The sequence below is a fragment of the Arachis hypogaea genome, chromosome 1 (genome assembly GCF_003086295.3).
Source record: "Arachis hypogaea cultivar Tifrunner chromosome 1, arahy.Tifrunner.gnm2.J5K5, whole genome shotgun sequence".
NCBI lineage: Eukaryota > Viridiplantae > Streptophyta > Magnoliopsida > Fabales > Fabaceae > Arachis > Arachis hypogaea.
The window spans coordinates 32,415,185-32,466,515 of NC_092036.1; the positions used below are offsets into that span (position 1 = coordinate 32,415,185).

The window sequence follows — 51,331 nt, forward strand, 5'->3', positions numbered from 1 at the left end:
ATTATAGATGTTAATTTGACTTTTGCAAAATAGAGTAACTATAATTTTTAATTTAGAGTAAAGTTTACAGTTAAATAAAAAGATATTAGATTGTATAATTTATAATCTTAAACATCATTGTAAAAAATTAAACATAGTTATTAGAATTTGAAATTCTGCAAGTTGGATTTAAAAAAAACATGGTATCAATAAAAAAATTAGAGTAGATCGACTTGAAACTTAACAATTTTCTGCCGTTGGATTGAAATAAAATAAATAAAATTTTGCATATTGTTAGAAATGAATTTCTTTGCAGTTAATTTTAATCTATCTTTCTAATAAATTAATAAAATAATAATAAATAAGGATAATAAATATAATATAAGGTAAAACTAATATTTTAAATTTTAAAAGTTAAAATTATATTCGTTACTGTTGTGGTAAATCAAGGTTGGTACGTTCATTTAAAAAATACATAAATTAAGTATATATCACTAATTAAAATCCTGCAAATCACCAATGCCAATTTCGTCCTCAGAAACATTATGATTGTTTTCAGCAACATGCACTTCATTTGATTCTGGATCGTTAATGTCGTCCTGTACTAATGGAAATTCTTCGAGATTCTCTATTTGCTGCTCACAAAATGGTATGTCCTCGACCAAAGACTCATCTGGATCCTTCTCATTCAAATATTCCATATCATATAAATCTTTAGGTTTCATGTGACATACAGAACACCAACCTTCATCAACTGGATCGTCAACATAGTAAACCATTCTCGTATCTGTTGCAAGAATAAATGGCTCATCTAGTTCAAGAGCACCCGTGTGTATCAACTCTGAAAACCGACACTCGTGATCCCAAATTCATCTACCTTAATGCCCTTATTAAGCGTGGTGTCAACCCAGATACATTTGAAGAGGAGAGAATATCATTGCCTCTTCTACGAGATGAATAACCAGGTGAACCATCACGGTGAAAAACGAAGGAGATAATATCATTTTCATGTGGCAGAGCGTCAACGCAATTCGATGTTGAAGTTTTTCTAAGTTATCAACGGCGAGAGATTTGCCAGACACTTCTCTAAAATAGTTACACAACTCTATTAGCACAGACGTCACCTCTTTAGGAAGGGATCTTCTAAAAGCGATCGGTAAGATGTGCTCCATGAGAATATGTGAATCATGGCTCTTTAGGCCAAAGACCTTCCTTTTCTTCATATCAATACATCTAGAAATATTAGAAGAATAACCATCTGAAAAAGAAACACTTTTAAGAACACTAAGAAAAATATCCTTGTCAGCATTTGTCATTCTGAAATAGGAGGGCGGGTACTTGGAAGAATTAGTGAAAGGATGAAGCTGTTCTCAGATTTCCATCAATTGCAAGTCCTTACGGGCTACCAAGTTGTCCTTAGTCTTTTGTTTGTCATCAAGTACAGTAAACAAAACATTGTCACAATATGTTAATAATTTAGTAGAATTTCGGATTGAAAATTTGTCCTTTCGGTATCATATGAAATAATTATATTAGAATAATTAAATAAATATAAAAAATAATAAATGTGATTAAGGTATTACTTTGGAAAAAAAGTTTAATTTACAGAAGAATAAAAAAAACTTTAAAATACAAATTCATAAAAATTCTAAAAAGTTAAATTTATTTTTGCTCGTATAAAAATTAGAATGCAGGTTATTCACATATATAAAAAAATTTGGTGCATAGTTGTTAAAACCGAACCGGTGATCGAACCAGTCAATCTACTGGGTTATTGGGTCATTGGTTCAACCGGTGAATCATTGGTTAAACCGGTTAACACGATCCTGTGTAAATAAAAAATAAAAAATAGAAAAAAAAATTAAAGTTAAAATTTAAAATACATATTTTTACTAATATTTTAAGAATATTCAGCTATTCTAAAATAATTTGGAACATAAATAATAAGTATTTTATTAATTTTATTCTATCATAAATATTTTATTTTGTTTTTATATTAAAGTAATAATTATTTTCAAATTTTAATAATTTATTAATAAATTTACATCTATTATACTATTATATACTACAAGTATTTATTAAAAAAATAATATTAATAAATATTATGTAATCATGAAAAGAAAAAATAAGTGAACTTATAATTATTGTTAAATAAAAATATAATTAATTTAAAATAAATGAGTTTATAACTAAAATTAAAATAAATTAAATAAAAGTAAATATATTCAATAAAAGATATCTATATATATAATAATTTGTAAACATAATAACTAGAATTGTTATAGCCTGGTGGTTGTAACATGTCTCTTTTATACTGAGGACAGGACAGGGGTTCGAACCTCACCTCACCAATTTTGCAAAATTTTAATAAAATTTCAAGCAGTTTGGTTGGATCGGTTTAACCGGTTCACACCGATTCACTTTTTTGTTTGGTCTAATTGACGGACCGAACCGATTCAGGATCTGGTTCACTAATTTTCTGGTCGAACCGACAAGTCCGGTCCGATTCTTACAACACTGATTTGGTGGCATTTATAAGTATTAATTAGTATGTTTTAATGATAAAAAACATTAAGAAGATAAAGATATAGTAGAATAACGATATAGTATGTTTTAGTGACTAAAAAAATAGGAGATGAAGACATTTATAATTATTAATTAATATGTTTTAATAATTTTAAAAATAAGAAGATAACGAAATAGTTATCATCAATTAAAGACTTACTTGTCCTTTGATCTCCTTAATCTTATCTCTTCTATTCTTTTTTCTCGGTTGCAACAAAACAGATGATAAACTCTATGGAATGAAATAGAAGAAATAATACTAATGACCTATGAATAAACCAACGGTGAAAAAGTATTGTATAATAAATTTTATGAATGATTGAAAATATCAGCCCTTATATATATAACACTATAAACTGCACAAGTGTAGGAATTAGTTACTCAATTCTGTTAAATAGATGACTAAGTCTATTCACATATCTTATTTTGGCCGTTTTAATCTTAATCTCTTATATAAAATCTATCTTATTTATTATCTGTTTTATTTTTTCTTTTATGTTATTGTTATTTGTTTTGTACCGGAATATTTATATTTTAAAAACGTAAATTCTAAAGGCCTCAAAGCAGCCACCAAATTGTTTTAGCCTTTTATGATTCATCTCTTTTATTTCTGGGCTCCCACATCTTAATTTTTTCCACCCTTGTTTCTTATCAAAACAGGACTCTAGGAATGAGAAGAGGAAACCCAACTAACAAGCCATGACCACTTTTTAATTTCTGCAATCGAATAAGATATGCATCTAGAGCGGCCTTTGGTCTTCGAATTCAAGTTGTTCTTCCTCTTGTTCTTCTTATACTTCGTCCTAATTTTTCTTAAATTCAAATTAGAATTTGGGGCTGGAATTAAGAAAAGAGATATTACACATGCAATTGTACAGGCTTCTCTAATGGCTCTGGTGGTGCCTAATCCCTCTGCCGCTGGATTCATGGCATCTCGGGAGGCAATAATAACTAGGGGCGCCGCACTTGGACGAGGAGCTGCCACCACAGGGTTTATCCACTTCTTGGCTCTAACTGAAGCCTCCAAATACAGGAAGAATGGACTTTTCCGGTAGCTTTTTCATCCTTAATGAAGAGTGGGTTTGAACGAAAATGTTTGTCACAAGCTTCTGGTGGGTTTTCCGTTGTTCCATTAGTCTTTGCAATCAGGGCAGGTGCAATTAAGGTTCAAAATCATGGCATGTGCAGTTTAGCTTCATAAATTTAAGCTTTCTTTGGTCTTGAGAAGAATTTCTAATTGTTGAAATATCTTTAATTAAAAAGGAAATACATTACTGGTGTTTTCATAAACTCTATTGCTCTAAGGATTCACGTAACTGTTTGATAAGCTTCTGTAAAATGACACTGCCCCTTTTTTACTCTCAAAAGCAAGGGAAAGACCAGAAGAGGAAAAAAAATTGGCACGTCTTAAGTTTTTCAGGGTCACAACAATAAAGCGTATCTTCTGAAGTGTACACAACTGTCTTAGATCCCTTACAGAAATCTATCATGTATTATATACATACTTAGTTGAGACTTTTTATCGAGAAAATTGTCCATGTTATAATTTAGTGTTGGTAATTATTTTTCTCGTGTCACTTATTTTGCACATGCGATTCTTGTAAAAAATAATTGTAGTTGCTTTCTTGTTGCATACCATTGGTTATGAGCATGAAAGCATTAGGAATGGTTTTGAAGCTTACATTTGAAGGCACAAATCAATTCTAGGAATTTTCGAGCTGATTTTTTACAATGATCTTGTTAGGATGTTATCTTTTACAGATTAACTACGTGAACAAGGTATCATATTTAGCAGTGATGATGTAATGTATTCTGTTTGCTGCATATTTGAGAATTAGAAATAGAGTCATCTCTGCTGTTTGTAGAATTTTTAGAATATTCATCTCCGGTTTAGATGGATATGTCTATGGCTTTTTCTGAATTAAAAATAGTATGCATTCTCCCTCTTTCACAACGTTAATGTTATATACCATTTTCATTTATGGAATTAACAACATTACTATTAATATCAAGTATAAATAAAAATGTTCACATGGAAAATAAAAGAAAGCAGAAAACAAAGCATAAAAAAGCATAGTAAATTGAATTGGAAATTTCAGTACTTCATACATTGATGATCAGCTGAAGACCAAATGTAACATTAAACAGAAAGAATAAGCCTATATAAAATTAGAACAGGAAACTAACAGAGCTAATAATATATTGGAGTTATGTTCAACGAAACTAAATTAGAAGCACACTAGACATAATATTCTCCTGGATATCAAATTTCACAAAATTGTCTAGCTTTTTCACGAGCAACAGGATCCAAATCCTCCTTCCATAACGGCTTTTGTTGAGATCAAAATCTTTTACCGCAGCCTGGGTCTCTGGTGATTCAGTTGTAGAGCGAATATATCCTTTCTTTTAAAAAAACCTTGCAATGTATTGTTTAATGATGATAAATTATTTTCGATGTGCCCACTCAAACTCGCATGATGGCTTGGTTTTAATGCTTGTCTACATAGATAAAAAATATATATAGGAGCTAGCAAACAGTTTTGGAAATAGTAAAAAGGAAATAACAATATATTTTTGTTACCTTTAGATCCATTAGTATAACATCTGCATCCCATTTAGAAGAAATAGTAAAATATGGAAACCCATACCTTTGCAGATACTGCACGCTAAGTGCATATATCTCCTACAAATTTTCAACCAGACCGAATAACTATAGAGAATTATTAAATGATAACATTATGTTAAATTGGATAATAAAGCACATATAGAATATTAAAAGCAGAAACCTCTGTAATAGAATCCATTGGGGCATTAGTGTAGAATGCATGTGAGAAGGGCGACTTTTCACATATATTCGTGTGAGCATTGAGTGCTATCAGCCAAGAATGCACATTAATCTTGTTACACCAAATATTGGAGGCTACATCAAGTGCGTGTTGCAACGAGGAGAATAGAGAAGCAGAAGCCATCTCCAATGCAAACTTGATGCTTCCACAGCATTCAAGCAAATCACGCTCTTCCATAGTAATCCAAGTTGAATTTTTGTTGCAAGGTCGTGCAATTGTCATTTTGTGTGACCTACGTAGCAACAAACACATCAAGATTTGAAAGCATAATTAGTAATATTTTTTATAATTAGGACAATTAATCAGATTCATATAAACAAATCAAAAATTAAAAAATTACTGGAATATACTAACAAAAAATTAGTTTTCATTCACTTCACACCCCAATTCAAATTATACTCTTTATCAAGAGTTAAAGATGGAATTCAAGACAGAATGTAAACCTGACGATGAAAATTTTTTTGCATGTTTTTTATTATTTGTATTTTTTACCTTTTTATTTTTTATTATTTATTTATGGTGGAGTTAAATTTTGATTTACATACTTAAAGAACACAGACACGAGTCATAACAATCATCACCTTCAACGCTACAATAATAATCCATCATGTATATGAAAAAAATAAGTAATTTATAAAATTTGTTTCTTTTAATACTCTTTTGTACTCTTCTTATAATTTTAAGATATATAACATTCAGCATTATTATTGTAGCATTAATTTATCTTCTAATAATTTGATCAACATTGTAGTGACTATTATATCAAATATGCATCTCAAATAGAATTAGATTTAAACTCCACCGTAAATAAATAATAAAGAGTAAAAGGATAATGAATACAAACATAACCATGATAAATAAATAGGAAAGAATAAATTATATTTGATCAGAAAGAAAAAATGTGCATAATAACAATGAAAGAAAGATTGAAATTGCAAATCATGATCCATCTAATTTTTATACTGCTAATGAACAACATAGCCACTATTTAATCAAGAAGCCAAAATTAACTACGTTTGCAGAATTGTAAATCATGAATCACATCTAAAATTAAATAATTAACATACCTTAGTAATTCTTAGTGGCAGCACTGGGAAGGAGGGAGAAGAAAGCAACTATTTGGATTCCTGAGAAAAACTGCACCTAATATTTATCTGAGGTTAATTACGGTTTAAATTTAAGAGAAAGATAAACTGCATAACAAAATTTTGAAAGGGTTGGAGGGAATGACCAAATTAAGCGCGGAATTGAAAGTGAATATCGTTTAATTTTTGTCACCGCAATTGGGTCTGTGGCAAATGAAAAAATCCATCTCAAATTGGCCACGGACAAATGAGAATGTGGAAAAACTCCGTAAAATTTGGCCACAGAGATATAATACGTTGCCATTACATACCACGGTCCATAAACTTTGCCACTGGTTATCGTTCGTGAGTACCTTCCCATTAGTAACTCCCGTGTTTTTGGTAGTGACTGACACCCCGGAAACCCCTACAAATTAGAATCTTTACATGGACGGCTCCTCAAATAAAACCAGGAGTGGAGCAGGTGTGATAATAGAAAGTAATCAAGGAACCCAAATCGAGCTCTCACTAAAGTTCGAATTCCCTGCTTCCAATAACTAGGCTGAGTATGAGGCGCTATTGGCTGGTTTGAAGCTGGCTAAAGAAGTCGAAACCCAAAAACTTGTCATCTTTAGCGATTCACAAGTTGTCACCTCACAAATAGCAGGGACCTACCAAGCCAAAGATCCTGCTATGAAAAAGTACCTAAACAAAACCAGGGAACAACTCGGGCAATTCCAGGAATATAAGATCCAACATATACCTCGGGAACAGAATGCCCGAGCTGACGCACTCTAAAAATTAGCCAGCACCAAACCAGGGGGTAATAATAGGAGCCTCATCCAGGAAGTACTGCAGAACCCGTCAATCTCGAAAGAAGAAAAAATCCTAGCCATACTAGGCCAGGATCAAGGATGGATGACTCCCACAATCAACTACCTCAAATCAGAGATACTCCCTACAGATAAGAAGGAGGCAAAGAGGTTAAAGAGGGAGTACGTTAAGACGTGTCCACCATGTCAGAAACATGCCAACTACCATATCACCCCACCAGAGGAGCTCATCAGCGTAACATCACCTTGGCCATTTGCAAAGTGGGGATTTAACCTTCTCGGGTCCTTCCCCCAATGGTCGGGACAGGTTAAGTTCTTCATTGTATGGGTAGATTATTTCACAAAATGGATAGAGGCAGAGCCCCTAGCCAAAGCCACTGCCCAAAGAAGTAGAAAATTCCTATATAGGAATATTATCACAAGGTTTGGGATGTCTTACTCCATCACCACAAACAATGGCACCCAGTTCACAGATGCAGGCTTTAGAAAGTTGGTAGCCGACCTAAAGATAAAGCACCAATTCATATCTGTAGAACACCCACAAGCTAACGGGCAAGCAGAAGCTGCCAATAAAGTCATACTAGCCGGGTTAAAATGGAGGCTGCAGGACACAAAGGGAGCCTATGCTGAAGAGCTCCCACAAGTCTTATAGGCATATCGGACAACCCCACACTCCACCACGAAGGAATCACCCTTCCGATTGACTTATGGAATGGAGGCAATGATACCGGTAGAAGTTGAAGAAGGATCTCCTAGAACGATCCTCTACAGCGAAGAAGCTAACTCCCAACTTCAAAGGGAAAAGCTCAACCTACTCTCAGAAGTCTGAGAAAGAGCTCGGATCAGAGAAGAAGCACTAAAATACTGCATGGCTTTAAGATACAATCAAAAGGTAGTACAGCGAAGCTTCGCCAACAATGACCTCATCTTAATCCGAAATGATATCGGAACAAGTCGGCCCGGAGAGGGAAAGCTAGCAGCTAATTGGAAAGGACCCTACCGAATCACAGAGGTACTGGGAAAGGGTTACTACAAAGTGTCCGAACTCGAGGGCGGAGAGCTACCGAGATCATAGCACGCCTGCAACCTAAGAAGGTATTATAGTTAAAAGGTAATAAAAGATCTTAGGACAAAGGTGCACTCTTTTTCCTAAAAAAGGTTTTTTAATGAGGCATCAAGCCAAGATCTACAAAATTACCTGTCTTAAGAAAGGGTGAAACACCCACGTGTATATATTTGCCTATTTTCTACTTTGAATAAAGTTTTTTCATATTTTCTACAAAATTCTCTTTATCAAGACGCATTAATCTGAAAACGCAAAGTTCATCGCCCGATTATAAAGCTACAGATCAGCAAAAGTGAAAACCAAATTCACTGCCCGACATGATCGACAAAGAATGAAAACTGAATTCATCAAAGATCGACTAAGCAAGGATCAAACTCTACAAAATCGGCAAAGATGAAAAGCGATAAAAACAGAATAATGCAAGAAGTTATAAAAAGTGATCCATGAATAGAGGCCTGACGTGGTCTGAAACAAAAATGGATCGCTAAGAAATAACTTGGAATGGACCGACGTAAAAGAAGTCGGACCAGATCAAAGCGACAAAAAGTTATAAAAAGTAATCCCTAAAAAGAGGCCTGGCCAGCCCTAAAAAGCGGATTACTAGAAATAACTTCCAAAGGGACCGACATGAAGAGGTCGGACCAAAGCTACAAAAAGTTATAAAAAGTAAATCCGTAAAAAAGAGACCTGACAAGGTCCAAATAAAACGAATGACTAGAAATAACTTTGAAGGGACCGGTGTGATGAAGTCAGCACGACAAAGCTACAAAGAGTTATAAAAGTAATCCATAAAAAGAGATCGAACAAGATCCAAATAAAATGGATTACTAGAAATAACCTAGAATGAAGTCGACATGAAGAAGTCGGCCCAAGCCAGTTAAAAGGCAAAAGAGTTATAAAAAGTAAATCCATAAAAGAAGACCCAGCAAGGTCTAAATGGATTACTCAAAATAACTCGAAAAATTCAACGAAAGAAGTCCACAGAACAGAAGGCGTGCGCTAGAAAGGACACAACTCGACCCAAAGCAAGCCACATCCTCACTCAAAATCAATCTACAAGTATTCAAACACAAAGGAAAGCAAAAAAGAGGTCGGACAGCAAAGAGCTCCAACACTCTTAAGATTCCTAGTGGCTCCAAAAGGTTGCAAACAAACACATCAAAAGGATAAGCAAAAGCTACTATGATAAAAGGCTCAAGAGACCTCTCAAAAGTCGACCTCAGAGAGCTCGAGAAGTTACTTTGTTTTTCTAAATAAGGTTGCTAGGAAAGGCAACCAAAATATCCAAATCCAGACCACAAGTCACAAAATAGAAAGTCCAAAAGACCCACAAGTCGGGCCATCACAAGATATGAAAGTAAAACAGAAACTATAGAGGATGCAAAGACTACTCAGTGACAGCATCTCGAGGCGAAGGAGGACGGGTCGCAAGCGGGACAGCAGCAACAGTTCCATCTGGCTGGTTCAGGATCTGAACATCAGGATCTGACTCAGGATAGCCAACTGGTACACGAAATTGTAATCTCAATGGCGCCAACAACTTGGTACGCACAATTGTAATCTCAACTCTTTTTCACAACTTCGCACAACTAACCAGCAAGTGCACTGGGTCGTCCAAGTAATAAACCTTACGTGAGTAAGGGTCGATCCCACGGAGATTGTCGGCTTGAATCAAGCTATGGTCATCTTGTAAATCTCAGTCAGGCGAATTCAAATGGTTATGGAGTTTTAATAATTTAAAAGATAAATAAACAAAATAAAGATAGAGATACTTATGTAATTCATTGGTGGGAATTTCAAATAAGCGTATGGAGATGCATTGTTCCTTCTAAATCTCTGCTTTCCTACTGCCTCCATCCAATCCTTCACACTCCTTTCTATGGCAAGCTGTATGTTCGGTGTCACCGTTGTCAATGGCTACTTCCCGTCCTATCAGTAAAAATGGTCCTCTACGGTTTCTATACGGCTAATCAACTGTCAGATTTCTCGTCTCAGATGAAAAATACCATGCACAGATATCGTATGGCTAATCAGCTGTTGGTTCTCGATCGTGTAGGAATAGGATTTACTATCCTTTTGCGTCTGTCACTAAGCCCTACAGTCGCGAGTTTGAAGCTCGTCACAGTCATCCCATCCCAGATCCTACTCAGAATACCACAGACAAGGTTTAGACTTTCCGAATCTCAAGAATGCTGCCAGTTGATTCTAGCCTATACCACGAAGACTCTAATCTTGAATTCAGATGCCCCATTGTCAGAGGGGAGTTGATGTGAATCGTTGATTAGAAACCCAAGAGATATACATTCAAGCTTATTTCCATATAGAACGGAAGTGGTTATCAATCACGCGTTCATAAGTGAGAATGGTGATGAGTGTCACATAATCATCACATTCATCATGTTCTTGTGTGCGAATGAATATCTTAGAATAAGAATAAGCATGAATTGAATAGAAGAACAATAGTACTTTGCATTAATACTTGAGGAACAGCAGAGCTCCACACATTAATCTATGATGTGTAGAAACTCCACCATTGAAAATACTAAGTGAAAATAGGGTAGGCATGACCGAATGGCCAGCCTCCCAAAACGTGAACAATGGTCCAGAGATATTCCAAAAGCTAATCCAAAGATGTAAGATCCAAGATGTTTAATACAATAGTAAAAAGTTCTATTTATACTAAACTAGTTACTAGGGTTACAGAAATAGGTAAATGATGCAGAAATTCACTTTCGGGCCCACTTGGTGTGTGCTTGGGCTGAGCATTGAAGCTTTCATGTGTAGAAACCTTCCTTGGAGTTAAACGTCAGTTTGTAACTTGTTTCTGGCGCTTGACTCTGGCATGCAACTTGTTTCTGGTGTTTAACGCCAGAATAGGGCAAAAAGCTGGCATTGAACGCCAGTTTGCATCATCTAAACTCGGGCAAAGTATGGACTATTATATATTTCTGGAAAGCCTTGGATGCCTAATTTCCAACGCAATTGAGAGCACCCCATTTGGATTTCTGTAGCTCCAAAAATTCCATTTTGAGTGCAGAAAGGTCAAAATCCAACAGCATCAGCAGTCCTTTTTCAGCCTCTGAATCAGATTTTTGCTCAGGTCCCTCAATTTCAGCCAGAAAATACCTGAAATCACAGAAAAACACACAAACTCATAGTAAAATCTAGAAATGTGAATTTTGCTTAAAAACTAATAAAAATAAACTAAAAAGTGAATAAAACATACTAAAAACTATATAAAAACAATGCCAAAAGGCGTATAAATTATCCGCTCATCACCAACCTTAGTGGTAGGAGCCGAAGAACCCGGGGCAGCAGGAGCTTTGGCAGAAGGCACAGGAAGCAGATTTACATCGTCGTCATCATCATCCGGGGCAGGGACAATCTTACCGTCCTCTATAATATTGTCTAAATTGAAGAGAGACAGGTCGAGCTCGAGAGCAAGAACTCGAACCTGAGACTTCAGATTCTCATAAGCAACAGTTACACTGCTCACAAGATGACCTTGGAGCTCGGCATAATCAGATAGAGCTGACTCCAAACTCTCCCGAAACTCTACCATCTCCCTATAGGTCCGGACGTAGCTATCCTTGTGCTTCTGGGCCATCTCCTCAGACAGATCCACCAGAGCCTTAGCCGCCGTAGCCTGAGTCTTCTCACCCTCCAACTCTTTCTCCAACTTCGCCACCTTCACCTCAAGTTCCTCTTTCAAACCTTTGATCCTATCATATTCTGACTTAACCTCCTCCATGAAAGCCTTTGTTGTATGCACTGGAACATCCTGAGCAGTCCGGAACAAGGCCACTCCCATGTGCGCCATTTTAACACTGTTTCGAGTGATGAATTCCAGATGATGAAGAATGGATATATCATCCGTAGGCACAATACCATAAGGAGCAATTTAGTGATCGACAAACCCCACAGCATCAAAATCAGGGGCATCAAGGTTAAAAGGTTCAACGGTCTTTTATTTTTTCGACGGCGGGCCAGTAGTGTGACAAGAGGTAGCAGTAGCACTTTGAAGAGGAATAGCTGAATGAACTGGAGGAGTAGGAACAACCCTTCTCGGCCCAGACGTGTCCGAGATGGGCTTCTTAGGAGGAACCTGAGAATATCCACTCTCCCCGGCCTTGGCCGAGATGTTCAAAGCAGCTGTAGCTTTTTTCGCCTTCTTAAAGGCCTTCATGGAGTCATTATTTTTAATCATCTCTGAAAATACACAGCAAGAAACTAAGTTATAAAGGGGAAAAGAAATCAACAAGAAACAAACAAAGCAACACAGGAAAGAAATCGGTCACTACCAAGCTCAGCTCAGAGAAGCGAGGGATCCCCTAAAAACTTTTTAGTATCAAGATAAGGAGGTTGTCCCCAGTTCTCCTCCAACACATTAACAAAGGCCTGTTCGCCCTCGTTCAACATCTCCCACGAATACCTCAACACCACAACATTCTTTTGCCACTCTAAAGGAAAGGTTGGCTCATCATTCTCATCCAGAAAAAGGGGCCGAGCTCCTTCAACAGCTCGGACCTTAAAGAAATAATTTTTGAAGTCTCGGAAAGACTCATCATACATTGAAAATACCTTTTTTCCTTGGGCAGACCGAAAAGAAACCCAGGAAGCTTTCTTTTTGGCAGAAATTCCAGGTTTGGTCAAAACAAAAAGGTAAAGAAAGAGAGTTTGAGAAGGCTGGACACCTAATTCACGGTATAACAATTGAAAAATCTTTATAAAACCCCAAGAATTTAAGTGGAGTTAGGACGGGGCTACGTTACAAGACCACAAAAGGTTGGTCTCGAAAGGAGTGAAAGGAAGGGTGATATTCATTTGACTAAAAAAGAAGTCGTACGCATAGAAAAAGGGACAGTCTCCAACAACTCGAGTAGAAAAATAAACTCTCTCTTCAAAAGTAGGGGATACAAGCTCATAATTCTTTTCATCACTGCCATTACTACAAATCCTATAAAACTTCCTAAGCTGCTCACAAAATTCAGAATCAACCAGTGAAACACACATAAGAACCATAGAATCCACCCAGTCGGCCATGCCATCAGGGACCTGGGAGGATGTTTCGACAGTATTTTTGCGAGAAGACATGAGATCAACTAGTCCTACAACAAGAAAAAGAAAAAACTGGATTACTACCAAAACAACTCATGAAAATAAGGTAACAAATCGGACAACAAAATTAAACAGCAAGTAGCAGACTCAGCGGTAAAAGGGAAAGCCCAGGACTCACACCAAAGTCCAGGGGCACCCTTTGGAGGCAGCAATGAAGTAAGGACTAAAACTTACGTCTCGACACCCCTCAAACTGGAAAAAAACTCTCCTTTGACAGCGACACTCCACAAAAAAAAGTTACAAAGTCACAGCAAAACCATCAAAAGCTACGAGCTTTTTCCCAAATTTATCAGCAAAGAGTTCTTTCAGACTCAAAGAAACCATCAACATTGACAACAGATAAGAGGCACAAGACAAAGCAAACTATCAGCATCAAACAGACCATGCAAGAAATCATAAAAAGGTGCAACCTTTCTCAGAGTCAAACAGGGAAATCATCAAAAGGCACAAATCAGAGATAAGATCAACGTGCAAAACCCTAACTAGCAGGGAACACGAAAAGCCATAGAAACCCCCCAAAACGCACAACTGATCAAAATACGCAACAAATACAGAAAAGATTCAAGCTTTCCATACACAACACCAAGATCAAAACTTTTCAAACATGGAACGAGCGCGGAAAAAAGAGAAAGAAAGACCAACCTGTAAAGTGAGAAAGCAAGGAAGACGAAAGCAAACAACGAACCCACACCCAACGATCGTGAAGACGTAGAACCTGGGAAGTCACAGACAAGCCAAAGAATGCAAGTACAAAAAGGTAAAAGTGGAGTCACGGTGAGCAAGAAAAAGAAGAAACTGAAGGGAGAAAGTCTTTTGGAAAAATTCAAAATGAAAGCAAAGAGGGAAGCAAAGGAAACGGCGAGGAGAGAGGTTAATAAGCATTTAAAACCCCCGCACATTCCCAAGGCAGTGCAAAAACGCGCGCTACAAGGAGAAAACGTTCCGCATTTAAAGCTACCAGATCGAAGTTCTACAAAAACAAATCCAACAAAAATGCTCGAGCTCGACTTCTCCGAAAAAGATCGAGGTCTAAAGGACTCATCCTTTAAAAAAGATTGAACTCAAGCAGGGGCACTGTTCATGCCCTGGGTCGAGCTATACGACCCGGGCTGATCAACGACAAATCGACCGACTTGTTCATACTAGGACTACCCGACCTCTTTACGAAAGAGGTCGGCCAAACCGCTATAGAGGCCCAAGAAGGCCCAAAAAAGAGGAACACGACCCAAATCTAAAGGCAGCCCGAAGCCTAAAAAGATAAAGGCGGTTCCCTTGAAGATAAGATAACTTCACTCAAAGATAAGATATGATAACTATCTTATCCCAAAGAAAGATCATTCTACACTATTATAAATACACTGGAGCACCCAGGTATAACTCATACTCTGATTCTACTAAAAACCTGCTTAATACCCTTGCTAACGTAAGTATCGGAGTCCCTTGCAGGTACCACCACCCTCCGGTGACGAAGGATCAGCACCGCCACCAAAGTCCAACATGTCAGACACGGCGGCTCCAGCCACCATTATCAAGTCAAACATAACAGCTCCGACCAGTACAAAAGATCTCGTCCGAGATTGACCAATAGTTTCAGATAACCCTTGGAACACCATGCATATGCAAAAAAGTAAGGTCATGCGTATGCATGACCCACACGTACGCACGAATTGCATTTTCTGAAATGAAACTTTTTCGTGCGCGTTTTGCACGTACACAGAAAAAGGGATTCATGTTTATGCACGAGGCATGCGTACTCATGATTACCATGTTTTTCAAGAAATACTATTTCAACTCTTTTTGCCTATCCAACTTGCTTTTTCACCTCTGTAATCCCTGTTTTAGAACAAGCGAGAGTGTACTGAATGTGGTATTCACAGTACTCGGTATGACTTCCAGTCTTCTTGTGTTTGGTCGGACGGGGTGGTGGAATTTTCTTTGTGTAGCATATTTCTTTATAGACGTCCACTAGGGAGACCCTAAGAGGGGGTGTAGTTGGGTACTTTTGAGATTTCACCGTGCTCAGATCCTTTTTTCTCTTGGATTCTCGTTCTCTATCCTGAGGTGAATAGGGCGGGTTGGACTTCAAAGGAGGCTCTCTTAGTTGGTAGTTTTCTTCCATGTTAATGTATTTTTCTGTCCTTTCCTGTACTTCATTTAAAGAGGACGGATGTCGCTTGGATATGGACTGGCTAAATGGCTCTTCTTTCAAGCTGTTGACCAAACCCATAATCGCCGCTTCAGTTGGTACGTTCTGGATTTCCAGGCAAGCTTTGTTGATCCTTTTCATATAGTCCCGAAAAATTTCCTTGTCTCCTTGTTTTATTCCTAACAAGCTCAGGACATGCTTTGTTTTCTCCTTTTGAATGGAAAATCTAGTCAGGAATTTCTTAGCCAAATCATCGAAACTAGTGACTGACCTGGAGGTAGGCCGTCAAACCACTTCATCGCAGCCTTTGTTAAGGTGGTAGGGAAGCCTTTGCAACGAGTTGCATCAGAAGCATCGGCCAAATACATTCTGCTTCTAAAGTTACCCAGGTGATGGCCCGAGTTGGACGTCCCGTCGTAGAGGTCCATATCCAATGACTTGAAGCTTCTGGGAACCTTAGCCTTCATGACTTCTTCTGTGAACGGATCTTGCCCCCCTAAGGGACTTTCGTCCCACCCTGACCTTATGGTCCGGGTTCTGAGGTTGGTTCCCATCTTTTGGAGTTTTTCTTCTATCTCCCTACGTCGCCTTACTTCTTTTCTCAATTTCTGTTCGACCTCTTGCTGTTGCTCAGCCTCGCAGATGCGTGAGCATCTTTCCTATCTTTTTCTAGTGAATTTGCATCTAATTTGTTGAGTTTAATAAAGAATTAATTATCTTTTAGCCAATATGGATGCTACTTTGAGTCTTTTGCAATTTTATTTATTTTAGGTAGCATTCGGCTGGATTTGGTGGAGTTTTTGCAGCACAAGAATCAAAGGAGATGGCAGCGAAGAGCGACGTGTACGCGTGACTAACACGTACGCGTGATTTGGAGCTTTCCACGACGACGCGTGCGTGTGACTGACACGTACACGTGATTTGAAGAATTGCACAGCGACGTGTGCGCATGACCAACGCGTCCGTGTGACTTGCGAAAAAGACCATCGACGCATACGTGTGACTGACGCGTACGCGTGACATGCGCCACGTGCAGAAAACATAGAAATCGCTGGGGTGATTTCTGGGCCCCATTTTAGCACTCAATTTAGGCGCGGATCCAGTGGAGCCAAGTGGTCCCCACGTTACAAGACGCAGAATAATTAGTTAATTCTGATTTAAATTCAAATTTGATTTTAAAATAGAAAAATATATTATCTTAATTTTAGATATTAATTTTAAATTAATTAGGATTAGTTATAAAAAAGGGGAGACTTCTCTTCATTGGAGGAGGTTCCATTAGGGGATTCCATTAGGGAATTCTATACAAATTTACAATCCGCATTCCATGAGCAACTAAACCTCCATTGTTAAGGTTAGGAGCTCTGTCTATTTGTATGGATTGATTCATTTGCTCTTTCTAATTTAATTCATGTTTTGATTTATATTTTAATAATTATTTTCGTTCTTTATTTTATGAATTTGGGTGGAACGGAAGTATGACCCATGTTCTAATTGAGTTCTTGTATAACTTGGAAAAGCTCTTTACTTGAACAACAGCTTGAAAACATATTATCCTGAATTTCTAATTGTTTGTATTTAACGGGATACGTGACATATAATCCCCTTATTTTTGGATAATTAGGATTCTTGTGGCATATAAACTGGAATTTGATCATCACCTTCTAATTGGAATTAATTGACCAAGGAATTGGTAGTTAATAAATTTTAGAGGAGACTAGGAATGTCTAAGGAATTAGGGTCTAGTCACATATAGTTTGCCATGAATTAAATCTTACATGATTAAAATAGTTAGTAAGAAAAGTTAATCCGGAAAAATAGATAACTCTGAAACTTTAACTGTTTTCTCCATATTTTATTCCCAACTTATTTATTTGTCTATCCTTTTGATATTCTGAGTTCGAATTTAAACCTTTTGAATATCTCAAAACCCTTTGCTGCTTGCCTAACTAAGCCAATCAATCAATCATTTTTGCTTGATCCATCAATCCTCGTGGGATCGACCCTTACTCACGTAAGGTATTACTTGGTACGACCCGGTGCACTTGCCGGTTAGTCTGTGATTAGAAACACCGCACCAAATTTTTGGCGCCGTTGCTGGGGATTGACTGTGATTAACAACTATTAGTTGTTTGATTGCTTAGATTAGGCGTTTTATTTTTAATTTTATTTATATTTTGCTTTAAAATTTTTCAAAAAAATTATTTTTATTTATTTTATTTAAATTTTTTTCTCTTAATTTTTGAAATTAAGTTTAGTGTTCCCGTAGTTATTTTTTCAAAAAAAATAGTAATAATATTTTTTTAAAATCCTAGTATCTTTCTGTGTTTAATTTTTTAATTTATAGTTCACTTCTTTTCATTTATTTTCAAATTTTTTTCTTCTTATTTTATTCCTTTTCAAAAAAAAATAAATAAATAAAATAAATTTCTGTTCTGTCTTCTTTGCTTTTCTGTTTACCACATGGTGCGTTTAATCCTTTTTGGTATTTTGTGCTAAGAAAAAATAATGGAGAGAGATCACATGGGTTACTACTCACACCCAAGTAGTGATTTATATTATGGTGGATGGAGGAACTATCCAAATTTTGGTTGGCAAAGTCAAAACCAAAGAAACTTCAATGCTCTATGTTCCAACTATCAAGAGCCACCACCTCCATATTCATATCAAGAACCATCACCTTTCTATCCATATCAAGAACCGTCATCTTTCTACCCATATCAAGAGCCACCATCTCCCTATTCATACCAAGAACCATCCTCTTTTTACACTTATCAAGAACCATCATCTCCTTCTTATGCATATCAAGAGCCACCATCTCCTTATTCATCTCAAATACCATCAGATCTTGAGCTTCTCATGAAAGAATTCCTACATGATATAAAGACAAGTGTAAAAAATGTAGAAAAATATGTGCAGACAATGATCAAGAACCAGGAAGAGGAACAAGCAAATTCCTTCCCAAGAGATACATTGCAAGATCCTATGGAAGAAATTGAGGAAACCAATCAAAGGAGTTTATACTCCAGTGAATTAGAGAACTTTCCACCCTCACATATGGAAGAAGAGGAAGATGCATAACCTCTCATGCCCTTGGTAAGCAACGAAGAAGAGATTGAATTAGAAGAAAGCTACCAAGAGGAAGAGGTTGAAATTGAGGAAGCTTGCAAAGAGGTAAAAGAATTCAAAGAAGAACACAAGGGAGTGGAGCTTACAAGACCTCTTCCAAAGCCATCACCATCCAATACAACATTCAAGTGGGTAAAATTCCTATCCTTAACCTTTACTTTCCCACTTGAATATGGGCTACTGGAGACGGATGGTCAACTTAGAGCTCTTTGTGACATTAAGAGTAAGAGAAAGATGGTTAGTGGCAAGAGTTGTCAAGCAAGGTTCAATATGGTTGCATGCTCCAAATTGAAATGCAAGGATTGGTGTAGAGCTAAATTGAATGGGTCTAGAAGGTTGTTTGCATGTCTCTGTGAGAATTCAGAACACTTGCCACCTGGTGGGAACAATGGTGATCCACAAGAAGACGGGTGTAAAAGCAAAGTTTGGGACCCTGGAATTCATTTCCACAATCAACACTCTTGGGGCCTTGTCACTTGCTACAACTTGTTCGAAGGCGTTATGCGCCTAATTAGGATTCTTGTGGCATATAAACTGAAATTTGATCATCACCTTCTAATTAGAATTAATTGACCAAGGAATTGGCAGTTAATGAATTTTAGAGGAGATTAGAAAGGTCTAAGGAATTAGGGTCTAGTCACATATAGTTTGCCATGAATTAAATCTTGCATGATTAAAATAGTTAGTAAGAAAAGTTAATCCAGAAAAATAGATAACTCTGAAACCTTAACTGTTTTCTCCATATTTTATTCCCAACTTATTTATTTGTCTATCCTTTTGATATTCTGAGTTCGAACTTAAACCTTTTGAATATCTCAAAACCCTTTTCTACTTGCCTAACTAAGCCAATCAATCAATCATTGTTGCTTGATCCATCAATCCTCGTGGGATCAACCCTTACTCACGTAAGGTATTACTTGGTATGACCCGGTGCACTTGCCAATTAGTCTATGGTTAGAAACACCGCACCACTCGCGTTCGAGTTGTCTCAAGCGGTCTTGTTGTCCGTGGACCATGCTCAGTATTTCCATTGCTGGGGTGTTTTTCCCCTTCGGGATGGCGTGCGTCGGAGTGAGATTTCTTCGGATGAGGATTTTCGGAGGGTGTCTCCCCGTGGGGTTCCTGCGTGCGTGGTGGTGGAGGGGGAAGCACGACGATATGATCATCCGTCTGTGCTCCTTCCTCAGGTACGGATGCAATGTGTCCATTGTTTAGTTGGTTGTCCGCCATGGTTTTGGGATGACTTCCAAGTCCTCGACAACGGTGCCAATATTTCGAGAGTTACGTGAAACGTCGGGTCGAGTCTGAACGTGAGGCTCAGGCTCTTTTGTAAGGCAGTGTCCGACTTGTTTGGTGTCGAGGTGCCGCCTGTCCAAGTTACTCATGAGGAGGTGGGGGTGGTACCTGCAAGAGACTTAGATACTTAAGTTAGTAAGGGTTTTAGGCAGGTTTTTAGTAGATTAGAACGTGAGTTATACCTGGGGTTGCTAGTGTATTTATAGTAGAATTTGATGACCTTTCTGGGGGCGATAATCTTATCTTATCTCGTATCTTGGGAGTTTGTTGAGATCTTATCTTTTTATTCACTACTTTCTAGAAGCAGTGACCTTGCTGCGTTAGGTGCCCGGAGCCTTGGGCTCCTTAGTTGGTAACCGACCTCTTCTAAGAGGTCAGCTAGGTTTGGAGGGTCGTCCTCTAGAGTCGACCCTTTCATCTTTGTAGGACCCAACATCGTTTCCGAATTAAGATATAAACAAATAGTTTACTCTTTTTAAAATTTAAATTTCACATCTTTTAGTTAAATTATAAATTATTTATCATTTCAACTAATTTAATTTTTATATTTTATATATAATTAATAAATATAAGAGGGAAACAATAGCCATTTTAATGTTTATTGATACGTTAGTTTAGTAAAAATAAAAAAAAAAAAGTCAGACATTTCTTTTGTACATCGCCGATGTCCACACACTAGTGATAATTAAAGGTAAAAATTTCCACCTACGTCCAAGATTTAATTTCCACCTTGATCCTGTCGGCAACAGTCATGAATATAAGGCGCCAAATCAGCACCACATGATTGTCTTCATTCAACCAAGCTGTCAATATCCACTCCCACCTACTCTCTCTCTCTCTCTCTCTCTCTCTCTCTCTCTCTCTCTCTCACGCAATTGAGTTGAGCCTAAATCCTCATCAGCACTGATAACTTAAACTGAAACATAAAGTACATTACATAGGCTACGATCATGGAGGGTTTGATCAAGGGGTTGGTCCATGCTGCCCTTGGTGACGACGACAATGACGACCGCAACAACCGCCGCGATTCCCGAGATGAACGGTCTAGATCCTCCTGGGCTGAGGTCGTCTCCGGAGATCAGGATCAGGATCCGCAAGATCATCCTCCTCCCAGACACCACAACTGGACTTCACAGGTTATTTCAATTCCCCCTTTGGTTTTAGAATCAGATTCAGAACACAAATGAAATACAACGAAAATAATAATCAGTGTCTTTAGTGATTATACCTGTCTTCAGATCCAAATACATTTTTGTTCCGTCTCAAAAAATCAAACGTGTATTCCCCAAAGTACAGACATTTAGGTTTTGTGGAATTTAATTTGATTCTATTCGAATTGCATGAATAATTAGTGCTACTCTGAAATTCAGGGTAAAATTACATTTGAGATTTTCATATGGTATAGTGTGACACTAAATACCTATGTAAAGATTAAATTTGAGGTTTAAGGATGATGAGTGTAATTCGCACTGAGATTTTATGAAATATACACCATGATTCTGGTAGTATTATTGTATCTTGTAAAAAAGAGACCTTTAAATCTATGTAAATCGTAGACATAACACTTAGGTCTGCTATGATCCATGGAACTCGGACGAATAGATACTAGATGAGTGAATTTCAGTTATCGTCAATGATGTGAATGCAATTTGCCCTACCTATTCTATGCCAAATCATTGCGAGTAATAGAGACTTTTTCAGGAGGAGCCTCGTTATGAGCAGGAGGAGTGGCGCCAACAGGGTTCTAGACTTTCCAACAGACCACAGAAGGTCCCATTTTGCCACTTGTTCAATTAATCTTGTCATTTGCTTCATCGAATTCAACCCCAACAACATATGAACAATTTAATTTTGCTTCATTAGTTTGTTATTGTTGCAGGAGGAGCAGCGGCACGACGATAGTTATGGGGATTCCTACAGGCCTCAAAGGGTGGGTGAATTCATGTTCATTGTTAAATAAATGAGTTGGATGAGTATTGTCCTCCTGTATAAGCCCTGAGTTGATCTCAGTTATCTAATATTGATTTTGATGGTGTTGCTGTTATCATATTGTAGGAGCAATATCGTCCAAAGCAAGAAGAGTGGGAATCTCAGAGTTCCAACAGACACAAGAAGGTTAATATATATGTTTTCTTTTCCTTTTCCTTTTTCTTTTTCGTACCCCTCCCTCCCTCGTGCCTATTGTTAAGATGCTAGCTTGAAGTAAACGGAAAATTGCAACTTCGAGTCTTTCTTGAGATTATAATTTAAAACTGTGCTTATTGACATCGAGAAATATGGCGTGGTTTAGCCCTAAAATATATATAATACATGTTGATTACTATGTTCATCATGCATGTAGCAAGTAAGATTGTTCTAGTTATTTATTACCATAGGGTGTGATAGATATAGTTTGCTTCTGTAATGAGATTACACTTTGTTATATATGTTAATGAAAAATAAAGTTGTGATAACAGAATCACATTCAAAAACCAAGCTCTTGTACTCCTGATTGTGTGCCCATTTTCATATGGCACTGCTTTGATCCAAACGTTTCTGCTCTCTCTGCTTACAATTTCAGATTTTTATAGGATAGGAGTATTAGAAGAAATAGTTCCTTTTTAAAATAAAAGAGATTATATACATGATAAATGATCCATTGGCTGAACATTTGAAAATCAGGTTTCATGATAGTATGAACATCAAACACATCGAGGGAACTTGGTTATTGGCCTTTTTTTTTGCTGATGCTGTTGGTGAAATGAAATTTAACTATATTGGTGAAATCAATTTTATATTTTGCAGTTTGATGAAGAGAACAATGATGGATGGCAGACTGTTGGCAAACCTTCAAGGCGGCAACAACACAAGGTTTGTCTTTTTAACTTTAATCAATACATCAAGCAGAAATAAAACTCAGAGATGCGCTTTGAGTGATTTGTATGAATTTAAAAGAGTTTGCCCCATGTTAACTTTGTCGCAAGTGTGTGATGATGTATTAGTCCTGAACATGTATGCTGCATCACTATCTTAATAATAGATCTTACCATCTTGATTTAGGTTCCCAAGGATAATTGGAACAACTATAAACTACCACCTGATGAGCAAGAATACTCTAATGATATTGATGTTGGTGGTCGTGCGGAGCCTTCGAACGACGAGCTTTATGATTTGTCTAAAGCATGTGACAAACTGTGGGACCTTGATTTAAATCGTTTGGTACCGGGAAAGGATTATGAAATTGACTGTGGCGAAGGAAAGAAGGCTTACCAAAAGGAAGATATGGCAGAGGGTTGCTTGTTTACTTGGGTTAGCGATGATGTATTCAGAAAGCCTACTTTTGCGCGGTTTCTTTCTCTTCTAGATAACTACAACCCGAATCAAGGAAGTAAGGAAGTTGTCACGTCTGAAGAGAGGCAAGAGCAAGCTTCTTTCATTGAAGAAATTAGTAGAACAGCACCAATCAAATATCTGCACAAGTATCTTGTGTCCAAGGGTATTGCATCAGGGAGCTTTCAAGAATTCAAAAGAATGATTAGCAGCTTGTGGTTTGACCTTTATTCACGTGGGGGAACATCTGGTTCCTCCTCTGCTTTCGAACATGTTTTTGTTGGAGAAATCAAGAACAACAGTGAAGTTTCTGGCTTTCATAACTGGCTGCAGGTGTGATGTTCTTTTCTTTTCCCTTCCCTCTTAAGGTCTTTATATAATTAATGTCAAATTTATGGTATATTTTCTTAGGATGTCAGAAGTCATATTCAGAGTTATTTTAAGCACTCATTTTGATAGCATTTGTTAGGCAGTTCCTCTTCTGTTGATCTATTCACCGAACCTAGTGATATTGTAACATGTTGAGTAGCTTCACAGAGAAAGATAATGAAACTTTGCAGTAGTGTCATGCTGTCCTTTTATATTGTTGCTAAAAGATAGATGACGGCTTTCATGGTATATTTTGTTTCTTTAGTTTGAAATTTTCTGTATCTTGTTCTTGTCATTATTACATCTCATTTATTGAGCATATCCTTCGCAGTTTTACCTTGAAGAAGCAAAAGGGAGGGTTGATTATCAAGGCTATATTTTTCCCCGTAGACGTGGTGAAATTGTGAGTGATTATCTGTTGTTTTCTATTTTCAAATGACTATTATTTCAAGCATTCCACTTCTCACTGCTGCATTACTAGAAATCAATGCATATTGAAAATTATTCCTCAAGAAATCTTTTAAAAAGAATTAGCTACTGAGTTATAAATTATAATCATAGCTCTGTTTTATTCCATACCAGTTTTTATTAGTTCTTTTGTCCAAGTTTTTAGTTAAGCACAGTTATACTTTGAGCAGTAAGTAATTAACCTTATCATCATCGTTAATGTTCTTTGCCGTTGTTGCTTACAGCCAGACTCAGAAACACAGCTTCTGACAATTCAGTTTGAATGGAATAATGTTCTAAAATCTGTATCAAGCACTTTGGTGGGAGTGAGCCCTGAATTTGAAATTGCTCTGTATACCCTCTGTTTCTATGTGGGCGAGGAGGACAACCACATTCAGCTGGGTCCATATTCAGTTAATATCAAGTGCTACCGTCTCGGCAATCGAATTGGATCTGTTTATCCCATTGCTGAATCCTGAATCTTAAGCTGCTAGCCATGTTGGTTGTTTTCCTCTGAGGATCATGTCATGTATTTATACATACTTGAGAACTTTGTACTTCATTGCTGTAAAAGGAAACAGTATCAGTTAGAACAATTGCTGTTACAAGGTAGCACAATATATGCATACATATATGGGGCTATTTTGAATAGGATGGATAAATATAAAATGAACATATCGTCTGGAATTATTATGCCACTTTTCTCTCTCTTTTTTTCTTTCTCAGTCTTTCATTGTAAGCTATAACATTTTTTGTTTTGAAAGGTATTGTAAGCTGTAACATGTTATTAAATATCTCACTAGTTTTGTTGGCTTGCATAAGCTTAGAGTGTAATACACTCGGATTGGATCTTCTCATTGAAAATTTTACATGATTAAAGTGGGGCTAAGTATGAGATTGACAAAAAGATCTAATAATCAGTAGCGAAGACCAAAACACGATATAGGTTCGTAAAACTTTCACGCAAGAGGATCTATTCTCGTGATATATGTTTGTTGGAATTGTCTATGGTGGGGAAACTTAATTCTGGTCCTGTAAGGACCCTTTAAGAATATGCTTAATTAGTGGTTCTCCTGCAATTCGTACTTGACACTTTTGTTTAAGAGATTTTGCCTCACTATTTTTTATAATTGCAACTGATGTCCATTGGATTAAATAAAGTATTGATGGCTCTCTTTTTTTTTTTTTGGTCAGTGGATTAGACAACCCCCAATCCTAGGTACTCCAATGGATTGGACAACCCCCAATCCTAGGTACACAACACACCCACACATTGGTCAGTGGATTAGACAACCCCCAATCCTAGGTACACAACACACCCACACACTCCTCACATATTTATCACATTTTTCTTCAATTGCATCCTCTATGGTTTGAACCCTAGACCTTGAGGTGGAGAGGGGGGAGAAATGCCACTAGAGCCAAGGCTCATTGGCATTGATGGCTCTTAGTTGCACATCACTTTGGTTGTAACAAGTGATTTTGTTGGGCTTCCACGAAGATATTGGGCTGGGCTGAGTTTGGTTTTATATGAATGACAAAGACTAACATTAATGGGAGAGGAGCCGACAACTACGCGGCTACGCCGCACCATAGAGAGATTGAGGAACGAGAGTCATGGCTGGGTGTGGAGAGAAGCAGCACGAAGCCAAGCGCCGATCGGAAGAACCGGCGCCACCACGGACCATAAGAAAAGGTTGGGTTTCGGCCTCAAATTGTCCGGGAGGTCGGGTTGACACAGGAACCGTCACACAGTTGCCAAGAAGAACGATGAGCACCGACGTCGAGAACCATCCGCCGGAAAGGAGAGTGAGACCACGACACCGAGTAACTGGTTCTGAACAGCAACAAATGAACAGTTCACACGGTGGAGATCAACAAAGTGGCTCAAGTGCGATGGAGGCGACGAAAATCACGATCCCAGCAGCGGCAGACAAAGACGGTTAGAGGTCTCTCCTTCTCAGAGGAACCCATGGAGGCATGGAGCAGCGCAAAGTCGAGGACGATTAGGTAGCGGGTGGGGAGGGTGATCAGATGGGTGGGTATGGATAGTGTATTAAGGGTGGGTCTGTTTGTTGGGCTCTGTCCAAAAAGAGAAACAAAATTTTTTAAACATATTGAAAACCATCAACAGACCAGTCAGCCTTACATGAAAGTTTATGATAAATTGCCACTAATTTTTTTAAAATTCTATAAAGTACCCTGGTCCTTCAAGGACTTGGGTGTGTTTAGGAAACTCATTCGGAAGAAAGAAGCACGTTTAAATTTTTTGAAAGTTTTAACTTTTGGTTTGGTAAATTTTTTTTTCATAAATGCAGAAGTGATTTTGCTGCCAAAACTACATTTGCAAGAAGCAACTATTTGTAGCTTCTGCGTTTTCTTAACTGGCTTTTAGCCATAGATACTAACAATTTATTTACCTTTTATTAACTTTATCCTTTGTATATGTTATTGTATTATTTATAAAATTCTTGTTATTTCTATTTATATGAATTCTATTTTTTATTATTTATTATTTTTTTTAACTATTTATTTGACATTATACACTTTTATAATTGTGATTTTTGTGTATTATGTTTGTTATTATCTTTTTATAATATAATTTATTAATTCTATTAGGTAAAGTAAATTAAACAAAAAATTAAATATAAATAATAATAATAATAATAATAAATTATAACATACTAAAAAATGAGTACCAAAAATACTAAAAATATATTATATAAAAAGATCATCAAGAACTTTTAGATTTGTTTCAATCACTATAAAGTAAATATTTAATTTTTTTTATTATTTTCAGTATTCTTTTTTATAATTGTAATTCTCGTATATTATGTTTTAGTGTAATTTTTTATAATATAGATTATGATTCCATTAAAAAAGATAAATTAGATAAAAAATTAATCATAGATATAATATAATCATAAACGTTGGATTCTAAATTAATATTAAGAATAAGATTATTGAGAGTACTAGAATAAGAATATGATGTAAAAAATACTAAAGTAACATTTAATACTTAGAAAATATAACATATTTGATTAAATATTCTTTTATATATATATAATTTATATTTTTTATTTTTATTTAAAAATATATTTTATCTATTTTTATATGTTATTTCTATTTTAGTAAGTAAATATTAATTTTATTATAAAATTAACTAATAAGATGTATTTAAATATCTAAATTAAGATAATAGGATAATATAAAAAAAATTTAAGCTGATGTCTATTTTAGTAATTTTTTATCTAAAAGTAATTTTAAATGGTATAAACCAAACAACATTTATTTTACTATAATCCATTTTGAATCAAAAATTACTAAACATAAATCATTTTAATACAAACTTACTTGATCAAAATCAAATTTACAAAATCAATTTTATGCAAACTCCCGTTTGCAAACTGTAATCCAAACACACACGTAAAGATACTTTCTCCGTAGTAGAACCAGCCATATTTGTTGTGAGTTGTGACAATGAGAGGTGTAGCTCTGAATCTTAAAAGTTCCATTCAAGTCCCAAAAAAAAAGGTTCCATTTACTCTTTGATGTTGTGCTCCAAGGGCAACCCTTGGTATGCCTTAAGAAAATATCTCGGAATTCTGAAGATATTTTGAAAAGGAAAATCTTTTTTGTTATTCAAGTGCATGCTTTAATTCTCAAAATTCATAAATACTTCACTGAAATTAGTTTTAGTTCTACTTAAAAATTTCCTGCCATGAATTAAGTTTAAAAGTGGTCCCTCACATTGACCGTGTATATTTCTAAGACAGCATCTATTTTCATAGAAATATTTTACATATTATATTATTAATATATCTGTGAACAAATTATGCAAAGTAATTCGTCCATTTTTCATAAAAAGAGTTTATTACTTGGCCAATTATGTTCGTGTATATTAAAAATCAACCATTCATTAGTCGTTGCATATAGAAATATGTATTTGACATGTTTTATAATTTTTTTATTATATTATTATAAACAAGTTTGATTATTCTAATATATATAACAAGTTTGATTATCCTTACAGCTGATTATTTAATTAAAAAAATATGTAAATTAATATATATAAATACATGACGGTTAATTTAGCGAATGATCTTTTAGTATGCACACATTTTTGTTACTCATCCTTTTTATCTTACTCCATTTTCACCAAGGAAAACTCTTTTTTAGCTAAAAAAAAAAAATAGCCAGTATTCGAACGACAATGCCATGTTTGTCATGTTTTATTGATTTCCAAATCTTAAAATTGTTTGGTTCTTACCTAAGAATTGAAGCTTCCTTGATGTTATATATTTATGTCCTTTCAATTACACGTTTTTTTTTCTTTCTGGTGGTTTGAGCTTAATTAGAATTCTTTAGGTTGTGAGATGAAGTGTGATAAATGGAAAGATAAGGCTTTGATTTCCTCCACATAATTGGAAAATGGTAGGCCTAAGATTAACATGGACACAGCTCAGCTCAGTGACCCTTCTTTAGCATTAGCATAGAGTACAAAAACATCAAAGATCAGTTGTGTTTTGGAAGATTCTGCATCATTTGTTTCTGAAACAAGAAGATCAACTTGCGCAGATTAACAATCACAAATTAAACACTTCGTCATTCCATTTGATGATTGATGATGCATGTTTACTTGTAGGGGAACCTCATCATAGGTGGTACATACTTATAGCAAGGTTCTAAAAATTGAACTTGTTATTAAATTGATAGAGTTAGAAGCAATCGAAATTCAACTGAGATTGAATCGAATATAATAAAATAATATATTTATGTATAAAATATATTTGTTTAGAAAAAAATAATTTTTTTGTGTTTTGTTATTTTAAATCGGTGACTTCTAAAAAATCAAACCAATTTAACCAATTAACCAATTCTTTGACCAATTTTTTGATTCTTTGACAGATTTTGTTACCAATCGATTTTTCATCCGAACTGAACCAATTCAATAGCCAATTTCCGGTTAAGCGGTTGAATAAGCCAATTCGGTCCAATTCTAAACCATAATTTATAGTTTCTAATAAGAATTCTTTTTTTTTTGTTTATTCAAAAAAAATGTTTAATTGCTATGAGCTAATAGTATAATACACTTTACTATCATTCAAACATCTAATCAAATAATTGTAGTTGTAACACTTTTAAGAAACTAGATGGTTAAGTCCATTATTTTTAGCTAATATAGTGGGATTTTTTTAAATAAATAAATTAAATATTTTATTTACGGATATAGTTAATTTGTAGTCTATTTATCATTTGTGTTCTTTTACTTATCTCGTTTACACTGTAAATGAGATAAGATTTATTTGTCGTTGCATGTATCACGTTTGCACATATGATAAATGATGGAGAGCGATTAACACGTATCTCTTTTACACTGTAAAGGAGATATGCACAAACTTATTTCGTTTACACTGTAAACGAGATATTATAAAAATTAACTTATTTGCACGGTAAACAAGATAAAGTACGACAAATTTTGAACAGCTATAAAAGGTTTTGCAACCATTTGTATTCTCCACAAATATTTCACTTCTTCTCCTCTCTTTTCTTCAATAAATTTAGTAAAAATGTCTAGAGGTAGTGGATATGTTGTTGTAAGTGTGTATCCCAATTGTCATATGAGAAACAGTGACACTAGGGTTATATTTGAGTGTGATAATCCTATTCAGTTGTGCACTCAGAGAGTAAATTCTTTGTTTGAGCTAAAGAGTCTAATATTGACGAATTTTGGTACTAACGGGGCAAAAAAAGTTGGAAGAATTAGGTATAGATTGCTAGTACTGATAGAAAACAGAGTTTTTCGATTTCGTCTATTTTGACTCAATGGCGATGAGCATGTGCGCCTCATGTTTGATATCCACAGGAGAATCACAGCGGAACAAGTGATAGAGCTTTCTCTAGAAGTTGGTGATGTTGTTGGTAGTTGTTCTATCCATTCGAATTTCGTCCAAGATGACTTACCTCTTGCACCACTACTGCTGCACTGTGTTAGTCCAGTGGTAGACATAGACGTGGATGGTGAGAAGTCCGATGAGAAGTATGTTACCGTTAGCAACAATAGTAGTTCTTTTGAGGATGATGAGGAAGAGGAGTTTGTACTAGAAACTCTGGTCAGTGCTTCAGTTTGCTATCTTTTGCCTGCCCTGCAACCAATTCCAGAGTTATCAGTTGTACCCAGTCACTATCATACATTGGATCTGGACGCAATGTATGAGAAAACTCTATTTTTCAATATGGGTGGAAACGATTACAAGATAGACGATGATGTGAAGTTTTGCATTAGTCATAGATTCAAAAGCAGAGAGGCAATCATGCAAGTGTGAAGAATTACAGCATTTGAAGAAGTGTTGAGTATCGAGTTGTGGAGTCAAATCGATCAAAGTAAAGTACTGTGTGCATTACAAGCACTTTGCGGTAGGATATCCTTGGAGCCTCCGTGTTGCCCTTCGACAAAATCTCGAATATTGATAAGCCTTACTTTATATTGTAATGTATATTCTTATTTATCATAAATATTTTGATTTTGAATGCCTACCGATTATATTTTTATTCATTAGGGAGGTACGTAAATTTGGCGGTGTGCACACATGTTTAGCCTCCACTATATCTCAAGACCATCGACAGTTGGACAACAACCTTATTTGTAGCGTCATTCTGCCCCCTCATACACTCCAGCCCATCAATTACTATCTCTGTTCTACAAGGTGCAGTTAGGCAAAGTTATCACTTCAAACCCTCATACAGAAAAGTTTGGATGGCGAAGTAAAAGGCAATTGCACAGATATACAGTGATTAAGAGAAGTCATATAATAAGGTGCTGAGGTTGCTGCAAGCATTGTAGAGTTGTTGTCCCGAAACAATATATGACTTTTGAGCGATACCGTACTATGATGGGCATTTGATAGATCGATGTGCTGCAGAGCATGACGAGTGGCACCTCTATGCAAACATAGTGAATCCCAAAATAGACAGCCACACCTCTTGAAATTTTCTAATAATGGCAACTATCTGATATGAACCTGATTATTTGACTTCTCTATCATTAGGTAACCCCTGATCAGCAACAGAATGTAACACCTCGTGTACTATTGGAGTACCATATCTGGAAGTCACGCAAGCACTCACCCACTAGCTTTCTGTGCGTGCGTAATCCAATGTGGTACGCAATATCTTATAGGTTTATGGTGCACTCATCCCAAGGCAGGTGAAAAGTGTGGGTCTCTAGACGCCAACACTCCACGAATGCAGTAATCAGAGGATTGGCAAACATAAAGTCCCTAAACTGCACCGTGTTGCCACACCCAGTCTCCTTCAGTAAGAGAGAATGGCGTTCGGTGGTGCAAGAATGTGGCTCACTCGCCTAGGGATTAGTAGGCGAGGCCTCTGTTAAAAAATTAACATTTTAATAACAAATATACTTCAAAAGTAAAATTTTATATTTCAAATAAAAGGATAAAAATTATAAAAAACAATTATTTCATATTTCATAATTTAGTTGGATTCAGAATAATTAACTTTAAAAATCAAACATTTTAAAAAATTTATCCAACAGTATTACAACAAATATTCAGTAAAACAAATTATCTAACATATTCAAAATTAAAATTAAAAATATAAAATTCAAATTAAAGAAATAAGAAAATGTAATAAACATTTACTAAATAAATTAAATTAACTAATAAGTTAAATTAAATTAATTAATTAACCCTTAATAAGAATACATTCCATCAGATACTAAATCTATAAAAATACCCTAACTATAACTATATGTTTATTTAACTAAAACAGGAAAATAACAACATTAACCTGAAAGTTGATCGCTCCAACGATATGCCACATTGTGTTCAGGCAGTTAATGACATCATCTCATGCATCTGCGCGTGCCATAAGGTTCGAGTACCTCAATAATATCAACAGAAATGTCCAAAGGAGGGAGAAAGTAAGTAAAAAATGGTTTAAAAATGACAACAGTCACGCTATAAACGGCTTGCTTATATAGGCGCGGACCTTACTTATCTCGTTCACAGTGTAAACCGAATAAGCTTGTGCATATTTGGTTTACACTGTAAACGAGATGAGCCTTATTTCACAACACGTGTGCAAACGTGATCCATGCAACGACAAACATGTCTTATAAATGAGATATGCACAAGCTTATTTTGTTTACATTGTAAACAAGATAAGTAAAAAAACACAAGTTGATAATTAAGCTATAAATTATCTATATCCGTAAATAAAATATTTAATTTATTTATTTTAAAAAAAATCCTAATATAATGAGACATGTTTGAACATAGGTGCAAAACTCTTTTACACGAAAATTACATTCAAATTAAATCCTTAGAAAAAAAAAGTTAGTTAAGGGGTTATGAATGTAGCAGCACTGCAGGAGAACCACAGAGTGGCTTATTTTGTATTGTAACCTGATTTCATGTGAGCAAAGCTTATATTAACACTTAACAGCAGCACTTGTGGTAGGGGATACCACATGAGGAGGTGGGACACATCACCATGCAAAATGGTGCAATCTGTCTTCAATGGACTTTGACTTGTGTACAGTATTAATTTCCCATAATTCTCTCCCCATATGTCTCTATTTTGGTGAACATCACATGACTTCTCATTCTAACGAAATTTGATTCCACATCTAAACATTTAAAGAGGAATGAGGCTGGTTGATCAAGTAATCACGGTCAATAATTGTTCTCCCAAGAGCTTAGCCTAGCTAGTTGCTCTCTTGAGTCTTGACAGACTTGAGAATGATTTCTTTCCCCAAAATTGCATGAAAAACGCTGAAGTTAAACTTTTCTATCGAATTTATTACAGAACATGATATGCCAAACTTGTTGGCTATTAAATAAATAAATAAATTATACTATTTAGTTCATATAACAAACTATATTATGTCAATAATCACTTAAAGCCAAAGTTCCCTACAAGTATGGGAAGCATTTTCTTGATTACTGTTGCTCAACTTTTTGTGCAAGGGTACCCAGGTAATGGGAAATGAGCACAAATAAATAACCAGTTAATCAACAAGAATGAAGCACGACCAATCGAAACCCGACAAATTTAACTTGAGCAAGTGAGCAACGATGACAGCCTCTCCTACCTGATAAATATAGATTCCTAACTAATACTTCACCGTTTTGTAAGCTACCAAAGCAAGCAATTGCAAGTCTCCCGTTACGTTTAAGGAAAATTGTTGCCAGATGACAAAAAAAGGCTATTCATGCTCGCAATGAATGACCCTACTTTATTCGTCAACAATAAGATTCTAATAGTGTCCATCACGCTAATGCATCTATTATGCAGTGTGAAAAGTTGAACAGTAACGAAAAACAAATCAGAGAGAACAGTCCAAGAATAAGAAACCAAATATATAATCTGAACCACAGGTTTTCCCCAACCAAAAAATGGACCTTTGAGCCCTTCTTATCTTGAGCAGGTTGAACAAGAACCAAGAAATAATATTGAAACTATAAAACATTTTCATCCACAAAATCCCAGTTTGCTGGAGGAGGCAGAAGACAGAACCATTGAAAAGATACCTATTCAAACTTGGTGGGGTTTGTCATTTTATGGTGGCAACAGCAAAAGACCACTCGTTGATTATCGTCCTGTGAAATAAGTTTGCAATATCACATAAAAAAGAACAATAATTCAACATTCAAGTTTGGCTGTGCTATAGAAATACAAGGCTAGACGCGGCTGCTGTCTCCAATTCGCTGTCAAAAATTATCTTATTTGGATAAAATAAGAAATTCTTTCTACAATTTCAGAACTACTTAACAATAAACATATATTCATATTTACTAACCCATGAGTCTAGTATAGTTAGCTAATTATTAGGGGTTCAATACATTTCCAACTATGGATACCCTCGATAGGAAAAACAAATAACATACAATAACCAACACATTAAAAGAAGTTTGGGTTGAGAAGCTCAAGGTCAGGATCTCCGGATTCATCAAGATTTATTAATCACTGGCATAAGTGCAGTTTATGCATTTACCTAGGCACAAACCGGCATTAGTGACCCTTGAGTTTTTGCTTTAGATTAAAAAAAAAAAATCAAGTTCTTCAAAAGGTTGTTGAGTTCTTCACCAATCACCATAGTGAATAATAACTTGGCACCTTGTTGCCCAATTTTCTTCTCTTTTGTCCGGTCGTGCAATCATTCGATGACCATATGAATATCAGAAAAACGAAGGGAAATATAATGAAAAGAAAGAAAATATGCAATTCCCATCATCCTTAGTCACATAATTTTTCTTTCGAATGATCATAATACAAATAATGACTACTAATTAACAACCAAAAACTGATGCCCGTACGTTTCCGGTTAGATAAGAATGGAAGAGGTGGAACCACGTAAGCAAGGTTCTAACAAAACAGACTAGTTTTGACTTTTTGCACTTTTACACTTTTCAACTAGAGCCCACCAATGTTGTCAACTTCAACTCCAAACCTGAGTTCCCCTCCTTTTTTTATTTTCTTTATAAATATGCACATTCCGTCTTTAGAAATTCTACGTACCGTTCCTTTCTTCCATCTTCTCACAAAAATGGCCTTAACACTTCGTTCTTCAATCTCTTTTGTAAACCAGAAAGAAACCAAGGCCCTTAAAGCTTTTGATGATGTCTCTGCCACAGTTAGCTTTGCAAAGATTAAGCCATCTTCCCGCATTCAAGTAAAGAATTCGGCGAGGGAAGCAAGTCATCATCAGACACACCAGAGAGATGAGCAACGGGAGAAGGTGCATGCGCCGTCAGTTGCTCATCACGACAACCACAATGTGTCAAAGAGGGTGCCTGTGTATGTGATGCTGCCGCTAGACACAGTAACAATGGGAGGCGGCTTGAACAAGCCGAGAGCAATGAATGCGAGTTTGATGGCGCTGAAAAGTGCCGGCGTTGAAGGGGTAATGGTTGATGTATGGTGGGGTTTGGCCGAGAAAGATGGGCCTCTGAAGTACAACTGGGAAGCCTACGCTGAGCTTGTGCAGATGGTACAAATGCATGGCTTGAAGCTTCAAGTTGTCATGTCTTTCCATCAGTGTGGAGGAAATGTTGGAGACACTTGCAGGTATGAAAGGGTCTATTATGTAACTTGTTAAAGATTCTACTTGAGAATCGGTCCTATAGATGAAATGACTAATTAGCAGAGTTTTAGCCAAATCCTTTTTTTTATTACTAAATGATACTGGTAGTGTTAGGCATAACCGTCATCTTCTTAAAATGATAGATGATATTAACAATTTCGGTAGTTCTAAAAGACCATGACGTAAACTTATGTACAATTATTCTTTTATTGCAATTTTTCAGCATTCCTCTACCACCTTGGGTGTTGGAAGAGATCAGCAAGAACCCTGACCTGGTTTATACAGACAGATCAGGGAGGAGGAATCCTGAGTACATCTCTTTAGGGTGTGATTCCACGCCTGTGCTGAAAGGAAGGACTCCCCTCCAAGTTTACTCTGACTACATGAAGAGCTTCCATGACAGATTCAGAAATTACTTGGGCAGTGTTATCGTGGTAAGTAATACAGCAAAGTCTGCTACAATACAAATTGGTATTTCATCATATAAAAGTGAGTCAGATAACAAAGTGAAAGAAGGTATCGTTGTAATTCAGTGTAAAATATCTAGGACCTGCAGATGGACTACTCAAATTATGGTACTAATTAAAATAAGCCCTTTATGTTTTGAGGTTTACTTCACCATGAGCATGATGCATTTCGGATTGTGTGTGCAATAAATGAGGTTTGAGTTTCTAAGATCAACTCTCTTGCAGGAAATACAAGTAGGTATGGGTCCTTGTGGGGAGCTAAGATATCCATCATACCCAGAAAGCAATGGAACTTGGAGGTTTCCTGGAATTGGTGAATTCCAATGCTACGACAAGGTGTGGAAACTGGCATATGTTGGCATTATTTTCTACAATGGCCCAAAAGCACACAAAACATTGGACACTATTAACAGACGGCAATTTCAACATGTCTATTTTACTAAAATTACTTCTTTCTGATGCAGTATATGAAAGCATCCTTGGCAGCAGCTGCAGAAGCCATTGGAAAGAAAGAATGGGGAACAAGTGGTCCCCATGACTCTGGCAAGTACAACCAATTTCCAGAAGATACTGGATTTTTTAAAAGGGAAGGAACATGGAACTCCGAATATGGACAGTTCTTTCTGGAATGGTACTCCAGCAAGTTGCTGGATCATGGTGACAAGATTCTTGCATCTGCCAAAGGAATATTTCAGGCATCTGGGGTCAAACTATCTGGGAAAATTGCTGGAATCCATTGGCACTACAAAGCAAGGTCACATGCAGCTGAACTAACCGCCGGATATTATAATACACGATTCAATGATGGTTATCTACCAATTGCTAGAATGCTGGCAAAACATGAAGTTATCTTCAATTTCACCTGCATGGAAATGAAGGACAGAGAGCAGCCAGGCCATGCTAACTGCTCACCAGAGGGGTTAGTTCATCAGGTAAAGATGGCAACCAAGATGGCTAGAGTAGAACTTGCAGGCGAAAATGCCTTGGAAAGATATGATGCAGATGCATATGCTCAAGTTTTGTCAACAAGTAGGTCAGACTCCGGCAATGGACTAACCGCATTTACATATCTAAGAATGAACAAGAAGTTGTTTGAAGGTGATAACTGGCGGCACATGGTGGACTTTGTCAGAAGCATGTCTGAAGGTGGTCGGAGACAGAGACTCTCAGATGCTGATTCCCGAGGAAGTGACCTTTATGTTGGGCACATCAAGGGAACTCAGAGGGAAAAATCACAAGAGGCTGCTCTTGTGTGAGAATGTATATAATAATAAGCATGTTCAGGCCTCACGAGATAGAATTACGATGGTTATACACAAGAATGGCATATGCCATGTCAATACCCATGACGATCAAGATATTATTTTATTTCATTAATGTATATAACTCCAAGTACTATAGGAGAAAAACTTCATCTGCTGATGTAGAAACTCAATATATACTGATGGTGATATTTCAATCTATTCCTCTGAACAATATACATAAGCTCCACTATGTCATTTGTTTCCCTCTAACTTAAGAATCTGTATAAATATGCCATTTTGTTCTATTTGATTATTCTTATTACATTTTCAAGATTCAAACCATTAACACAACAGCAAAGATAACATCAAGCAAAAACAAAATAGTTACAAGCCAAGAAACAGCCAGAAGTAGTTGAAGATAAGAAAAGGAGAACTATTTCCAAACTATTGGAAAAATAATTCACTATTGATTAACAACACCTCTGAGAAGAAGATATCAGATTATGCATAGTGAACAAGCCAGTATAAACAATTGCAGAAGTCAATGATCTGAAAGATTTCTACTCTAAATCAATAATCTGAACTCTGAAGTTTGAATTGGAACATAATTATCAGATTGTTATTACTCTTCAGAGATTATAACTTGTAATCCAAAAATCGGTAACCTTTAGAGACCCAAAAAGGGCAAAGTTTCACCTCATTCTCTCAACTAAACAGACACATTAACACAGGAATAAAGCATATAAAGAAACCATGAAAAATTAAAATTGAAATTACTTGCAGAAAAATAAAATTTGATAAGAAAATTATACAACCAACTGTAGTTACAAAACTGTTAGGGGAAGGGACCAATGTGGATTTCGAACAAAACAAAACAGATTAGTGCAAACACGTTATGAGTGTCCAACGGCACGGTGAAGTATATAGAAAATATGTCCCATTTGATTGCAGAGACTATATAGAAACAAGGAATGAAGTAACAGAGTAAATTACACAAACACATGGTGATGATGGCGTGAAGGAAACGAGAGAAACCATTTCATTTCAAGATTGGGAACTGGAAACGGAGCAAGAGGAAGAGGGGTTTCCGTTTCGGAGATCTTCGATTAACTGTGAGAGCTCTTTACGAGAGGACTCCCTCCCAAACATGAACCCATACCTAATTGCAGCAACATTCATAATTCTTAATTCATGTGAAATTAAATTGGGGAAACGATAATTTAAAAGAAACCCTAAAATAAGAAATAAAAGCGAATAGAAAATTTTTTATACGCACCAGAAGGAAATTGCAGAGAAGACGCCAGCAGTGGCAACAGTCTGAAGCAGAGTAAGCTTCTTCTCCATATCTCTCCAATCAAAACCAATTTTTTCTAACCTCCAGCTTTTCCCCTCGCTCACTACCAATTTTTTCCCCCCTTTTTTGGGGAACTTTTTTCTTCCTTTTTCTTGTGTTTGGTCTTGAAATGGCAGGTTTTTTGGTTTTTTGGTGAAGATAACAGTTTTTAATTTTAGTTTTTTGTTAACACGCTCAACATTTTCATATTTTTACCTTCATGCTCAACCTATCAAACCAGAACTATATTTGTCTTGGGCTTTGCCCTTTTTGGAACTCCAACTTGTATATGAACATATTGACGAATAAACATCAAATTAATTTTCAAAAGATTCTTTATTCTTTAAATTAATTTTTAAAATATTTTTTTAATTAAATTTAATTTTTAAAAATTTTAAATTAGTTATTTTAGTATTTTTATCATTTTCATTGTTAACAGCGTCAAAATTTTTTATAAGATATATTAAAAAATACTACAATACACATACGAATTTTAATTAGCGAATAGCATAATAAGTCTATAAAATTAAATCAAATCAATTTTAAATTAAGAAATTCTAATGCCTCAAATTATTTTTCAATTAAATTTTAATTTGATTTAATTTCATAAATTTATTATACTAATAGTCAATTAAAATTCTTATATGTGTTCTAATATCATTTAACATGTCGTATTAATAAATTTAGCGTTATCAAAAAAAAAATAAAAAAACTAATACAGTTAATTAAAAATTTTTTAAAGATGAATTTAATTAAAAAATAATTTAAAAAATAAGTGATTTTTTTAAAACGAATTTTACCATTATCCTTTTTTAATTTTTTAAAAACGAATTTTTAATTTTTAATTTTTAGAATGTCCTCACCTGAAGACTATGACGTGGACAGCTTCTTTGGGAGACACCTGCGCCTGGACAACTCCTCCCTGCGTCAGGTCGATTGTGCATTGCAGTGTGGAGAAGCCGTGAAGTGAACAGTATGACCATATGATTATACTTGCTAACCAGAGCTTTAATCTGTGATATGAGAATCAATGAAATTAGTCCAAATTGAAGTTTATTTCTGGGCTTGCACCGTTCTTTTTCAGGTGAATTTGTGGCCGTTTCGACTAGGTTTCTGATTAGTAATAAGGTGTGTTGGTATTTAAGCTTTGTTTTTTACAGACTTTGTTAAGAAACCCGAACAAAATTTATAATTTACATGGAAAACAAATTTGTTTGATCTTTTTCTGATTATAACTAAAAACTGTAGATTTATTTAAATTAAAACCAATATAAAAAAACGTGAATGGTATACTATGTAAGTATGTAGTTATTTGAAATTATTTGAATGGCCATTAAAATTTTGTGGTTAGTAATAATTAATTTTCTTTGTAATTTTTCTAATATGTATATATTTTTGAAAATGGTTGGGTTTTGATGATAAGAACTTTTACTTTACTAAAGGAATAATGGTTTCAATTAGATTAAATGAATTATGGTCAACCAGATTAATTTTTTGTGTGTGATTAATATAAGTGTCCAAATTGATATATAGTTAATTACTTCATGTTAGACATACGTAACACTTTTTTTTTTCTAATTATGACAATTTGAAAATATGAAAAAAAATCTTTTAAAAAATTATACGGTTATCAATTTGTGTTACAATGTATGAATTTTAAGAATATAAAAGGTTGTGTAATGTTTATATTGCGATGCACGGAATTATATTAAAATTTGACATGTTAAATTAAAAATAATATTTTTTAATCATAAATTTTTTGAGTTTAGTATAACACGATTATCGTCATTATATAATAAACGTACTGAATATGTTGTTTTATCTTTATTTAAAATAAAAAGTAAATAGAAGAGTTTGAAGTTTATATTTTTGAAACATAAGGAGGAAGACATGAAAAAAATAAAAACATATATAACTGTAATAATAGCATGTCAATTTTACACTAAATTTTATATCAAAAGGCTAATAAAAATTTATCGACAACCTAGTATTTTACTAACTTCATTAGAAAAGCAATTGGTATATGTTGTTGTGCTCCTTGTTACACATTTTATCTCAAATCTGAAAGCAGAATTATAGATAAATTAGTTATATCTACAGTAAATATTTATATAAAAGTGTAAATCATAACATGCTATTAAAATAATAATATTATTCTTACCTAAATATTAATCTTGTCCCATTGCATAAACCAGAAGTCTGGTCTATGTTTCGCAGTAGCATTACAGCGACTCCTGGCTTCAAAGTTAACTTGTGATTGGGTAGTCCCGAACATTTGATGTCATTTAGAAACTCTGGTGTGAACCACTTTTGTTGTACATTTTCATTCTCAACAACTTGACATGTTGTGTCAGAACTCAAATACTCCTTTTCCATCCCTGGAAAGATTGTCAAGACAAAATCGTTTACCTTCTCGACACTCTCAAGCGTGGGTGCAAGAATTGTCCTACTCTGAAAATACCTGTAATCTGACATATTTTTCAACAAATTTGGATATGCAAAGTCTACCAAATGAGAGAGAAGGTCATCAATAGTTATAATCAATATATATCATTTGAAATTTTAATTTTTGATTCATCACCAACAGCAGAACTAATATTTCCATTTCCAAAATCAAGTATCCAATTATTAAATCTCTTCATTTCACCTTCATCTTGATCTGAAGAAGGTGTTAGAAGTCTTATGTTCATATGCAGTTTCAGAACCTCACAAAACGACCACATATGAGATGAGTTAATAGCTGATGTCAATATATCGTATCTACTCCCTTTTGGAATCACCGAAAGTATCTGTCTGAAATCACCTCCTAGAATAACAACCTTATCACCAAATGGTTGATGTGTCTTATGTTGATTGGTAACTGACATAAGGTTCCTGAGCGTCTGATCAAGTGCTTCAAAGCACATTTTATTGAGCATTGGAGCTTTATCCCAAATTATTAAGCTACTTTGGATGAGCAGCTCAGCCTTCAAACTGCCATGCTTGATGTTGCAAGTAGATTCATCAGTAATTGTGATGGGTATTGATTATCTAGAATGAGCCGTTCTGCCACCAGGTAGGAGTAAAGACGTAATTTCACTGGATGCGACATTTAAAACAATCTTTCCTCTAGACCGAATAGCAGAAGAAAGTCCATTCCAAATAAATGTCTTACCACACCCACCATATCCATAAACGAAATAAAAACCATCAGAATCTGTAATAACAGCATTGAGTATCTCATCGAATACTAACCTTTGCTCATGAGTCATTTTTTGTTCCGTATATAAGTTTGTTTAAGTCAACGCATTTGTGTCATATGCTAACTCCTTCTCTATTAGCTTATTCTGAAAAAGACGAACATCAGACATCTTAGGATATGGCATTGATTGATAGTCTCTTAAAGATCTCGCATTGCTGTTCAATATCTTCTCAATCTCAATAAGGCAGAAATTTTTCAATTCGTCATCAGTCATGTTTAGTCCTAGCAAAAGCACATGGTGATTTTATGAAATATTTAATAAATAATTTTAAAATAAAACTGTTAATATTATTAATAAAAATAAAAAATAATAAGAGAATACAATCTTGATATAAAAAAGACATAGTAAAATACATTTGGTTTTTCAAAGCTTTTCTCATCTCATATAGTATTCCATCAACTAATAATGTTCAAGTTGCATTCCAAACATACTCTGGGTTGCTAATGCTATTAAATATCAGTAGCATTGCAAATAATTTTCTCAATTGATGACCAAATGTAAGTTCAGCTACCTCATTAATAGCTGTAATGAATTTCCTATCATCGCACAGTAGTCCCATGGAATAGCAAGTATCTTAGAAGCTAGAATATGTAATTCCATTAACTGTCCTAATAGACTCATATGTTGTGCAACCTCTCTGAATAGCTAACAAAATTCTCATATAATAAATATCACATGTACCCCGATAGAACATAGTTTAACCTCCCGAAAGAATACCCTCTTTTGTGTGGATGTCATTCCCTTGCTTTTCTATCATAAACAAATTGATTTGGAAATTCAGCATATGTCAAAATTTGACCTGATTCAAATTTTTTATTGGCTTCCATCCATGCTAAGAACATTGTACATTTTTCTTCCTCTTCTTTCACGATTTTCTCAAGACCGTCATCGTCTTTAAAGATGATATTTTGCTCTCCAAGCAAATGAAATGTTAATCTCATCATTGAAGGCCACCTCTAATGAATATCATAAGTTAAAGTTCTCCATACAGCCTCATATGCAGACAAATATTTGTAATTATAAAATTGTTTGATTTCATCAATAACCTGAGCATCCTCTCCACTGGAAGCTTCCTTTGTAACTCCAACTGCTACTCTATCTGGATCTTTATTCACGTACTTGAACAAATATTTGATAGCATTTGACTTGTTGTATTACTCTACATTAACATGCGCTTGATAAGACATCAGCAGATATGCATTGTATGGAACCACATTCCTATTATCCATACGGACTCCCTTCTTCTTAGTAATCACTATTGTGTCTCATCTTCTATATGATGGGTATCCACTATTATCGATAACTGTGGTTCTAATGAATGTTTTGGGATAATATTTAGTGCAGTACACATCTTTCATGTAGGGAGATTTTGAGAAAGCTCTACCACATGGTCCATGAATCATATATGTAGATGTAACTCTAAGCAATTTTAGGTGTCGAACAAGATCTGGCAACTCTGAAGATATTAATTGATCAATTTGAGTTGTCGTTGTTATCTTATGGTCTCCACTTAACCATAAAAGAATGTGAGCATATGGTAGACCTCTTTTTTGGAATTCTACCGTATACATTTTTTATACCAAAAAGACAAAAAAATTATGTTATAAAAAAACTATCTATTTATATGTGCTTTGATAAATTAAGGGCGATAATAAAAAATCAACAATATGTTAAGTAAAAAAGTATTTTGCCATTTATTTTATAACAATTTAAAGGGATATTTCTCTAAAAATAAGGTTGGATGATGATGAGCAATACTTGCATCTAGCACACCAAATGGAATTTTTTGTTTAAGATCCGAGATTATCATGTCAAGCTTACTTTTGAACACTTTACACGATATATCCGGCCGGTCTTCAACCTAGCTTTAAGTTCCTTGAATTGTTAACCCTACCAATCTCTTGCCAACTCGAGCTACAGGTCATTGTGATGAAAAGGTCTGGTTATCCATATCCATATTTCTTACAAATTGCCATAGCATCTTGACAATTATTAAATATGTATCTCATACCTTTAAAAATCAAAACGGTTAAGAAGTTACTTAATTAGGAATTAGTATTAGAATTTCAAATTTCATATTTTTAAATAGAGTTTTCTAATTAGCTAGTGCAAATTTCAATTTTTTAAATAAAATTTCTAATTAAACGTTCGTTGTTCGTTAGGAATATAAGAATTTGTTAATTTAAAAATAATTTTTATTAGTTTCATCATTAATAGTATCAATCCTATTACTTGTCAATAAAAATAAATAAAATTAAATACAATCTAAAAATTAATAACCTTATAAATTATGTAAATTTAGAAAAAATATTTAAAAAGAGAGAAAAAAATGAAAGTACTTTTATTGTGCAGAAATAATTTAAAAGATAACAATGTAAATTGAGTAAAGAGAAAATTTATAAATGTGGCAAGTAAAAAAAATAAATTTAAAAATTGAAATGGTTAATAAGTCATTTAATTAGGAATTAATATTAGAATTTCAAATTTCAAATTTTTAAATAGAGTTTCCTAATTAGTTAGTACAAATTTTAAATTTTTAAATAAAATTTTTTAAATTAATTCAATTTTGTTGGAATAACATTAGAAACAGATCTAAGTATAGAAGAATGTCAAATTAAAATTTTCTTTTAAATAGTATAAATAACCTCACATTTTAATAAGACTCGTAATTTTATTTACTTTAATATAATCTTTTGTAATTAGTATTGTAACTTATAAATTATATAAAGTTTTAAAAAATAAACCCAATTACTTACGTAAAAATTCAAAAAAAAGTTTATTTGAATTTAAATTTAAAATTTTAAACATAATACTTTAATTAAAAATTATAATTAGATTTTTTTAAATAAGTACACATTAAAAATTAATAACTAACTTATTATATCAACAATAATTCATATGAGAAATTTATAATTTTATGACATTAAATACTAAATTTGAAATTAACAAAATATCAACGGTGTGAATTGAATTTAAAATAAAACCACAAGTAATAGAGTAAATATCCTTTCCGGCCCCTGTCCTTTTTGAAAATTGACTAGCCGCACCCTAACATTTAAAAATTGACGAATCGGCCCCTGTCTATTCGCTCCGTTAGGCAAATCGACCCTTCCGTGGCCCCATCGGTTAAAACTCGACGGAAAACGCTGACATGTAACGGTGAGCATGTGATCTGGCATGTACACGTCACCTTAATTTGTTAAGACAATTAGGCCCTTGCCTAGTCATCAAAACAGCGTCGTTTGAAGGAAGGAGAGACGCGCGTTTTAGTGACCCTCTCCCCCTTCGTTCCCCTCTTCGAACCCTAATTCAAGTAGCAACCATGAGTGACGCAGAGCTATCCTCAGCCACTCAGACCCGTGGTGGTTGGAGGAAGGGTTGGATCGGTTCGAGTAATGCTAGTGGAGGAAAGAAGTTGAAGTTTCAACACCCTAAATGCAAGTGTGGAAGTTATGCAATCATGCAAGGATCTGCAACTGCCAAGAACGCAGAGAGGATCTTCCTCGGTTGTTGTCACTATCGTGTAAGTGTTCCTCCAGGCTTGGTTATTGTAGTTAGTTTGCCTTTGTGCTTGAATGAATGATCTTCATGATAACTGTAATTACAGACAGAACGGCCTCACTGCAACTACTTCATGTGGCTGGATGAGCTGATTTTCTGTCATTTTGCACATGAGGAAGACATTGATGTACATGGAAGAATGTTGATGCTAGAGAACAAGTTTGAGCAGTTGGAGCAGAAAGTGGATTTGGCAATTGAAGGAAATTCAAAGAAATGGAGTATTGGGTTTAGGTTCAATGTCATGGTAGCCATGTTGATTGTATTAGTAGCAGTGAAATACATTGTAGTGTAAGACATAAATTGTATGTTGTTGCAGATGTATGGTTAATGTTAAATTATGGAAAGTTTGCTTTTGGTTATGTAGTTACTATGTTCTACATGGATGGATTGTGATTTTCTTGTATCAATGATAATCCAGTTTTGTGTTATTGTCTATGAATCTATGAAATCCTGGACATTGTGATCTATATCCAAAAGTAAAGGAATTTCATTCATAAAAGCTATACACATAGGCATAGCTAAGTCTGCTGATGTATCAACTGGAAACAAAATACTTGGAGTTATTGAGCTAAATGTTTACTCCCTAAACAAAAGGTCACTAGTAGTTTGTTACAAACTTTAATTCATCAAACAACAGGTCCCAGCCTTTAATACATTGTGCATCCAAAATAACCAAAAAAAGACAAAAAGACACCAATCCTATGCTGCTCAACCAAGTGTATGATTTGGTCACTTCATCGCGGGTGGCCTTAAGCAATATCTCCTCTTGGATACAGTAGGCTTTCTCAGTCCAGGTGTGGGGATAAACTTGAAGGTGGGTGCAGTTCCTAAACCAGTCTCAGCAGTAATATTATGTTGTTCCGGACCTTGTCTTGTTGTGTTGCTAGTCACATCCATTGTTTGCACTGTTTTGGATTGTGCTCCATGGTTGACATGGTTTGAGTTACTTGGCACTGAAGGTCCAGCATTGGCATCATTTTCCTAATGAAAAACAAAGAAATAGCATATTCATAATTGGAATACTTGGGTAACAATTTGTTATATTGCAATACTTGTTTGACAAATAAAAATACCTCTGGTTGTAGTGGTGCAGACTGTGAAAGTGGGATCTCCACTCTTGGTTCTTGGAGTTGTGTGGGGGTGGTCCTCACCTTCGGAACTTTTTTCTTCTGTTTTTTTGCCTTAGCCTAATAGGGACAATAAAAAAAGAAGTGTTTTTCAAGTGGGGGAGTCACTCCATGTCAGTTTACTACCCAACAAAAAAACTAAATCTAGAAGTTAACAGCAAAAAGGGTTACCACTGGATCTAGGGGTGTCACAGCTACATTGGTGATTCCACTTGGTTCAACTCCATCCAAATTCTGTTCAACAAAAAAAAAATTGCTTGACCCATTTAGATTCAGCCAGGCAAAAAAATAAGGCACATAAATTTTGATTTACCAAAATTTACAAGATGACCTGTTCTGGAGTTACATTTGTAGGATTTGATTGCTGTCCACTTGTCGGCCTTAGGTCCATGACTAAAATATGCCTTGCTCCATGCACTTGCTTCGAACTTGTTTAGATACTCATAGGCTGCATTGTTCACCTTCTTGATAAGCTCCATTGACCTTCTGAAGTCATTCATTGTTGTGCTCCGAGCAGCCTTCCAGACCAGCCCCTTAGTATGCTTGTCTTTAAAATGCTTGATGAAATTTTTCCATATGTGGAGCACGCAATTTCTGTGGTGTGTTTGCGGCATAGCTTCATGCAATGCATTAGCTAGTCCCTTTAAGAAGATACACACATTGAAATTTTAGATAAAACCAGCCAATCTAACATAATGAAACAGTTGATAAGAGGAAACTTAATACATTTTGTTGATCGGACATAAAGTTCCATCCATGCTCACTGACTGGCCCGATATCATCTTGCAATATGTTCAAAAACCATCTCCAAGAATCAGTGTTTTCAGATTCAACCACAGCAAAGGATATAACAAAAAAGTGGTTGTTCGCGTCCTGTGCAACAGCAGATAGTAGGTGTCCACCAAAGTAGCCTTTTAAGAAACAACCGTCCAACCCAATCAGAGGCCGACAACCAGCCTTAAAGCCCTTCTTACAAGCGTCAAGAGATATGTATAACCTATTAAAAAGTGGACGCCCTTCTGGTTGTGGGATTACATCAACCATTCCTGTTGACCCCGGATTGCTTCTATGAATTTCGTTCAGATAATCATGAAGCTTGCCATACTGTTCTCGCTCTTTACCAACTGTCTCCTCTCTTGCAGCCTTTAAAGCTCGATAAATCATCTTGTAGTTAACGTGGACATTATAGTCCTGTTTCATATGTTCCAATGCCTCTTTTGGTGTCATAAGTGGTTGGGTTAGCAGCCTCTTAACCAGTTTGCTTGTGACCCAAGCTCTTGTTGCCATATTACTGGTCAAATTTCTTCCACAGTTGTGCTCTCCATACAGTGTCTTAATCTGATAGCAAAGACTCTGGCTGTTATAGGAACACAGCACAAGCCAGGGACAATCCTCCTCAGCACATTTAGCTCTAACTTTCTTCGGCTCATTCTTCAAATATTGCAGCTCCTTACCCTCAAACACAAAAAAGGCTTTCAATGCTTGCTTAAACTGCTCCATAGTAGTGAATTGCTGGCCTATTTGGAACTCAACCTCACCATACTCAGCTTCCTCATTAAAATCAGGATATCTTGGTCTATCCTCATCCTCTTCACTAGAAATGGGAGAGTTAAATGCCTCAGATTCATATTCATATGGCTTGTCAATGTCTGAGTCCACCTCCTCATTACCAGGCTCTGAACTGGGCCTACCACTTGCCTCTGGAGTTGGATCCACCCCACCTGGCCCATTACCTACTTCAGTGTTAGGCCCACTACTTGGTCCATTACCTCCTCCTTCTTGAGACAATATATGTTTTTTGACTCTTCCAACATATCTTTTTGCCCTTTTCTTCTTAGTCCTAGGAGACAATTTCTTGTCATCAATACCACCAGGTGGCGCATTACTCTTCTTCTTAGGGGTATGTGGCTTCCCAACATTCCTCTTCTTAGCAGACTTGTGTTCCACACTCTTTCCACCCTTTTTACTCTTCTTGGCCTTACCTTCTTCACTGCTACTGCTACTACTAGATTCAAAATCAGGTGGAGGGGGTTTGTACGGCTCATCTTCAGTGGTCTCATATCCATCGTCAGAAGAGGAAGACTCAACTTCAACAGCTTCATCCACTGTCCTGCCTACAGCAACATAATCTGGCTTGCTAACATTGTGTTCAAAATATATCACAAGCAAATTAGACTCCATATCCTCCATCTTTTTGTCACACATCTGATTAATCTCCTTATCTCCCTTAAGAAAATGCAATCCAGATTCCAAGTCAGGGGCAGTACCATCATACCAATAAACCTCTTTGTAGCTGCTATACCCTAAACTCGTAAACATTTCTACCAAATCCTTAAAGTTAACATAGTCTATATCTAACGGAGGAAATGTTTCCACCTTTCCATCAGAGTAGTGCAACACTCCATGAGAATCCCTTTCGAACCAACCCCCATGGTGAAACACAGGAACAATTTCATATGACATCTGCCAGAAGAAAAATGTGCAACACCTTTGATTAACTAGCTACTATATTCATCCACACCAATCATAACCAACGAAAGTGACTAAGGGTATGAAAAAAAGATTACAAAAACCCAGCTTTACAAAGTACAACCTAGTCAGAAAGTAGCAAACGAATATTACCACACTAACCTTTGTAGCGCCGTCAAGTCTCTGTCAACAAAGCATTTGCCACTTCCTCGCTGGAACTCTTAGTCAGCTTCTTGAAGGAGGAAAACGTCTCACTTTGCTAGGGTATGTATGTAATTTTGTGTTTGAAGTGTGGGTGTTTTCCCCACTGAAGCTACATGTAAGGAACGAAGGGGGAGAGGGTCACTAAAACGCGTGTCTCTCCTTCCTTCAAACGATGCTGTTTTGATGACTAGGCAAGGGCCTAATTGTCTTAACAAATTAAGGTAACGTGTACATGCCAGATCACATGCTCACCGTTACATGTCAGCATTTTCCGTCGAGTTTTAACCGATGGGGCCACGGAAGGGTCGATTTGCCTAACGGAGCGAATAGACAGAGGCCAATTTGTCAATTTTTAAATGTTAGGGTGCGGCTAGTCAATTTTCAAAAAGGACAGGGGCCGGAAAGGGTATTTACTCCAAGTAATAACTAAATATCTTCAATTTATATTTAAAAAAAATTCTAAATTCCAAACATAAAAATCGAAAAGAACCAAAAGAAAAATAACAACTCAAGAAAAGAAAGTGTTTCCACCAAAACAAATATATTGATCTTCTTGAAAGTTGAGGTATCTCCTTAAAAATAACAACTCAAGAAAAGACTCTAAAAGGGATTCCAAAACATGTGCATCCAAATTCTCAAGTTTTATTCTCAATTTTGATCTTCTTGGAAGTTGAGGTATCTCCTTACACCTTCGAATCTTCTGACTCCGAGGATAGTGCTTGGTTGGTGTAATAGCATTTTCCAACACTTCAAATTCATCATTATCCGCAACTTCATTGGAAAATTCAAGCAACAAATTCTGTACAAAATACTATGTTAAATGAAAGACTTCCTTCTCACCTTTGATTTTATCTCAATAATATTTTTTGAATAAAAGAAGATCTAACTTTGAGAAAACAAACAAACAAAAAATTCATTTTTTGTACAAATACATTAACACCTTCGACTTTCTCCCCTTCAATGATTGAGAATACCTTTGAAGTTGTAAGCAAACCACCGGTGTAGTCAACATCCTAAAATTATAATTAGTTATTAATTATTATTTTTAAATTAGATACTATTAATGATCAAGGAAGAGAAAAATAAATTAATTTTTAATAGAAAGTACACTTATAACTGTACTCACAATTTGAATAGGATGAGCCTTTTTTAATTTATTTATGAGGTTCGCATTATCAGTCATCTTCTTAACTTTATAAGAAGGTGGAAAAAAAACTACGTTAGATAACACACATAATATTAAACTAAAGAATTAAAAAAAAATATATACCCACCTATTTTTAAATTGGATGACATTTGCTTCTTTAAGATTGAAGAACATCTTTATACCATACATAAAATTCTGTAAAATAATTATTTCTGAAAAAATTAATTTAATACAAAATGAGTAAAAACTCACATAAAAAATGAGTAAAAGCTCACATATAAAAATTCACATAATTATGGATAAATATTTCCGTTATATAACTTCACTCTAACAAATTGTAAGACGACAATAGCTCTATCTTTATTGCCGGATCCCAAAAAAGCATTTAATTCATGTGCATAGTTGCCAAAAGTACACACTCTATTATTTTTCTATGTCAAATATAATATTTAATGTTAAATATATTTTTTATAACAAAATAAACAAAAAATAATTACAACTAAAAAAGTAACTACTAATAAAATAATATAAAAAAATATATATTTTTTATATTTTAAAGTTTGAAAATTAACAATAAAATTAAAACGTCAAACACAATTTAAAAAAATTAATAATTTGTTTATTAATTATTTTAAACTCATGACTAACTACAGAAAGAATGCTTTCTATTAAATTTTTTTTAAAAAAAGATTTAAATACTTTTTATCAAAATCAATTCGAACTGATTTTTCAAAAAATTTAAATACTATTAATAAAAAAACGTTGCCTTTTTTTAAAAAATGTTGTCTTTGAATAGAACGTTTGTTACCTATTAATAATATTATTAAAAATATTCATAATAAAATAAGTTAAAATAACAATTTAAAAAGATGAGAATATTAAAATTTTTAGATTTATAAAAATAAATATGTGATTATCTATCATCAATCTCTAATTCAATAAAAGTGTACTTGGTAGATTTACCATCCTTTTCAAAAGTCTTCTCACTCTCAATTTCCGCAAGATATCCAACAACATTTAAAATAAAAAAATTATTGTCAATAAGTTTATTAAAAAAAACACAGCCGAAATTATCAATAAACAAACAAATTTAAAATATAAATAATATAAATTTAAAATAAAATAAAAAATATTAGTAGAAAACTCACGTCTTCATCATCGAGCCAAACCATCTCAATTGAATATGGCAATGAAGAATTTTCGTAACTTGGTAGTGTCCATAACCGTATCACTCATATACATACACACAAATTATCGATTGTA

At 35.2% G+C, this 51,331-nt stretch overlaps 2 protein-coding genes and 1 long non-coding RNA gene across 3 annotated transcripts; 2 read left to right on the plus strand and 1 right to left on the minus strand.

Annotated features, from left to right (window-relative positions):
• Positions 1 to 20,705: 20,705 nt before the first annotated feature.
• On the plus strand, positions 20,706 to 24,988 carry LOC112801499 (uncharacterized). The gene is made up of 8 exons (XM_025844278.3): positions 20,706 to 21,178; positions 21,744 to 21,812; positions 21,922 to 21,972; positions 22,098 to 22,157; positions 22,827 to 22,892; positions 23,082 to 23,684; positions 24,052 to 24,123; positions 24,413 to 24,988. Exons 1-8 carry the CDS (start codon positions 20,993 to 20,995, stop codon positions 24,644 to 24,646), a joined length of 1,341 nt encoding a protein of 446 aa, XP_025700063.1. The 5' UTR covers positions 20,706 to 20,992; the 3' UTR covers positions 24,647 to 24,988.
• Positions 24,989 to 33,956: 8,968 nt separating this feature from the next.
• LOC112801517 (beta-amylase 3, chloroplastic) lies at positions 33,957 to 37,255 on the plus strand. The gene is made up of 4 exons (XM_025844308.3): positions 33,957 to 35,258; positions 35,498 to 35,708; positions 35,967 to 36,077; positions 36,206 to 37,255. The coding sequence occupies exons 1-4, from the start codon at positions 34,618 to 34,620 to the stop codon at positions 36,995 to 36,997; spliced, it is 1,755 nt and encodes a 584-aa protein (XP_025700093.1). The 5' UTR covers positions 33,957 to 34,617; the 3' UTR covers positions 36,998 to 37,255.
• Positions 37,256 to 37,806: 551 nt separating this feature from the next.
• Positions 37,807 to 38,444, minus strand: LOC112801525 (uncharacterized). Its single transcript, XR_003201930.3, has 2 exons — positions 38,262 to 38,444; positions 37,807 to 38,144 (listed from the first exon to the last, which is right to left on the minus strand). It is a non-coding gene; the product is annotated as an uncharacterized lncRNA (long non-coding RNA).
• Between the last annotated feature and the right edge of the window lie 12,887 nt (positions 38,445 to 51,331).

Bases quoted from the DNA above. Each gene is read 5' to 3' on its own strand.
- LOC112801499 (XM_025844278.3), top strand. From the start codon at position 20,993: ATGGAGGGTTTGATCAAGGGGTTGGTCCATGCTGCCCTTGGTGACGAC. The intron at 21,179-21,743 runs GTTATTTCAATT...AGACTTTTTCAG, and splicing joins ACCACAACTGGACTTCACAG to GAGGAGCCTCGTTATGAGCA. The intron at 22,158-22,826 runs GTTAATATATAT...TATATTTTGCAG, and splicing joins GTTCCAACAGACACAAGAAG to TTTGATGAAGAGAACAATGA.
- LOC112801517 (XM_025844308.3), top strand. From the start codon at position 34,618: ATGTTGTCAACTTCAACTCCAAACCTGAGTTCCCCTCCTTTTTTTATT. The intron at 35,259-35,497 runs GTATGAAAGGGT...GCAATTTTTCAG, and splicing joins AATGTTGGAGACACTTGCAG to CATTCCTCTACCACCTTGGG. The intron at 36,078-36,205 runs GTGTGGAAACTG...TTTCTGATGCAG, and splicing joins AATTCCAATGCTACGACAAG to TATATGAAAGCATCCTTGGC.